The 71303-nt window shown below is 45.9% G+C and overlaps 2 protein-coding genes and 1 pseudogene across 2 annotated transcripts; 2 read left to right on the top strand and 1 right to left on the bottom strand.

Annotated features, from left to right (window-relative positions):
- Nucleotides 1–16366: 16366 nt before the first annotated feature.
- SAP30L (SAP30 like) lies at nt 16367–31485 on the top strand. The gene is made up of 4 exons (XM_003276565.3): nt 16367–17215; nt 21483–21605; nt 23811–23909; nt 26327–31485. The coding sequence occupies exons 1-4, from the start codon at nt 17015–17017 to the stop codon at nt 26453–26455; spliced, it is 552 nt and encodes a 183-aa protein (XP_003276613.1). The 5' UTR covers nt 16367–17014; the 3' UTR covers nt 26456–31485.
- A 14071-nt stretch (nt 31486–45556) lies between these two features.
- On the bottom strand, nt 45557–48824 carry HAND1 (heart and neural crest derivatives expressed 1). The gene is made up of 2 exons (XM_003276567.2): nt 48029–48824; nt 45557–46488 (listed from the first exon to the last, which is right to left on the bottom strand). The coding sequence occupies exons 1-2, from the start codon at nt 48569–48571 to the stop codon at nt 46384–46386; spliced, it is 648 nt and encodes a 215-aa protein (XP_003276615.1). The 5' UTR covers nt 48572–48824; the 3' UTR covers nt 45557–46383.
- Nucleotides 48825–55508: 6684 nt separating this feature from the next.
- LOC100583667 lies at nt 55509–65651 on the top strand (annotated as a pseudogene).
- Nucleotides 65652–71303: the final 5652 nt, after the last annotated feature.

Raw genomic sequence — 71303 nt, 5'->3', positions numbered from 1 at the left:
TGGGGCATAGGGGATCCTGGAACTTAGTAGAGGCTCAATAAGTACTTGATGAGTGGACAAATGGATGAGTACTATATTTTCAGATACACACCAGGCCTTTTTTCCCTCCAATCACAGCCCACGGCCCTTCTGATAGGCCGGGCTCCTGCACTTGATATATGCTATATCCCATTAAGAGAGTTCCTTCCCCTCCCTAGGCTTTGGATTCTCCACACGAGAATAAGGAGAAGGAGGCAAGTTAGATAATGGTCAGCCTGGACTCTTAGAGTTCTACAAATCTTGCATCTTGTATTTTGCAATGACCTGGTTTTGTTAAGAATTTACTTTCCAAGCTCAGCTGGGAGGTAGGTAACAGAACTCCCTCCCAGTTCTGTTATTGGTATCTCCCAACCCAGGGCTTCTTGGTTTTTGCTGTAAGTGGGTCCAACACTCAACATCCAAGGCTTCCTTGCTGCAGCTGCACACAGCTCTGCCAACCTCTGGTCTCGGGCAGCTGGTTCCACTTTTGTTATCCTCAATGCCTGTTCTGCCCAGCTTAGGGACACCTGGGGTCCATGGTGCTGCACCTGCACGGCAGCCTGCAGTTCTTCCCTTTGAGTGTGACTTCACTCAGGCTTGGCAGAGTGACAGCCCTGGGTGTGCTCACACTCGCACTCACTCACACACAACACCACGGGAACAAACAAACAAAAAAAACCCATGGTGAACCCCCAGAAAGGCAGTTTCTTAGCAACTTTACAGCTTTTGTTCATGAACTCCTTGGAATGCAAGTATCGTCTGATCTCCTGCCAGCTTCCGCCTGGGGGGTAGGAGGAAGAGGATGGCAGGTCTGCCTTTATGAGAGCCCAGAGCTAAGCCCCCACACCACACCACTGGCCTGTCAGTCAGCCTGGGAAGCAGAGGCCCGAATTCTGCGTTTCTCTGGGATCTGGGAAAAAAATCTCTGCTATGATTTCTTCACAGCTGCAGCCACAGAATCCCAGGGCTTGGTCATTTAATCAACAAACACAGATTGAAATAGGTACTGCAGGCTCATGGTGTTTCGCATTTTGTACCCACAGTGATTGGTCCCAGCTCTGTCCTAGGCCCTGGAAATACCAGGTGCATAAGGGATGATCTGCAACTTCTATGGCCTAGTGATGAGAACAGATTTGAGTCCCCACACAAATAAAAAGAGAGTAACTTGATTACCACTGCCCTACAGGTAACTTTACTCCAGGCCTTTACAATAAACTCAAACTCCCTAGCCTGGCCCAAAAGGCCTGTTGGGACTGACCCCTGCCTACTTTTTCATCACCTCCCGGCAGGGCCCCAGTTCCCACACAGTCCAAAGCTTTCTCACCTTCGGACCCTGTTCCCTCGGCTTGGAATACTCTTCCCTCTTGCTCTGCAGCTTCATCCTTTAGGTTTCAGCTTTACTGTCACCTCCCCCAAGAGGCTCCCTTGACCACCCTATTAAGAATAGACATCCCCCCATCATCATTCTTAATCATTCCAGCACCTCTGTAGCTCCTCACGTGGCACGTATCCTGACTTACAGTCGATTGTCATGGTTCATGGTAGTTATGTTCTGTAAGTCACCATGAACATAGTTAGTGAATACTGAACTATTGTCCCTAGGGGAAGTACAGGGCTGCATTCCTGCAAGTCTCTGATCACAACATTTTAATCAAGTGATCAATACATAATCTTGTTTTATATGCATTTATGTTTAGAGACACCTTAGTTAATATTTATCATTGATTCATTAAATTGAACTCACGGCCAACAGCACTATGACTCATGCCTCAACAAAGCTTCTCCAACACATATATTTTCCCTGTAAGGCACATCACAGTCTTCTTGTGCTCAGGAACACTAGACAGCACTTCAGCCCTACGCTTGGGTACCATGTAAACCAAAATCACCAACAAAAAGCATAAAAACATGAAAAATGTGGCACTCAATAAACCACCGAAGGACACTTGTTTACAGTATGAGAGCTGAAACAAGAAGGCAGATGTCCTCTGATTCCACCTTAGCTGTGAGCGTGTGTGTCTACAGGCTGGTATAACAAAATAACTTGACCTGGTTGACAACAGAAATTTATTTCTCACAGTCCTGGAAGCTGGGAAGTCCAAGATCAAGGTGCCAGCAGAGTCAGTATCTGGTAAGAGCCCACTTTCTGGTTCATAGACTACCATTTTTTCACTATGTCCCCTCATACGGTGGAAAAGAAGAGGGAGCTCTGCAGTGTCTTTTTATAAGGGCACTAATCCCATTCATTAGGGCTCCATCCTCATGAATTAATCACTTACCAAAAGCCCTATCTCCTAATTGGGGGTTTGGATGTCAACAAATGAATTCAGGAAGGGACACAAACATTCAGTCTGCGACAGTGCATGTTGGACAACTCGAATTTTCTTCACCACTCTGTGCATATGCACATTCTCACGTAATCTCAAAAGTGCCATATAGCAGGGTGTGGTGGCTAATGCCTGTAATCCCAGTGTTTTGGGAGGCTGAAGTAGGAGGATCATTTAAGTCCAGGAGTTTAAGACCAGTATTAGCAACATAGCCCGACCCCATTTCTTCAAAAAACAAAAAAAAGCCAGATATGGTGGCATATGCCTGTAGTCCCAGCTACTAGGAAGGCTGAGGTGAGAGAAGTGCCTGAGCCCAGGAGGTCAAGACTGCAGTGAGCTATGATTGTGCCATTGCACACTAGCCTGGGTGACAGAGTCAGACCGGTCTCAAAAAATACGAATTTTTTTTTTAAGTGCAATGAGCATTGATTTTTTTTTTTTTTTTTTTTTTGAGACAGGATCTTGCTCTGTCACCCTGGCTGGAGTGCAGTGGTGCGATCTCGGCTCACTGCAGCCTCCACCTCCCAGGTTCAAGTGATTCTCCTGCCTCAGCCTCCCAAGTAGCTGGGATTACAGTTGCCCGCCACCATGCCCAGCTAATTTTTGTATTTTTAGTAGAGACTGGGTTTCACCATGTTGGTCAGGCTGGTCTTGAACTCCTGACTTCAAGTGATCCACCCGCCTCGGCCTCCCAAAGGGCTGGGATTACACACGTGAGCCACTGCGCCCGGCCATGAGCATTGATTTTTGAGATTACAAATACATTTTAGTGAGTAGGTAAATTGTAAATCTGGAATCTGTGAATGAGAATAATAATGGAATCTATGAATAATGCATAATTATGTTATTCACTCATTGGTTACTTTTCCACTTGACTTTGGGCAAGCAAGGCTGTGTCTGTATCATCCACCATTTTATCCCCAGCTCTTACCAGAACAGATTTGGACCTCCAAAATTGTTGAGCTGTTGATGAACCAACCAAACTAAAGCGAAACCTTGGAATTACAGTTTTGTGAGATTTATTAATAATTTCATTATTTATCCTACTATTATTTGCAAATTTAGTTATGGTCAAAATAAAACCACTTTTCAGGGCTGACTTTTCCTGCCCAAATTCACAAAAGACTGATCTATAAACCAAAAGTTATTTTTTCATGGGCATTAGAATTTTCCAGTGGCCCAAATAATTATGTGCAGTCTCCTGGTACCAGCTGAATTATTCCCTAGGGGAAGTTTGCTTGATGGTTCAGCATTAAACAAATGGGAAGTGAAGAGGGCTGAGAGATCATTTGCCTTCCCCATGACACAGTAAACACAGTCCCCTGCTTCCATACACAACTTATTTCAGAAAATATTACTAACGTCAAAAGTACAAAAGTCAAACAACAAATTTATGTTGGGAATAAAAAGTGGTACAGCATGTCCAATTACACCTGCATTTTTAGACACAATCGCTAATCATATGTTTGCTGTCTTTCCTAACGTACCTTCAATTTGATTATTTTCCTTCACAAATCAAAAAATGGCAATAGGCTTAAGAACATCCCATGGAGGCTAAAGATTCATCCCTTTCGATAAGTCTAATGATTTCTACCTTTATATCGAAAGAGTCAATGATACACATACTCCTTTTTAAACTCCTTTTTGTTGAGATATAAATCACATATACTACATAATTCACCCATTGAAAATGTACAATTTATTTTAGTATATTTACTAGGTTGTGCAACCATCACTACTAATTCCAAAATATCTTTGTCCCCCTAAAAGAAACCCTGTACCCGTAACAGTGACTCCCCATCCCAATCCTCCCTACTCTCTTCAGCCTCTGACAACCACTAATCTATTTTCTATAATGTATCCATGGATTTGCCCTTTCTGGACATTTTACATAAATCAAATCGTGCATTATGTGGTCTTTTGTAACTGCTTTCATTTAGCATATTTTCAAAGTTCATCTATGTTGCAGCATGTGTCAGTACTTCCTTTGTATCATTAATATTTCATTGTGTGAATATACCACATTTTGTTTATCCTTTCATCAGTTGATGGATATTTGAGCTGTTTCCACCTTTTGGCTATTGTGAATAATGCTGCTGTTAACATTCATGTAAAAGTGTTTGTGTGGATGAATTGTTTCATTTCTCTTGGGCAGATACCTAAGAGTAGAATTGCTGATTAATAAAGTAACTCTATTTTAAAATTTTGAGGAATTGGGCTGGGCAAGGTTGCTCATGCCTGTAATCCCAACACTTTGGGAGGCCGAGGTGGGCGGATCACCTGAGATCAGGATCAAGATCAGCCTGGCCAACATGGTGAAACCTCGTCTGTACTAAAAATACAAAAATTAGCTGGGCGTGATGGCAGGTGCCTGTAATCCCAGCTACTTGGGAGGCTGAGGCAGGAGAATCACTTGAACCCAGGAGGTGGATGTTGCAGTGAGCTGAGATCATGCCACTGCATTCCAGCCTCAGTGACAAGAGTGAGACTCCACTAAAAAAAAAAAAAATTTTTTTTTGAGGAATTGATACACTGTTTTGCAAAGTGGTTTACCATTTTGCATTCCTACCAGCAATATATGTAGGTTTCAATTTCTCCACATCTTCGTCAACACTTGTTATTGTCTGTCTTATTGGCTACAGCCATCCTAGTAGGTGTGAAGTAATACCTAATTGCAGGTTTGATTTGCATTTCCCTTCTGATATCCCTGGTGATTAGGATGTTGAGCATCTCTGCATGGGCTTATTGGCCATTTGTTTATCTTCTTTGGAGAAATGTCTATTCAAACCCTTAGCCCACTTTTCAATTGGGTTATTTGTCTCTTTATTATTGAGTAATAAGAGTTCTGCATATATTCTGAATACAAGTTCCTTATCATAGCAGTTCCCAACCCCCCCACACTGCATTGCCTCCTCACACCAGCATGGAGAGGTACTGGTTAGGAATGGGGCCGTACAGCAGGAGGTGAGCGGCAGGCAAGGGAGCATTAGCACCTGAGCTCTGCCTCCAGTCAAATCTTTGGCAGCATTAGATTTTCATAGAAGTGCGAACCCCACTGGGAACTGCACATGGGAGGAATCTAGGTTGGGTGCTCCTTACAAGAATCTAATGTCTGATGATCTGAGATGGAGCAGTTTCATCCTGAAACCATCCCCACTCACCCCCAACCCCCTCCCCACCCCCATCTGTGGAAAAATTGTCTTCCACAAAACCGGTCCCTGGTACCAAAAAGGTTGTGGACCACTGCCTTATATATGATTTGCAAACATTTTCTCCCATTCACTGGGTTATATTTTCACTTGCTTGACAGATGCATACTTCTTATCACTACTATTGGTACTTCCATTTTCCACTGACAAAATTTCATAAAATGAGGATAACATGGAATAAAATAACCAAGTACTTTCCCAATCAGTGCTGTGCTGATGGATCTGGAGCCTAAACAATTGGCTGATAGGCAGTACCACCCTATCGTATTGCAATATGATGTCTCCCTTAACATGCAGCAATCTGAATCTGGATACAATGGAAGTTCAGGGGTATCACCTTATAATGTATGAAATAATAACTGCCACTTATTAAGCACTTACTATGTGCAAGATACTGTGCTAACTGCTTTAGATCATCATATTTGATCCTCACAATATCCCTATTAGAGAAGTACTGTTATCCCACCTTACAGATGAAGAAAACTGAGGTTCATGGAGTTTAAGTGGTCAGTGGCACTACAGCTAGTAAGTGGTAGAACTGGGATTCAAACCAAGTGTTGCTGAGTCCAGAGCCTTTGCTTCTATCCACAACACCAGCAGCTGTCAAGTGCCAGACTGCAGGCCAGCATCAGAGCTGGAGGAAGCTTTCCCACGTCCTCAGTGGAATGCAAAAAAAAAGGACCATGTTGTGGGGTTTTCATAAGGACAAATTTATTCCATTTAAATGACTGTTATTCTAAGATTCTTCCTTTTTTTTTTTGCTATTCCATATTTCCTTTTTAAAATAACAGTACTAGATGGTATTTTTATTATTATAAAAGAAATATAGGCACGTAGTAAAACAAAAATCCAAATAGGAAAAATGATTATAAAATTAAAATTACTTCTATCTTCTCTCCCTTGGGTCATAGTCCCTATCCTAGGGGCAACCAGTTACTAGCTTTTTGTGTATCCTTAATGTGCATGCACGTGTGTGTGTGTGTGTGTGTGTGTCTGCACAAAATTTTTACAGAATATAAATGGAATTACACACTACGTACTGTTTTGTATCTTACTTTTTTTGCTTAATAAATCTTTTGGTATAGTTGAGTATATTTAAATTTTTTTATTTTTTAAATGTTTACTGAGTCCCTACTCTATTAGCCACCAGAATTGGAGAATTTGTGTTCTGTTTATTGGAACTACAGGAACAAGATAGATGTGGTTTTTGCCTTCAGGGAGCTTATATTCTAATAGAAGAAACACTTGCAGAACAACAAAACAAACAGAGTAATTGCATATTATGATAAATGCTAATAAGAAAAGACATTGGATAGAGAATAGTGGTGGTCGTGGGTGATCCAACTCCTTTTAATCAGATAAGGTTCTCTGTGGAGGTGACATTTAAGTAGAGATCTGAAGAATGAAGCCAGTAGGAAGGAAACAGCATTCCAGGCCAAGGAAACTGCAAATGCAAGACTTTGAGGTAGGAAAGAGGATGGCTTATTTGAGAAATAAGGAAGAATAAGGCAGGCCCAGTGCTGTGGTTCACATCTATAATCCCAGCACTTTGGGAGGGTGAGGTGGGAGAACTGCTTGAGCCCAGGAATTTTTTGAGACCAGCCTAGACAACACAGGCACACCCCCATCTCTACAAAAAAAATTAAAAATCAGCTGGGCATGGTAGCATGTGCCTGTAGTCCCAGCTACTTGGGAGACTACAGCTACAGGAGGATCACTTGAGCCCAGGAGTTGGAGGCTGCAGTGAGCTATGATCATAGTACTGTACTCTAGCCTGGGTAACAGAGTGAGCCCTGTCTCAAAAAAAAAAAAAAATGCCAGGCGTGAATCACACTTGTAATCCCAGCACTTTGGGAGGCTGAGGTGGGTGGATCACTTGAGCCCAGGAGTTTAAGACCAGCCTGGGCAACACAGGGAAATCCCTCTCTCCAAAAAATACAAAAACTTAGCCAAGTGTGGTAGCGCATGCCTGTAGTCCCAGCTACTCAGGAGGCTGAGATGGGGGTATCGCTTGAGCCCAGGATGTCAAGGCTGCTGTGAGCTATGATTGCACCGCTACAATCTGGGATGGGCAACAGAGTGAGACCCTGTCTCATAAAAAAAAGAATAAGAGAGCTCATGCATTGTGGGACAGGGCAAAGAGGTGCAGAGAGCACTGTCTGAATGCACTGGGAAGCTGTGAGGGACTTTAATGGGGAGGGAGCATGGTCTGGTTTGTGCAGAGCTCACTGGGTAGAGAAGTTTAGGGACCAAGTTGGAGGCTTATACACTTCAGGCAAAAGATGATGGTGGCCTGGAATGGACTGTTAGCTGTGGGAAATGAAGTAAAAGAGACAGATTCTAAATATATCTATTGGAGGTAGAAGAAAATGGCCTCGGCCAGGCGCGGTGGCTCACACCTGTAATCCCAGCACTTTGGGAGGCTGAGGCAGGCAGATCACGAGGTCAGGATATCGAGACCATCCTGGCCAACATGGTGAAACCCCGCCTCTACTAAAAATACAAACATTAGCTGGGTATGGTGGCACGTGCCTGTGATTCCAGCTACTCGGGAGGCTGAGGCAGGAGAATTGCTTGAACCTGCGAGGCAGAGGTTGTAGTGAGCCGAGATCGCGTCACTGCACTCCAGCCTGGCAACAAAGCAAGACTCCATCTCAAAAATATAAAAAAAAGAAAGAAAGAAAGAAAATGGCCTCAATGATGAGTGGCCTCAGGATGTGGTGAGAGGGAGTCAAAGGAGGTACAGGTGGCACAATTTATGGAGTCTGGATTCGGAGTCAGAGAATGTTTCAACTTGAACATCTTGGTCTGTGATGCCTCTGGAGCACCTTAAGCAAGGAGCTGAAGTGTTGCTCTCTAGAACTCAAAGGAGAGGTCTCAGCTGGAACTATAAAACCGGGAGTTATTGGCCTGTGGCTTTAAATATCTGGGGGTAGGTCTGGGTATGGACAGGAATCTTACAGTCACTAACTCAAGTTGTCCATTTAAAAACCTAGCTTTTCTTAGACTTTAAGTTAAACTTACAAATCTTGTTATTCCATTTTATTTTATTTTATTTTATTTTTTTGAGACGGAGTCTTGCTCTGTCGCCCAGGCTGGAGTGCAGTGGCGCAATCTCGGCTCACTGCAAGTTCCGCCTCCCGGGTTCACGCCATTCTCCTGCCTCAGCCTCTCCGAGTAGCTGGGACTACAGGCGCCCGCCACCACGCCCGGCTAATTTTTTGTATTTTTAGTAGAGATGGGGTTTCACCGTGGTCTCGATCTCCTGACCTCGTGATCCGCCCGCCTCGGCCTCCCAAAGTGCTGGGATTACAAGCGTGAGCCACCGCGCCCGGCTGTTATTCCATTTTAAATCTAGTAATTTCTTGCATAAAGATAAGAACAAAATCTTGTTATTCCATTTTAAATCTAGTAATTTCTTGTATAAAGATAAGAACAATCACTTTCACTTGTTCTTTGATTACTGTTAATTCTTAAGTTTAGTAGATTCAATCCTCCTTAACATTTAATAAGACTAACTGCCTTAATTAATCAAATTTCCTTAGACATTTAAAACTACAATTATCAATTTAATATGCCTGATTTTCTCACTTTAAATGCCCAATAGGGCAGACTTACAAATCTAAAAAGCAAAACCTTTCTAAGCATTTAAGCAACTGTTGTAAATTAATTACCTAAATGTATAAATGTAGCAAATCAGATTCACTTGGCTATTTCAAGAACCTTAAATCCTACACAAAGCAGAACAAGGATCACAGAAGCTTCTGTTCTGTATTCACTTCTTCATTACGGAATATTTATTCCTATTTCCTTTCTGGAGTTACAGATTTACTCCCCCAACAAAGAGACCAGAATTTTTCCCAAATATTGCTAATGGCAACCAATCTATTTCACTTTCAAATCTGTCGTTTTGGGCACAAGTCTTCAGATATTTATTGACGGGAGACATTAGCATATGGTGGTTGTAAGGAAACACAGTATCACCTAGGGAAAGGATATGGAGAGAATGCAAGTGTACCCAGCCCTGAAGGCCAATACCTAGACATGGGGTGGAACATGTGGAGGCTATAGAGGGAACTGCCCTAACTTGGCAAAATAAATTGTGTATAACCCCTTATTGTGTATAACCTCTTAATTTCGGGGGAAGGAGATTTTAAAGATAATCCCAGCAAATGCTGTCACCATATACCTTTTCAATCCTAATAGCCACTAATCACTGTGTGTGCTTGGACTGTTGCTCAACCTTGCTGAACTCAAATCCCATAGGCTTAAATAAAGGATTGGCTTCCTAAGACCCTTTCTAAGTCTAACAGCCAGTGAGTCTAAGTCAGGGATCACTGTAAGCAAAAGAGTAAATATAAGAAAATACATATGTTTGAAAGAAAGTGAGTAGGCTAGACTAGAAGAGGTAATTGCCTCCAATGAAGATTTATTACATACTTTAACCTTTAAAGCAGGGTGTCTTAAACTTTAAGGTGCATTAAGAATCATCCATAGATTAAATTAATATGTTTTAAAATGTAGATTTCAGAGCCTCATACTCTTTCCACCAAGATTTTATTTAGGAGGTCTGAGATGAGGCCTGAAATTTCTGTAATTTTTTTTAAAGTTCCCTATGTGATTGTGATGTAGAGCCAGGTTTGAAACCTGTAAATCTTTCCTTTAAAGACTGGGTGGTACTGTTGGAGACAGTACCAGTTCTTGCAGTGCAAGCTGCAGAGAACATTGTTAAGATTCAGAAACAGCCGGTGCAGTGGCTCACACCTGTAATCTCAGCACTTTGGGAGGCCAAGGCGAGTGGATCACTTAAGGCCAGGAGTTCAAGACCAGCCTGGCCAACATGGTGAAACCCGTCTCTACTAAAAATACAAAAATTAGCCGGGTGTGGTGGCAGGTGCCTGTAATCCCAGCTGCTCAGGAGGCTGAGGCAGGAGAATCGTTTGAATCCGGGAAGTGGAGGTTGCAATGAGCCAACTGCGCCACCCCATTCCAGCCTTGGCAACAGAGTGAGACTCCGTCTCAAAAAAAAGAATTTCAGAAACTTGAGAAATGGCAAAATGCTGAGGCTGCAGTGGTCCCTGAATCAAAAAACTACAGGTTTTGCAGCCCAGATTAGTCAGCGTTCTCCAGAGAAACAGAACCAAAGTTAACCAAGACACACTCCCAGAATTTAAGAGATGGGGAAATTCTAAAAAGAGGTATAGCAGAGCAGCTGGTTGGGCTCCATATACATTCCACCCATCTCCACGTGTAGCAGAGCCCTCTGTTTTCACCTGAGTATACAGCCACCAGGAATAAGGGCTACATTTCCCAATGTTCCCCTCCCCCATTAGGTATGGCGAAATTCTGGCCAAAGAGGTACAAGTGGGAGGCTCACCTACAACTTCTGGGAACTGCCTTTAAAAACCAAGGGTGAGCCCTTCCTCTGCCTTTCCTCGTTCCTCCTGACTAGAATGCCTCAGTAAATGGGAGTCCCAGCAGCCACCTTGCTCAGTGATGCGACCTTGGGAATGGAAGCCAAACATGGCAAAGCAACAAAAGAGAAACCTCGGTCTCTGATGCTGAGGAAAACAATCTGATCACCTCTAGGATTCCTGAAGGTGAGAGAAAAATGTAAGCTTATTTTTGGGTTTTCTGTTACTTGCTAAACCTAATTATGACTAATTAAGCCAGTAACAGTATCCAATGTTTATTGAGTACCTAATATGTGCAAGGCACTTTTATATCTAATAGTTGGTTTATATCTAATAACTCAGTCTTCACAACAATCCCGAGAGGTTACTATCATCCCCATTTTACAGATGAGAAAACCAATGCATACTAAGGCCATGTAATTTTCCCAAGGCTTCCAGGCTAGTCAGTGGCAGAGCCAGGATTCCAGCATAAGCTGACTACATCTAGATTTATACCAACCATTATGCTGTACTGCCTCTTGATTCCAGAGGCCAAGTCATCCATCATCCATCTATCCATCCATTCAACAAATATTAATCGGCTGGGCGCGGTGGCTCACGCTTGTAATCCCAGCACTTTGGGAGGCCGAGGCGGGCGGATCACGAGGTCAGGAGATCGAGACCACGGTGAAACCCCATCTCTACTAAAAATACAAAAAATTAGCTGGGCGTGGTGGCGGGCGCCTGTAGTCCCAGCTACTCGGAGAGGCTGAGGCAGGAGAATGGCGTGAACCCGGGAGGCGGAGCTTGCAGTGAGTCACTGCACTCCAGCCTGGGCGACAGAGCGAGACTCCATCTCAAGAAAAAAAAACAAAAAACAAATATTAATCAAGTGCCTGGGCACTGGAAACTATGATAAGCCATAGAGACAGTTCCCTGTCCTTGCAGAACTTCCAGTCTCAGAACAATGTGAAAGGAAAATAAATCTTGGGACACCAAAATCACTAAGGCAAAGGGAAGAGTCAAGCTGGAAACTGCATCAGGCAAACCTACCTCTTATTTTATTCCTAAATTAGATAGCTACAAAGATAAAAAAGCTACAGACCTCCCTCACAATTTGCCCACAAGGAAATTCCTTGTGGGCCTCAAGATCTTTACCCTAAAACAGTTCTGTTGAATTTCATCCTGGCAATGTAAATGGATAGCTTATCTTCATAGGTGTGGGACAAAGGACAGAACTCAAAGTCATCCCTCTGCTCACCTGAGACAAATGAATATCTGATTGCTTCCTCTGCCCTGTTATGTAAAAATGCAGATCCACTGAGACAAAGGCATAAATGACTATTCCTCTACCACCCACCTCACCCCTTCCCCACATGTAAATTGTATATTCAGTGAAAGGCTGAGCAAAGACTCCAAAGAATGCAACCATTTGTCTCTTATCTACCTATGACCTGGAAGCCCCAGCATCAAGTTGTCCTGCCTTTCCAGATGGAACCAATGTACATCTTATACATATTGATTGATGTCTCATGTCTCCCTAAAATGTATAAAAGCAAGCTGTATCCCAACCACCTTGGGCACATGTAGTCAGGACCTCCTGAGGCTGTGTCACAGGCACATCCTTAGCCTTGGCAATATAAACCTTCTAAATTGAGACCTGTCTCAGATACTTTTGGTTCATGCCAACATATCTATGAATACCTTAAAGAACCCAAGGGCAAGCTCAACTACCAGGCCCTGGGGAACACAGGAGGCAGGACCCACCATTAGTGCCTCTGCTCTAACCACTCCCACCAACCACCTGTCAGTTCCAACCAACAGATTTGCTGAAGAGAAACTGACCAGTACAGTTTGAGCCACAGGCTTAACCCAGCAAGTATCCACTATTAGACAATCAGGGGCCACTCAAGGATTAGAAACCCAGTCACTGGACACCTAAGTGTCCACCTGTTCCCAAAGGGCAGTCATTGGAAATCACTCCCCGAGCCATATGCCACATTCCCCAAAAAGGGAAGAGAGGAGAGAAAGAGGAGAGGAAAGAGCTTTTGTAGGACTCTGACTGCTTGGCCAAGATATCCAACTCTGATTCTTTAAGGAGTGTTGGGGGATAACTTCTCAATGGGGGCCTGACTGGATGGAAGGAGTGAAGGTGGGGAGGGCAGGGGCAGAAAAGACAGGAAAGAAAAAAAGAAAGGGTCAGTGAGCCTGGCCCTTAGACCTTGGAAAACTTTGTAGTCTTTGACCACAATTCCATCTCTGGCACTCAGAAAAAATAATAATCCTAAATAATAAAAAGTTTTATGTTCAAAAATAATTACACAGAACCACACAAAAAAGATATCCAACTTCTGGGGGAGCAAATGTAACTACGGTAGGAATCATGATGGCTGACATTTATTAACCACTTATGATGTTCTAGGCACTGTGTTAAGAATTTGTCACCACCTATTTCATTAGACTTAAGAAGTGAAATAATTGCTAACATGTTATAACAAGTAATGGGTGGAGTCTAGATCTGAACCCAGTTCTGACAGCAAAGCCAACTGTCTTTAGCACCACAGTGTACTGTACTACAGAAACTGCACTGTATTACATAAAAAATGGCAACTGTGAAAACTACATAGTAATATGGGAAAGATTATGATAAAGTATTCCTTGAATAAAGACTACAAAATTATACATAAAGAATGCCTGGGAGTGGTGGCTCACACCTGTAATCCTAGCACTTTGGGAGGCCGAGGTGGGCGGATCACCTGAGGTTGGGAGTCTGAGACCAGCCTGACCAACATGGAGAAACCCCATCTCTACTAAAAATACAAAATTAGCCGGGAGCTGTGGCACATGCCTGTAATCCCAGCTACTCAGGAGGCTGAAGCAGGAGAATCGCTTGAATCCAGGAGGCAGAGGTTGCGGTGAGCCGAGATCGCACCATTGCACTCCAGCCTGGGCAACAAGAGTGAAACTCCATCTCAAAAAAAAAAAGAAAGAACAGTTACAAGCATGAATTCCCCCACCACCACCACACACACACAGAGGCTGGCTGGGGGTATCAAGCTGGGTGTAATCAGGAAAGAGTAACCACTACAGTAATTTGAACAGGAAAATAGTAATATAAACATGTATTAATTATAATAGGGGACTGTAGTCCCCTACAGTTATAAGGAACTGCCTAGTAAAAAGAAAAAAGAATGCTAAATAATACAAGAATCGCAGATGTAAGTAGCCACTACCTCAAGGACTGAGACAGAGCACCAAAGAAAAGGTCCTAGATCCCCTTAGACCAGGGGAAATTGGTGCAGAAGAAGTTGTGTACCGCAATAGCCTAGCATTGAATACAAATGCTGTTTAGAAAAATACGGAAAACGTGGAAGTTTCATCCATACCAACTGACTTTGGAACCAACATCACACAGTGCCTGGTACAGATACCCAAGTGTTTTCTACATATATGTCTGAACACCCCAGATAGGAGATATTCTTTTAGGGCAAGGGTTATGTTTCATCCTCCTCCTATAGCCAACCCTATACTTGGTAAACATAATGAGTTCAACAACAATTTACTTTTGAATAGAATATATGAACTCTGAGGAAAGACTCCTATTAATGTGTGCCTTTTTTCCATTAATTTTTATTCTATTTTTTCTACTGTAAAAACAAAAATAATGCTTATTAAAAAAATGCAAAGGTTAAACAAAAGGGGAAAAATATCAGCCATATTCCTGCTACCCAGAAATAATCACTGTTAGTACTCTGGTGTATTTTTTATACCAATAGTTTTTTTTTTCTTTAAACATAGATGTACAGACATCGTATCCTCCATGCAATTTCATATCCTGAATTTTTTTACTTATCATAAAAAAAGCATTTCTCCAACTCCTCATTAGCTCTTTATTTAAGAATTAATGGTGAATTACTCTCTATAGAAAATGTTTACATTGATGTTGAAACTACCTTAAATGCTAACTGCATAATCTCTCTTTCTGAAGATTTTAGGTAGTTTACTTAATCGCTTCCCTTTTGGAACTCTGAGGTTCTATTTTATTTTTCCTATTATAAATAATTCCATAACGAACATCATTGTACTTCATATTATCTCTGGTAGGCCTATTTCCGACGATGGCTGTCCCACGTGTGAAATTACCAGCTCAGATGCTACAAATGCGTTTATGGCCACTGAGCAAAACTTAAGATCACCAAGCATCTGCTTCTAAACATGGAAACTGGTGGCTTTCCCTTTTACAACACGACACAAACCCGAAGCTCCTTCTATGCCCTCAAGTGTTAACTTGCTTACCTATCACCCACACATCCTCCGCTCTTCCCTGCCCATAAAACGCTGTCCAGCCCTACATGATTACACGACCCTGGGCTGGTCCCATCGCCCTTTGGACCTCATCAGTCCCCATGCTGCCTAGCTGGAGGGTGGCATGACTGAAGTGCTGGACCAGAGCATACCCTACGGCCCTTTCTGGAGGGGAGGTGGTGCCCTGGGCGCCGAAACCAAGCGCAGGGTCTTGGCAGGGCGCAGTCGCTTCGCCGGTAGACCCGGGGGCTCAAAGCAATAGAACTACAGCTTGGAGCTCCAGGGAGATCCCAAGACACCGCAGCCCTTCCCCATCTAGATCCCGAGATTGGCCCCTGGCCCCCACTCCCAGCCTTCACTTCATCTCCCCTGAAGCCCTTCCTCTTGCCCGCGGCTCACCTAGTCCACCCTCCAGACCTCATTCGGACTTCCCATTCTTCCCAGTGGAGGGGTCGCCCAAACCCCTCGGGGTCTCCTTTCCCCCTCTCCTTTTCTTTCCGCGCCGTCCAAGCCAGTCCCACTCTCCACACTCTGGAAGTTATCGGCTACCCCCAATATTGCAACTACCTTGCAAGATCCCCCCCATCACCTCCTCCGCATGTCTTTCCACGTATCTCTATGGGGTTGTCCCTCTGTCTTTCCCGCCATGACTGGCTTTCCGTCCTATTTCACCCACCTTTCCTCCCATGGATCCGCGAGTCCTCTGGCCCTGGCCCTTTCATTTTATTAGTCCGCCCCTCTCCTGATAGCACCTCTATCCTCTTTAGGTCCCCTCATATGCCGCTCCTCCCAAGTCTGTCCCTCAGCGTCCCCGTCCGCGTATTTACTGTCTGACCCCGAATGTGTTGCTCTGTTCCTGGAGTCTGGCCCTCGGTCCAGCCAGGCCGCTGCTCACCATCTCTCCCCGGGGCCGGAGAGTCTGCGGCCCGGTTCCCAGTTCTCGCTGGGGTAACTCTTTCCTCTTCCACTTTCTCTACTTTGAACCCATCCCAGCAGAGTCCAGGAAGTAGCCTGGCGCCGGAGACTGGCGGTGGTGACGCCCAATGGGACGCGCCAGCGGCGGCGGCAGCCCCGCCCAGGGAGCAAATGAGACCAATGGTCGCCTGAAGGCGGGACTTCCGCTGTCCCGCGGAGGGCGGGGGGAGCGAACTGTTGTGGTGCGGCGCGTTCGGCGGGCGGCGGCCAGGCGGCCCAGGGGCTGCCGCGGGACTCGGGGCGCAGCCGAGTGGCTGCAGAGGTGGAGTGGGCCGAACGAGCCGCGGGGCCCGGGTGCCGCGGGTTCGAGGCCGGGCCCCGCGCGAGGAGGCCGCGCCACCCCGGGGGAGCTGCCCGGCAGCGAGTTTGCCCCGCAGCCGAAAGAAGGCGGGAGCCGGCGGGGGCCTTCGAAACCCCCTGGCAACCCGGGCCCGGAGTCCTTGGGGAGCGGCTGTTTCCTGGGACGCCCTCCCGGACACCCCCGCTGCAGGGTTACGGTTCTGGGCCCCCGGCAGAAGGCTCCTCCGGGTGACCCCCGGCGGGGCCCTGCGAGCCGCGGGAGCCAACCCCGGGGCCTCGAGCCGGGAGGAAGGGGGCTTCCGGAGGCGGAGGGCCGGGGGCCGAGGGAGCCGGGCCTCTCGGACGCGGGGCAGGGCAGCGCCCGGGCTGGAGACGGACTCTGGGACCCTCGGCTGCGGGGGTCTCAGTGACCTGCCCCGCGGCAAGCGCGGCCGCGGAGTGGCCTACCGGGGACCCTCCCCCAGAGGGACCGGCCCGGGGCGGGGAGATGAACGGCTTCAGCACGGAGGAGGACAGCCGCGAAGGGCCCCCCGCCGCCCCAGCCGCCGCCGCCCCGGGCTACGGCCAGAGCTGCTGCCTCATCGAGGACGGCGAGCGCTGCGTCCGGCCCGCGGGCAACGCCTCCTTCAGCAAGAGGGTCCAGAAGAGCATCTCGCAGAAGAAACTCAAGCTGGACATCGACAAGAGCGTGAGTCCGCCCCCGCTCGCGTCTGGGCCCCGGCGGCCCCAGCTCTCTGTCTGCTGCCCCGGGCTCCAGTCGGGACTCCCCGGGCACTCCCCGCCGTGGGCCTCGCCGCCCCGGCTCTGCAGAACTGAGTTGGACTCGGCATTTCAAAGGCCGCTCCAGCGCTGACATGCTCTGACTGTGATTCTACCCAGATCCGGGAGGATGGGGGCGGGGGCTTCAGGACTCCTGCTGCCTGGGAAGATTGGACAGCAGTTTCCAACTTGTTTTGTTGGTTTAGACTTTAGAGCAGGGAGAGGTGGGTTAATTTTGTTGGCTCTTGAAGGAGCAAGAATCGGAGCCGGGGGGTGATGAAGATACCCGTCTCTTTTCCAACTTCTCTCTCCTTCTAGGAACCCTGTTATTCCTTCAGACAGAGAAAGGTGGCAGTTACTTCCCTGGCTCCCGCAGCCTCGGTATCTGCAGAGTGTCACCGAGCTAGCTGCTTCGCAGGCAGCTGTGGGAATGGGTTTTTCTAGGATGTGGCAGAAATAAGGCCAAGGCCAGGTCTTGGGAAATGGCTCTTGCAGTCGATGTGGCTGGAGGGGGAAGAAAAATCAATTTTCTTAGTGGTAGTTTCTTTTGAAATAAGGGGGTAGGTATTTAAATTTAAATCGGATTGCCCTGCTCTTTGTGGCTTATTATAGGAAACTTCTCCTGTGTGACTTCACCACTTCTAGTTAACAATTCTGAAACTGTGCCTATTGTCAACCAATTAAGAACTTTTTAGTTTGACATCTGTTGCTGCAAGCCCTAAGTGATTGCTTCATGATTAGGAATTGGAAATGAGTTAAGGGGATATTTAATATTCAGGTAGACTAGCTAAGAGCTTAGGTGGTTAACATCCATTCTCTTTTAGAATCAGAATTTCTCCACAGTTGGAGGAAATCAGAGACTGCTTGTTAAACTGAAAGGGAGTGCACGTTTCCTCTCTGATTTTAGGGTTGAGACAGGCCCAGAGATAGGAAGTGAGGGTGTCAGATACACACAGCACCTAAGAGGCTGGTTAATTTCTTAAACATATTATCTAATTTACTTCCAAGCCCTATACATAAGTCTTCATTAAGTCTCTAATAAAAAATCTCCCCTGTCCTTTCTTTTTCTTTTCTTTTTTTTTTTTTTTTTTTTTTTTGAGACGGAGTCTCACTCTGTCGCCCAGGCTGGAGTGCAGTGGCAAGATCTCGGCTCACTGCAACCTCTGCCTCCCGGGTTGAAGCGATTCTCCTGCCTCAGCCTCCTGAATAACTGGGATTACAGGCGTTTGCCGCCATGCCTGGCTAATTTTTGTATTTTTAGTAGAGATGGGGTTTCGCCATGTTGGACAGGCTGGTCTTGAACTCCTGACCTCAAATGATCCACCTGCCTAGGCCTCCCAAAGTTGTGGGATTACAGGCGTGAGCCACTGCGTCCAGCCCCCTGTCCTTTCTTTCAGACTCTTCCCTCTTACCCCCATTTTTAAGTTAATCATTATGATACAGTTGCAGCTCTTGCATGGACAGGTGCTATTTTTAAGTGGTTGGGAGAGTTAATGGCTTTCTTACTACAAATCTCTATCAATGAATGCATGAATGGAAATTATCTGAGAACAAACAAGGGGCTAGACACCAAGGTGATCCCTTGTTAGGTCACATGTTGAGGTGAAATGCTTATGGCAATGAATTCATCCGCTTAGAAACACTGCCTACCTTCCGTGTAGGTTGTTAAAAGCTGCTTTACTTGAGCAGCTTATAATAATAATTTTCAGTCCTTAAAAGATAGAATCTTCCAGTCCTTTTAGATCACTGGATGCCTTCCCATCTGAATGATTTTGCTGCTGCAACTGGGACTCCTTTTGTTTACCCATTGACTCTACTGGAAAACCTGTGTTGAGCTATCCTGATCATTTCACACACACTGTCTAGAAGAAGGGCAGCCTGAGCCTAGCATTAGTGTTCCCAAAAGGTAATACTTCTGAGGGAGTAAGGTTTCCAGGCGGAATCACTCAAAATTTGTTTTAAGGTGGTATTGTGGAGTCATTATTTCTGAAAGGGATTCTATTTCTTTCTCACAGGCTTGGGCAGAAATTCAATTCCAAGTAACTGCTATGTTACAAGAATTTTTAGCTATTGCAGAAAGTGAAGGAAAAAAAAAAACTAGAGCCTTTGCTACCACCCTCCTGCCCCAACCCCACTCCCAAAGGCCACTGAGCTCTGAAATTTCTGAAAACCAGTATGTACTTGAAAATGGTTAAGGAGAAAATGATTATTTATCTTGTAAGAGAGTCTAGCAGAGAACCTTTTTAAATAACACCAAAAATTCAACTCAGGCTGTTTAACTCATTTTATATAGACTTTGGCAGTGTTCTGTGATCTATTAAAATACTAATATACCTCCAGTTGACATATTTCTGCTTTTGTTTTTCTGGAGAAAAGTGGAAGTTGAGAATAGTATAAAGGAAAATGCTAGAGTAGGAAAAGACATGTACTGGGTGGGGGCAGAAGGCCTGGGTGACCTTGGCCAGGTCATTTCCTCATTCTGGATGGCTTCATTTTACCCATCTAGAAAACGGGATTGGGGTCAGTGGGATTGCACTAGTGATTGCTAAGTTCTCTTACAGCTAGGATTCCGTTATTCTATTGTCCTGATGTGAAATCTCCCAGCCAAAGCTTTAGGAAGCCACCTATTCTCCCTGTTCTCCTATGAAGTTTGTTACTGTGAACTTGAAGAGCAGTTGATCTGAGTGGACTCGCCAGTCTAGCTAACATGGAGGGCTAGCTTCCTCTCAGGGATGCAGGGTGTGCTTTGTTGTGCTTTCCTCCTGGAGAAAAGCATGTCCGGTAGTATATACATCAGCTAGGTGGGATTCTTTGGGACAGTGGCATGTGCTGTGTTCGAAAGTCCTTTGACAGAGTTGAATCTGACAAAGCTATCCCAATTTGTAACCATGTAAGTGGTGGCTTTCATTAGCCTAAGCCACTTTCAGATATAGGAGACTTCCTATATTGGTACATCAACATTTTTCGAGTACCTCCTGTCTGTAAGACACCATCACAGTATAAACTTAAAAGTACTCATGACTCACTAATCCAGCCACATGAAAGTGATCATTCATCTGAATAAATAGTTTTCATTATTTTCTCCATGAAAAGGTCTGAATTAATTGATGCGGATTTCCTGCCAGCTTACTTTTATCTTCAAGGATTTAAGGAATAAACTCAAATTCAGAAGTTTCTGCAGAACATTTGTGCAACAGCTGTTTCAGTATCAACAACCCCAAGTCATTTGCTGGGCATTCAGTTTCTGTAAGGTTTTTCAGTGGTTCCTCCAGCCAGCCATCGAGGATTCTTCATGCCTTAGCTGTTGCTGCCACCTTCACTTACCAGTGTGCCTCCAGCCTGTATTAGAAAATCTGTAGTATCCACCTTCTTGTATGTGGTTCTACCTTGTAAGAACTTCCGCATCTTTTTCCACTTTTCTTTGTGGATCAGATGTGAGATAATGCAAGAATTATAAATTGACACATAGAAACAAAGTTTTTCAAAGAGTTATTATCCTACAATAGTAGCTATTGTAAGTGTAAAAATAGAGTGTCCCAAATACCATTGCCACAGTCCCTTGTGTCCTGCTTTCCTCCTCCCCAGGACAGTGCATTCCAGTCCACTATAAGTTCATGACTCCTACAGGTCTTCTAAAAATGTCACATCACTCCCTGCTTCCTTGAGGGACTCTGTCTTGTCGGAAGGAAAGTCTAAGCTGTTCTCATGCCCACCCCCCTGATGCCTCACTTTTTCATTATGCTCCTACATGGGCATCCATCATCACCCAACTGACAGTGTACCCTGGGCCTCCTCACTCACTCTTTCTGTCATCCTCCATTGGAAACTCTAAAGTCTTGGCACTCCTACCCATCTGGAATGCTTCCTGTCTGCCTAAAGTCCTCCCTTTTAGTCAGGGCCCTTCACCCTGAGCATCTCTGTTGCAGGGATCTCTTCCTTTGCTGAATCTGTACCATTTACTGTCTTCACCATTCACTGGAGGTTTGGTGTATGATACGCCGCCAAGTGTGATGTTAGTGTTCTCTTTGTGTTCTTCTGCAACTCAGTAGTGAGCTTCTGGGAATGATGGCCTACATCTTGGCTTCCATCTATCTCTCCAATACCCTGCAATGGAAGGAAACCCCACAATTTGACAGATACCTATTGCTGTCTCCAAGGAATTGGCCAACTCTGACTTTGATTTTTCTCTCCATCAGGTAAGGCACCTATATATCTGTGATTTTCACAAAAATTTCATCCAGAGTGTCCGAAATAAAAGGAAGAGGAAGACAAGTGACGATGGCGGAGATTCTCCCGAGCACGACACTGACATTCCTGAGGTAAAGGTCAAAGAAATCAGTTGCGGAAGCTGGAAGAATGGATTCTAATCTGATCCTCACCTCTGGCCTGGTCTGCTTTTTGTGTTAAGAAGTAATTTTAGTCCCTTTGTTTTGCTGTGGATTATTTGAAAAGTGAATTATAGTAATATGGAATCTGAGAGCTAAAAGCTTGGACACCCACTGGTCAGACTGCCCCATCATTTTACAGACAGGCACAGAGAGCCGAAGTCATGTATATAGTTTGGAGGCTCTAGTCTAGGGCCCTTTCCAGTAGACCACGCTGCTTTTCTGCAAGACGCCCCTGACGAATGCGTAAATACAACCACAGTGTCATTTTTTTTTAAACCTTGTTTGTGCCTTTAGAGAGCGTGTAATGGTTTGGGAGAAGTCTCTTCCCCAAAAAATGAAGGTGTAAGTCATCAGTTCCTACCAGCTCTGATTTTCTCTCACTGATTTCTTGACACCTAGTCCAGGCTGTTCCTAAGGATCCATTTCAAAGTTGACTAAACTGGACCTGGTTTTTTCAACTCTAGCACTGTTGACATTTGGGGTCAGCTAATTTTTGTTGTGGGGACTGTCCTCTGCATTGTAGGATATTTAACAGCATGCCTCAGCAGCATCCTCTCATGAGATTCTACCCATCACCACCCTGAGTCATGACAAACAAAAAGTGTCTCCAGACATTGTCATACCTCCTTTACAAGACAAAATCGTCCTGTGTTGAACCACTGCGCTAGACCATGAGACCTAGGCTTCTCAAACTGGAAGGCTGCCTTCCCTTCAGGTGCCCATGTCTATTAAGTGAGGCTTCAGGAAGGAATATTGGATTTTCTTTCTACTAAATTGTTTTCACTCAAGACTCAGCAAGAGAAGAACCGTTTATATTGTACATTGAATATTTGACACATGAATATTTCATAAGGCAACCGCCTGTTAGCACTCAGAGTGAAAATGACTGTGTAGGAATAGAAAGAGTAGGCGGGCCTTTGTCTGCAGATGTGGAGGAAACCGTTGAAAATTTGGCCCTTTCCCTCTGCCCCTCCCTGTGTCCCCTTTTCCAATGTTGGTTTACAGAATCTTGCTGTTGCCTTTAACATTATTGTTATTTTATAAAGAAATGGACGTATTCGATTTCTAAGTGGTTTTCACCAAAAAAAAAAAAAAAAAAAAAAGGTTTTGAGGAATGTTTTGAAAAAGAATGAAGGACTTTGGCCCCTCATATTGATCATTCATTTTGTTTTTAAGTGCTCTCCACCTGCCTGAAGCAAGAACAGCTCTTTTAGAGGCAGGTAAAGGCAGCCCAACTTTCTGGGCCTTCAATTTTTCATGACTATGCAGCTTTCCTCTCTTCCTTTGTTAGAAACAAAAATGGGGGGTCCCTTCCCCTCTGTTATCCAGTCATCTGCAAAGACCCCAACCCTAACCTGCTGGTTTGCACATTCACTACAATAACTTTTGAACTTTCTGTGGAGGGAGGTTAAGGATTCTAATACCGGAAGGCTGGGCCTAGGAAAGAGCTATTGGAGGATAACAGTTCTTCCCACTGCCCTCCTTTGTGCCCCTCTATCTGGTCGCCGCCTCGTTCTGGCCTGTCTTCCTCCAGGATGTCTCTGGTTTTTGCCTTTGCTCTCCGTCTTTGGTGTCCCTTCTAGCATCACGGCCACTCCAAAGCTCAACCTCTTCATCTCATTCTGATTGTTGCTATAGCATCTCCCTCCGTATCCCCCCATCAGTCTTCCCAACAACCACCACCAGACCTATCCTGCGCCATCACCCTCCACCCTCTGTGATAGCTCTTTCTGTTTTTCTAGATGTGCTACCATCCATTCTCACCTTTTAAACCCATCACAGTTGCCTGTGACCCCCTTGCCCATCTGTGCCTCTCCCAGCTTTCTGTGCTCTGATCTTTTCCCCTATTCCCTACCCTGTTTCTCAGTGCCTTATCAGACCCTGTTCCTCCTTAGCTTAAGCTTTACCTTTTCCACCAGTTTTGTGAGATCAGCCCACCCCAGCCAGAACTGTTTTTCTACTGTTATTTTTGCCCTCCCAGCCAGTTACTAGTCCTCAGTGGACCATTTCTAAGACCTCTTTTGAAGCCCTCCCCATCCTCACCCCTACCTTAGTGTAGTGCTAGGCACATAGTGGGCTCTTGGTGAGTCCTGGTTGGTCAGGTGATGGTTAACATTTTTCTCCTCTTCTCCCTAGGTTGATCTGTTCCAGCTGCAAGTGAACACCCTACGACGTTATAAACGACACTACAAGTTGCAGACCAGACCAGGCTTCAATAAGGCCCAGTTAGCAGAAGTAGGTAGACAAAATTGCCCTCTAAAGAGAGCCAGCATTGTGCTGCTTCTGATGGTTACCCTGATTCTCCCTTACCTTGTGTGTCTGCTAATTGTAATCTCCTCCAAAGTTCTGGAAGCAACTCTGTATTCCTCTTTGGCACAATTTAGAACCCCATAGCTTTAGACCTGCAAAGGCCTCAGTTCCAGAAAAGAAACCATGGCACAGAAAGAGGAAAGGATTTGCTTAAAATCACACAGCAAGTTGATAGCAGAATTGAGCCTTGGAGCTCATGACTCCAGATTCTAAGTCCTGAGTGTTCATTTGTTTGAATCTTTTTTGCAAGATTCTTTTTTTTTTGGAGACAGGGTTTTGCCTTATCACCCAGGCTGGAGTGCAGTGGCTCAGTCTGGGCTCACTGCAGCCCCAACCTACCAGCTTCAAGTGTTCCTTCCCACCTCAGCCTCCAGAGTAGCTAGGCCTCACTATGTTGCTCAAGTGATTCTCTTTGGCTCAAGCGATCCTTCCACCTCAGCCTCCCAAAGTGCTGGGATTACAGGCGTGAGCCACTGTGCCTGGCTTAGCAAGATGCTTTATAGATATGATCATTTTGTGTGTCAGATTAATCATTTCAAAACCTTCCTGATGTTCTACAGGAGCTATTTTTTTTTTCCTGGATTTCTCCTACTCTGGTGTTGGTAATGACAGTATTTTAATGAATGGCACCCAAGAAAGTTTTCTCCTGCCCTGAGTTCTTAACACAGTTTGGAGTAGGGGGAAATGCTCCACTGGCCATTTTTAAAATACATGAACTGCCTAGATTGATAATTCTGTCTTTGTCATTTCTGCAGATATTTTCTCATCCCTCTTTTCTTTCTTAATCCGTCTTTTCTTAATATATTTTTCTGCCTGTTATAGAAAAGTTGGAAAATGGAGAAAAGAAAAATATAATTCCATCATCCAGAGATAACCATTCTTTATGTCTAGTTCTCTGTCTTTTTTTATCTGTTTCAGCCACCTTGATCCATTGAGATTTCCTGAAAGGCTTCCAGCCTGTTTCATTTTTGGTTTTTCCTTTAGAGGTTTCTTGCTCGACCGTCACTTTTTCTTAAACAACTTCTTCACCAGTGTCCAGATGACACAGAGGAGGTCAGAAGCCTCTCCTACTTTAAAATAACATCACCCATTTGCCAGTGTTCTCCCTGGTGGAAGGGAAAGAATGAGGTGGGGCAAGAGGAGACCTGCATTCTCATTACTTATAGAATGAAGTATTAAGAGCATCAGTAAATGATGCATTTTTCTTCAAACCTGATGTTTCTTTCAGGAGGCAGTTATGCACTACTTAGAAGAATTTTGGGGTTCAGATACTTCTGTTCAATTTGTTCAATTGGCTGTTCATTTAACACAATTTTTTTTTTAAAGACAGATTTTTTGTTGTTGTTGTTGTTATTGTTGTTTTTTTTTTTTTGAGACAGAGTCTTGCACTGTTGCCCAGGCTGGAGTGCATTGCTACGATGTCAGCTCACCACAGCCTCTGCCTCCCGGGTTGAAGTGATTCTCCTGCGTATTTCCCGAGTGGCTGGGATTACAGGTGCCTGCCACCGCACCTGGCTAATTTTTGTATTTTTAGTAGAGGCGGGGTTTCACCATGTTGGCCAGGCTGGTCTTGGACTCCTGACCTCAGGTGATCTGCCCGCCTCGGCCTCCCAAAGTGCTGGGATTACAGGCATGAGCCACCATGCCCAGCCTACCACAATTTTTATTTGAGACAAGGTCTCGCTCTGTCTCCTAGGCTGGAGTGCGGTAGTGCAGTCACAGCTCACTGCAGCTTCAACCTCCTGAGCTCAAGTGATCCTCTCACCTCAGCCTCACCTCCTGTGGTAGCTGGGACCACAGGTGCATGCTACGACATCTGGCTAATTTTTTGGTAGAGATGAGGTCTCCTCTGTGTTGCCTAGGCTGGTCTCGAACTCCTGGCCTCAACTAGTCCTCCCGCCTTAACTTCCCAAAGCATTGGGATTATAGGTGTGAGCCACCGTGCCTGCCCCACAATTTTTTAAAGACATATTTCTTCCCACTTTCAAGGCCTGAGAGGTTTGGTAGCAGCTGGCCAAACCAGAGCAGTCCCAGTCTCTCCTGCATGAGTATGACTGTGAAATCATGCCATGACAGGTGGTTGGCTGCCACTGAAATAGAACTGCACCTTGGAAGAGTTGTAGTTAAAAAGCCACTTTTGGGTCCTGGAAATTAAACCACCTACACCCCTGGGGAGGAAGGGCAAAGGGCATTCTGAGTTCCGCACACGGCAGGAAGTTCTTCAGCATTTGTCATTCCCGCCACAGCATGCAAACAACTCCGTTCCCTTCTTTGTACAATGTAGAATTTGCGGTGTGATTTATGCATGGTTTAAGGAACTTTGGTATTTTCCCCCCGCATAGACTGTGAGTCGACACTTCAGGAACATACCTGTGAATGAAAAAGAGACCCTTGCCTACTTCATCTACATGGTGAAGAGTAACAAGAGTAGACTGGACCAGAAATCGGAGGGTGGCAAGCAGCTTGAGTGAGGATGAAGCACATCCTTAAAGGAATGAAGTGTAATGCTTGATGCACAGGTGATATCTGCTACATTTAAGCCCATAAAGACTGTTAAATATTATTGTAAATAAAAAAGTTTGAATGATGAATACTGTAAATCTTTTTGGTCAGGAGGATTATATTCTCATGATTCAGCATGTGTATAGAAAGACTTTTAAGATAACTCTGGACTAAAAAAATCAGGATCATTAAAAGAATTAAAAACTATGTATTTCAGCATTCAACAAAGCATTAAATCAATTCTACTGGAAATGTGGGATAAGAAATATTTTGGTAATCACTTTATCCACCAGGCTGCCACGTGTGAGCTGTAGCTTGGAATAGCAGCAAGGTGCAATTGACCGTGGAAGTGCATGAGCAGACCCACATGTGGACTTGCATGCTGCCCGCTGGCGACATAGATATCCCGCCCGCTTTGTTGCAAGCTTTGTCATTTATCAGCAGATCAGTTTGACACTGGTCCCCCTCACTCACCCTGTGCCTTGTACACAGTAGGCACTCAACCAGTAGGTATTGGCTAATTGAGCTGTCACTAATAGTGCCAGCTTTGTAACATCTGCTTCACACCACTCATTGCTGAGACCTCTGCCATTTCTGTTGCTCACCACTTAACTGCGAGAATGTGGAGGAAATCCTGATGCACCAACAAGGAAGTTTCTGATCAGATAAGGATTTCAGGACAGTTGCACATGCAAAACTATTCGTTGAGGTTCCAGAAACACTGATATAGAGACCCTCACAGAAGATACGGTCCCTTATGCACCCCACTATTCTTCACTCTTTGGGGTGCAGTTAGATATTATGACTTCAGCCAAGCTTCTTGGTAATAAATGCATTGACACACTGACATATTTAGTAGTTGGGGCAAGTGTTTTTAGAAGTTTTCATCCTAAGTTCACAACCACCATGCAAGCTGCCAGGGGCCATATGATTCCTGCCCAGAGGTCCAGCTTAGGATTCAAAGTCTGGCTGGCCTTGACTCCCTGGGCTGTGGTCATCAGCAAATCATGAGTTTGGGCAACAAAGGTCAATTCCATCTGATGCTCATTTTTGTGAACAATTTGCCTGCCTCTTAGGGAGAAAGATTGCTAAAATAATTTTTGAAAAGTACCTGATTTTTTTTGTTGTTCAAAACATTGAACTCCTCAGTCTAATTATATCAGAGCCAAAGTATCCTGTGAAAACAAAGCTTTATATCCAAAAATATGCTTTTGCAAAATTCTTTAATCTGTGTAATGGAGGGCAGAGGGTATGGGGTAGGAGGGTGGGAGAAAGAGAAGAAAAGGATTTGAATTCTAATTTATGACCGTCTTGACATATGGTCAAAGGTGTCATTTTCCTACTCAGTTTCAATTCTGAGTTATTTCTTAAGCCTTAAATAATAAGAACAATGGACAGCCTGGCCTGGCAGAGAGTTTCACAGATGGCTTAATCTGAGCACCATCACAGAGAAGTCAGGACTAAACCCCCTACTGAGCAGGGTGGTGGAGTGTCCAAAGGTCTCAGTTCTGTGAAGCAGAGTACCACGCTTTCTGTGGAATGGGGACAGGGTCACCACGCTCACTAAAATGCAGTATGTTCCATTGCAGCAAAGCTTTTGCCTGTGTTCAAAATGCATGTCTAGCAGATTGCAGCCTTTTAAATTAAATATGTATAAATGGTTGTACATAGAATATACTCTGGACTATGAGGGCATCCTATTTTGGTATGCCTCCTGGCTATGGATGGCATGTCCAGTGCTCTGTGAGTGTTTTCAGTCATTCACATTCACTATGTGTTTAGAGATTCTCTCCCTGCTTACAGCTGAAGGATGTTGATACAGGCATCAAGAAGGCTGAGGGGCAGATGGGGCCTGCAGGTTAAGGCATTGTTAACTTGCTCCATGGAAATGTCCATATCTTAATGAGTAAAAAAGTGTGTTTTTCTGATATGTAAACCAGAATTGTGGGCGTGTAGGTCACATCACTATTTCTTTAGCAGCAAATCTGTTTTCCCAGTTGAGAGAGACAATAGCTTCTGCACAAGAATATATGGTGGTAGGATCCATCTGTTAAAGTGTGTCTCAAAGAATCTTTGTTCCAAAGCGAAACCTGGGGAAACGTTTTACCTTCAGCCAGATGCTGTGTGTCACTTGGGTCCCTTGTCTTTCCTCTAAGGAGAGGTGCTTGTGGGAAGTAGAGGTTGTGGGCATCTTTTCAACCTTTTCAACCTGACCTTTCAACAGGTCAAGTGAGAGAAAAGACAAAGCTATTTGAACCTATGTTTTTCTTAGGTCCAGAAATCTGTTCTTTCATCAAACCACTAAACCACTCACCTTAGCCTCTTCTGCAGTTTCTGATGGCTCTATCTGTGGGCAAGGGACTCCTGCCTGTGAGAAGTGGCCAAGCCCTCCAGAGCAACGGGGTCTGGCTTCAGGGAGCAGTGGGGTGTGGGGAAAGCAGTGTTCATTTTGGCTGTTCCAGTTTTATACCATCCATCAAGGACTCTTGTGCTTCTCTCCACCTGTGACGTAGCAGCATTGCCTTCTTTCCTCTTGGTGCTTCTGGGCAAAACTGGAATTTGAAATCCAGAACTGGCGTTGTCTTCTTAAAGAGTACGGTTCCTGCCTCAGTTCCAGCCTGGTATGGTTCTTTGATATGCCCTGAAGGTTCTCACATGGAAACATCAGTATCCTGCCATTCATGTTGTTTTAAGATGTTTTAAAAACCAATGGACAAACTTCTTGCTTCAAGGAACAAACTCTTAGGTTGGCAACAGCATATAAAAAAGATCATAGCTGAATCTCATGAAAGATTAAAAACCAAAGGATTCAAGACCGGTGTTGTAAAATGAAGAGGAATTTTACTTACGTGTTACAGCTGCCAAGTCGTTAGATGTTCCTGTCATAGCTAACTAGTCACTGCTAGCCTTTCAGAGAACAGATAGTAACAATTGTTTGCAGCTGCAGTGTTGCATCTAATTTTGGTGTTTTGGCTCTTTATTTTCTGGGAAGTTTTTTGTTAATATCCTGCAGGGCAACTGCCTGGTGGGAGGGAGGGGATGTAAGAAGGAACTTACTCTGGGGGCCTTGCCTACTGAGGGAGGCTGTTGCCCGGTGTAGATCCCAGAGCAGTTGCTTCATGGAAGTCATCCAAAGGCGCTCTCAGTCATTACAATGACAGGATCTCAAAGTTGGGAAAGGGCTGTTAAGTCATCCAGTCTAGTCTCCACATAGGTGCTGACATTCTACCTACAACCATCCCACCAAGGGGTTGAGCAGTCTAGACTTAAACACCTCCGAGGACAGAGAACCCACTACCTCGTGGAGAAGCCTGTTCTTTGTAAACCTCTGACTTTTCTATGTTCTCTGTAATTTGCATCTTAGTCTCTGCCCCATGGGGGCCACACGGGACAAGTTATTTTTGGCAAAGCACCTAATTGCTGGCACTGTCCCAAAGCGTAGCGTTTGCCTTTTGGAAAGAAACAATGCTAGGACAAGGACACTTTGGTATACCATCCTTACCCCTGAGTATTAGTCCACTCAGTTCCTTGTTGGAGAATGTTGAGAAATCCCTACTGGCTGGCTTGTTCTTGCCAAAGCTTGGGGAGAGGAGAGGGGGATGAGAAGATGTTAGCAGCCTGCTAAACCTCATACAGATGAGGACTCAGTTCTATGCTTGCCCCACAAAAACGGATGCTCACAACATCAGGAAAATGTTCAGCTGGAAGATTTATAATTTCGTTGCTTTGCATGAAGTTTAAAGGTTTCATTGTTGCCCAGGGCTTGTACCTTAGATTCCTGTAAGGACTTCGCACTGTTTCTGCTGAGAAAACAAAGCTTCAGGACTTAAGCTCTCAGCATCAGAGAAGTGCTGTATTTTCAAGGTGGAAAGTCTGTTAAGCTTGCTGTTGTCCAATCATCCGTTTTTAGAGACGGGGAAACTAAAACTCAAAAAGATGTGCCTGAGGTCATATGGCATTCTCAGAAGCAACCTCTGGCCCTCTTGACCTGTCTAGCATTCTTTCTTTCTGACTTATAGGATGACTCTAATTCAGTCTTAAGTCGGCTGCCCTCAGATTCTTGAGAACTTAAAATTGAGGAGAAATTCCCAAGGCTAACCTGGCTCTCAGGGACCAACCTGCACAACTCGAGATTGAGTGAAATGTTTAGGCCAGTTGAGTTTTGCAAAATGAGTGGTAGGGGAAAACAGATGTAGCCTGTTATTTAAAACCAGGGTTCAAAAGCCCTAGTGGAAGATGTAGTATTGTCCTAGCATTTAAATTCTCATGAAATGGGCTTGGTCTGTGATCTCTTGGTCAGACATCTGCCTTCCAGGCGATGCTTTGAGGTTGTATCATTCAGCTGGCCCTGGCTCCTGGTCCCTGTTACTGAGCTGGGCAGTCGAACTGAAGGGCAGACGAACTCCAGATAATGCCTTGGGAAGCATGGTGCTCTAGGGGTGCCTTTTTATTCCTTTCATTGTATTATAGACTGTTTCCAAGTTTATGGTTAGAAATGGTAAAGTGGGTCTGGTGTTTTGAGGTAGAACCCAGCCTAGGGCAAGATATGAACTGTTCTTGAGGTAGAAATATCTACAGTCAGTTGTTTCATCTAGCTTGCATCTTAAAACACAAACCCTTCCGTTGCTTTCACTTAATGCACACATTTGCCAATGACAGAGGGTTATACAGGATCCCTCTTTTACATTTCTATTGTCTGCTACGCTCATCAGAGTATATTTTGGGGTATGAGGTTTTGGGGGTTTTTTTCCCATTTTGTAACTGCCTTATCGAAAAGTAAGTGCCCTTCCATTCCAGGCCTCCTCATATTGTACTTGTTTCCTGCCAAATCTGGGGGATCATTTGTATTTTAACTTTGTAATCTATGGCTCTGTACTGTTGAAAGGCTCTCAATTCTATGGGGTCTCCTTAGTATGTATGTGACTTTTCATGTTGCAATATCACACAGATGGGATGGCCCGACTTCTGCTCTTAATAAATAATCTGAATGAGTAAGAGACCCTCTGTCTTCCCTTTGAATTTTTATATAGAATTCAGATGCTTTCACTTCCACATTTGGCCCCTGGCAGTGTATTACAGTGATTAATGACAGTGGTCTTTCCTCCCAGCTCCAAATACTAGCACCTACATTCCCAGTGCACACTGAGTTTAGATCCCAGAAGGTTAGGCCCAAGTTCCAGTACTGCTATCCCATTCACTCACCTGGAAAGAGACTGACTGGGTCCAACAGCCTGAGTCTGGAGCTCAACTTCCATGTAGTGTACTGGATGCCCTGGGCAAATAAGAGTTCTCACTCTGGGTCTTCAGTTCTCCATCTAAATAAACTGGATGGAGGATTGATTGCACATTGAAATACCTGCAGAGAGTGAGCTGCAAACTGGGAAACTCAGGTCCCTTCTAAGGGCAGCCACTACTCAGCTCCCCGCTACTGTAGCCTTATGGGCACACCAGCCCTGTGTGACCAGGTCTTGCAATTTGACTGGAGAAGCTGGAAATCCAGATCTTCATGTAAACATCCCAATGTTTAAATGTCTCAAAGACATTTTTAACAGCGTGTGACCTGGAGTTTCTTCACCTACAATAGAGTCTTACTGTTTAAAGTTGGTCCATCATCTGGGCACTTGTTGGAAATGCAGAATCTCCCAGCCCCTCCTGCTGGCCGTCTACTGAATCAGAATCTGCATAGTAGCAAATTCCCTAGGGATACTACAGCTTGAGAAGCTAGGGCAATATGACTGCACGTTACTGGTGGAGGTCCCCGAGGCTACCGGATGACGCCTCTCGCCTGTCCTCACAGTGCTAGAGAAGAGAAAGGCAAGCCTCAAGTTCAGGTCTCCCACTTCAAACCTGTCTCTAATGCCACTTTACCACAGGTTTGTCCTCAGCAGAATGAAAAGGGAGAAGTGCAGTAAATATTTGTCTTTATCATATTAGTTACATAGAAGTAATACATCTTAGCTCTAAAATTTTAAGCCTTACAGAAATTTTAAAAGTGCAGATCCTCCCCTTCCCACATCCTTCTCCTCTCCCATTCCACTCCCCTGTAAGGAATGGGGAGGGTGGCTTTTCATGAGATATTTGAGAGGACAGGGAGTCCTGGCTCTCACCAAGGAGCTCACAGAATTAGTGATGGATTGTTGCTGAAGGACACCATCATTTACAGGGTCCCTGACTTGCTTTAGAAAGCAAAGGAAGTTCCAGTTTTCATACCGTGTTTCTTAGCATAAGTAGTTGCCTCCCCTCCTCTGCCATCCTCCCATTCCTTTTTTTTTTTTTTTTTTTTTTTAGATGGAGTCTCACTTTTTGGCCCAGGCTGGAGTGCAGTGGCGCGATCTCAGCTCACTGCACGCTCCGCCTCCTGGGTTCATGCCATTCTCCTGCCTCAGCGTCCAGAGTGGGTGGGACTACAGGTGCCTGCCACCGCTGATTTTTTGTATTTTTAGTAGAGACTGGGTTTCACTGTATTAGCCAGGATGGTCTCGATCTCCTGACCTCATGATCCACCCGCCTTGGCTTCCCAAAGTGCTAGGATTACAGGTGTGAGCCATCGCACCTGGCCTCTCCCATTCTTTTATACTGTGTCTAACCATGGGGGCCTGCCTGCTGTCCTCACACACTGAATGGCAAAGGGGTGCTTTGTCCCCACACTTTGAAAACTGGCTGACTCCCTGCTGCAGTAAACATCCCTTGATGATCCACAGATATCAATTTAATGGAAAGATGGAGATGAACCCACATGTTAATATGCTATTAGAACAGAAGTTTCACTAGGAACCCGACACCCTTTTGTTTTCTTTTCAGAATACAGCTTTAGGACATCAAATATCGGATCATCTGAGGTCCGGTGTTTTAATCCCAGCACCTTGGGAGGCCGAGGCGGGCGGATCACAAGGTCAAGAGATCGAGACCATCCTGGCCAACATGGTGAAACCCTGTCTCTACTAAAAATACAAAAATTAGCTGGGCATGGTAGCACGCACCTGTAGTCCCAGCTACTCAGGAGGCTGAGGCAGGGGAATCGCTTGAACCTGGCGGAGGTTGCAGTGAATCAAGATCATGCCACTGCACTCAGCCTGGCGACAGAGCAAGACTCCATCTCAAAAAAAAAAAAAAGAAAGTGTGGCACCTGCCACCCCCCATCCTCATCAGAATCCCCTAAGCGCTCTGTTGGAATGCCAATTCCTGGGCCCCCATTCCAGATCCTCAGAATGAAAAGCTCAGGGTCTAAGTCCCAGTAATAATGATCTTTAAAGTTTCTCCAGGTAAGACTTAAGCTCAATAAAGTTGAGAAGCACCAATCTGGTCCAGAGGTTTCCCAATCCCAGCACAGAGATGAACAGCTTCAGTATCATCTGTTCAAATACTAGTTAAAAGTTCCCCTTGAGCTCTCTTTCCTGAGAATTTTCTCAAGTGAAGCCCAGAAAACTATGTTTTTATAAAATCCTCTTGGATGCTGGGCACGGTGGCTCATGCCTATAATCGCAGCAATTTGGGAGGCCGAGGTGGGTGGATTACTTGAGGTCAGGAGTTCGAGACCAGCCTGGCCAACATGGTGAAACCTTGCCTCTACTATACAAAAACATTTAGCTGGGCATGGTGGCACGTGCCTGTAATCCCAGCTACTAGGGAGGCTGAGACAGGAGAATCGCTTGAACTCAGGAGGCAGAGGTTGCAGTAAGCCAAGATTGCACCACTGCACTCCAGCCTGGGCGACAGAGCAAGACTCTATCTCAAAAAAAAAAAAAAAAAAAAAAAAAAAAAATCCTCTCAGAAATGTATTTGCACATCCAGGTTTAGGAACCACTGGGTCCAATCCCCTAAGGCCCTGGTCAAGAAAGTATTATAACTGTGTTATGTTCAGCATCAAACAGCTCAGAAGTGGCAGAGTCTGAGCAAACAGAGTGGCTGACACTGTTAAGTCATTCAAATGGATGATCTTCAGTCTGCATAAAACCAGAATGAAAATAACCCACCATTCCAGCCCAAGACCTGACACAGAAAACGACACTATATTTATTTAGTACTGGGACTGAGTCTTCTGTTTACTCAACAGTTTTTTGTCTACAAAGATCTTCTATATTCAGGAATAATAATAGCTATCAAGTACAGAGTCCATGCCAGACAATGGCTAATAGTTTTATGTGCATTAATTCATTTAATCTCACTACAATCATACAAAGTAGGAACTATTATTAACTCCAATTTATAGAAGTGTAAATACAGTCTCAGAAAAGCTGAGGAACTTGCCCCAGTAACAATGAGAGCCAAAGAGCTAAAGGCACTGCCAGGATGGATCCCCAAGGCTTGCCTGGCTCTAGGGATACTGCTGTCAACCCCACCGTCCAAGAACTCAGAATGCCAAGCTCTGAAGCAGCGCAGCTACAACAGTTACCCTTGTCCCAATCAACTGGATTTACTAAACTTTAATGAGGGATTTTGAGAAGTCACTAGGACTCTAGTTAAGAAATTTAATAGGGTTTAATGGAGGTTAACAAGGTACATCCAACCTTCTAGCCAGGTTTTAACTTACCAGAGCTGAACAGAGATTAACAAGCCCAGGAGGTGTAAAGGCACCTGCATGATTTAATGGGGTTAATGAAACTGTCAGAGGTTGGCTGAGAGGGACAGAACTGGAGCATGCTGCTGTTAACAGTCGATCTGGTTGAGGTCAATAGACATTTATTAAACAGCTGAAGCCTGCCCTGTTCTGCCCTGGGCACCACAAGGGTAGCAAGTTAAAAAAGGCCACAACTAATATGGCAACCATGGTTAGTCCTGGTTGGTGATTTTGGAGTAAATTTGACTCTCTTCTTTGTGCTTTCTTGGTATCATCTAAACTGGTTATAATGAACACAAATCATTTTCACAGTAACTGTAAAATAGCAAAGCATTTTTAAGTGCCTTCAAAGCACTTACTACCTGCTTGCATAGTTTACATTACATATTCCTGAAACATATAGAAAGTAGTAAGTGAAGTAAAAGCAACAACAATAATGCAATCTTAAATTTGAGCAGCACTTAAAGTGTTGTACAGCGCTGTCATCCATCACTTCTGTGAGTTTTCGTCACACGCTATGAAACAGTGATATACAAAGTCACTGGGGTGGGGGGAGCGGGGAGGGATAGCATTAGGAGATATACCTAATGCTAAATGACAAGTTAATGGGTGCAGCACACCAACATGGCACATGTATACACATGTACCAAACCTGCACATTGTGCACATGTACCCTAAAACTTAAAGTATAATCATAATAAAATTAAAAAAAAAAAGTCACACTGGTAGTGGAGAAGACAGAGAAAATCTTCATCTTCCGCCTCCCGAATTGGTACTGTTTTTTCATTGAGCACTTACAATGTGACAGTCCCAATGGTAAGTAAGCACTGTACATGCCTTGACAACCCTATGAGATGAGTATTACTATTATCCCCATTTTATAGATGAAGAAATCGTTTAGAAGGGTGAAATGGCTTGCCCAAGGTCACCAGGAAACGGTGGGAATGAGTCAAACAGGTTCCAGCATCCACTAGGTCGTGCTGCCTACTAATTGAGTAAGATAATATTTCGCAAGAGCATTGTTTAGAACAGTGAAGAACTGGAAACGGCCTGTATATCAAATACTAGGAGACTGGTTTTGAAAGCATTATACATATGTCATCATTGTAAAATAATGTTTAATGACATAGAAAGATATGCATATCAGCTTAGAAATACTATATATGTAAACATATGTATACAGAGTATCTGTATACAACTATATGGAATATGTATCTGTATAGATATATGTTTATATACATAGTATACATGTATATTTATACACACATATCTGTAACTATGACCATATATAATTTTTTTTTTTTGAGACAGGGTCTCACTTTGTCACCAGGTGATTGGAGTACAGTGCTGCGATCTTGGCTTACTGTGGCCTCGACCTCCCAGGCTGAAGTGATCCTCCTGCCTCAGCCCCCCAGGTAGCTGGGACCACTCATGCACCACCACACCTGGCTAATTTTTTGGTATTTTTTGTAGAGACGGGGTTTTGCCATGTTGTTGCCCAGGCGGGTCTCAAACTCCTGAGCTCAAGCAATCTGCCAGCCTTGTCCCCCCAAAGTGCTGGGATTATAGGCATGAGCCACCATGCCCAGCCCTGCTATGACCATATTTATAGGTAAATCAAAGCATCTACTTGCTAACTCCATGTGTAGCCACACTTTATCTATATGATTCAGAGTAAGGGGAAAATACCAAGGAAAAGGCATTCTGAAAAGTAGGGGAGCTTCTCAGAAGAGGAAGCACCTAAGCAGGCCCTTGAAGGAAACAGGTTTGATAAGATGAGAGTGAAAGGAAGTCCAGGCTGACGTGACTGTGAATGAGGAGCAGAAAGCCTCATGCTGGAATGAGGACCTTGAACTTTGAAGTCATCAAACCTGCTATTATTGAAAAAAAAAAAACCCATTGATGAAATATGGTCACAAAAGTATTTGAGTATCTGCTGTGGGCCAGGTGCCAAAGGGAATGGACTCTGTCCTCCAGGAGCCAGGAATTTCAGAGGAGCTAAGACTCAGACAGGAGTGGGAAGTAGTCCTTCCACTACTAAAATCATAGAATCTGTGATGAAAGCTCGGAGCTCTGCGCCAACCCTACTTCTGAGGAAGGAGCAGTGCATAATGGGCTCTTGAAGTCTTAGAGAAGCCAATGAGGCTTAGCAAATGTAATGAGCTTAATTAAGCTAAAACAGTTAAAAGAGACTTCCTGAGGGCTCATAGCCACTAGCAAGATTGGCCTTTGTTAAGTGAGCAGTGGGAGGGCACCTGTGCCCAACCAGACCCTCTCCTGCCTAAGTGATGGGGCATGCAGGAGTGGACCAGGCTTCAAGGGGAGCCATCCAGTCAGCTGGGCTGGGACAGGTTCAGCAGAGCTCAGACTCAGCCACGTGCACTAGCAACTGCCAGAAGGTGAAGCGGTATCTAATGAAACTTACTGAAGCCCAAAGAATGAGAACTGAGGGAATCAATTACTCACAAGACCGCAGCCTGCCTACTGGGGTTTATCTAAACTAGATGAAGTTGAACTTGGCTGAGTCAATTTAAACAGTTCCAAGGAGGCTCCTTCATCTTCAGCGAAGGGTGTTCTATCTCTGGTGGCTAATATCTTTTTCAAATGTATGCTATTCGTATTTCTATCGAGGAATATTTCCAAAGCTGGATATGAAAAGATGGTCAGGATGGCCCAGCTGTAGAAATATAGCTATTATTTGTTAAGCATCTACTAGGAAGTAGACACTGTGCTAGGCTCTTTATATATGGTCCTAATCCTCACACAGACCTGCAGAGAAGCTATTATCATTGCTAGTTTTCAGATGGGAAAACTATGGCTTGGAGAAGTCAGGTGACTCACCCAGGGTCTCACAGTGAACTGGGATTTGAGCCTATGTCAGTCTGACTCCCCTGTGCACCATGCAACCTACACCACATAATGAAGTGGAATATAGACCATGCTGGGAAGATGGAAGAGTGGTAAAAGCTGTTGGAAGAACTCACGATCCCAGCAACCTGGGTTATTCAGTGCAGGGGGAAACTGCCCTCTGTGTTCCATTAGCCCTGTGTAGTAGTGGCGGAAATATTCTGAGTTACTAAGACAGGATTGTGTTTGTTCAGTGGCTTCTATTCAAAGGAACAGGAAAAAAAATGTGTCGTGCATTTCAGACTTCACATAGTAAGGAAACACGGATCCCTGTCCCTAAGGCATATTTAGGGAAGAAGGCCTCAGAGATCTTGGGTTACAAAACCCCAGCGTCCCTCAGGAGTTAGGCTCACACCCAGGACTCCTGGTTTTGTGAACTTGCTGAGTCCCTTCTCAACGCCCCTGAATTGCCAGAGGAAGTTAAAGAAAGGGAGTCCTGGGGCTCCGGGCTCGCCTTGCACGGAGGAGTCTGGGATCCTGTCTGGTTTCTCTGCACTGAGAGTGCAGAAGAGGGAGTATGGCCACCAGGTGGCGCCCTCCCCTCAATCGGTGGTAGCCTCAGGCCACAGGGGAAGGCTCTAGGAGTATTTTCTGTCCCTCATAGAGATGCTGTATTTGGTTGTAAACATCCTAGAAAGTCCATGCAGAAAGGGACTTAGAACTGGTCCCCCTTCCTTGTTTTACAGAGTCCAGCTGGGGCAAGGAAGTACCGAAGGTCACACAGCAAACTGAACCCCCTTCTCTTGGCTTCTGGGGCTAGTGCTTTTCCTGCCACACTAGCTGTTCTTGCACTTCTAGCCACACCTCCCACGCCTCACCGTCGGATGGCCTGAGTTCTACCCTCGGCCAAGAGCCGGGTCTCAGGGTGCCCTGAAGGGCCACGCTGTCTTCGCCTTTCCTGCCACACTCTGTCGCTTCCCAAGCAGGCCCAGCAGCTCAACCTCAACCACAACAGCAGCAAGAACAACAGCTCGTGTTTACCACCCGCCTGCTCCAGGCCAGGCTAAGAGCTTCCCAGATCCTCAAAACGCCTCTAGACGCTACTCTGCCTTCCTTTTTTTTTTTTTTTTTTTTTTTGAGAATTTTTTTGAGACAGTCTTGCTCTGTCGCCCAGCCTGGAGTGCAGAGACGCGATTTCAGCTTACTGCAACCTCCGCCTTCCGGGTTCAAGCAATTCTCCTGCCTCAGCCTCTCGAGTAGCTGGGATTACAGGCGCACACCCCCATGCCCAGCTAATTTTGTATTTTTTCAGCAGAGACGGGGTTTCCCCATGTTGACCAGGCTGTTCTCCAACTCCTGACCTTGTGATCTGCCTGCCTCGGTCTCCCAAAGTGCTGGGATTACAGGCGTGAGCCACTGCGCCTGGCCTCTGCCTTCCCTTTTACAGAAGAGAGCTCTGGGGCTCGGAAAGATTAAAACACCTGCCCATTGCCATGCAGCTCATTTCACCAACTCACTCAGTTTTGAGTACAGGCCTGGGGGACCAGTCTAGATCTCCCTGTTGACCTTGGCCAGGCCTCTTGTGCTAATATGTTTTCTGTTTCAAAACACTTTTTTTTTTTTTTGAGACAAAGTCTCACTCTGTCACCCAGGCTAGAGTGCAGTGGCGCTATCTCAGCTCACTGCAACCTCCACCTCCCAGGTTCAAGCAATTCTCCTGCCTCAGCCTCCCAAGTAGCTGAGATTACAGGCATGTACCATCATTCCCTGCTAATTTTTGTGTTTTTCTTAGAGATGGGGTTTCGCCATGTTGGTCAGGCTTGTCTCGAACTCCTAACCTCAGGTGATCCACCCACCTTGGCTTCCCAAAGTCCTGAGATTACAGGCGTGAGCCACCGCACCCAGCCTTCAAAAGACTTTCAAAGACCTTTTCCCACTTCAGCGTGACAAGAGTTCTGTTGCGGGGAGGAAAGATATTGTTAGCCCATCTTAGAGATTAGAAAACTGGGGCGCAAGGAGATAACTGGACCAAGGTCACCTGACTCATAGTAGACTTGGAACTGGAACTAGGTGGGACACTCCAAAAGGCACTCCACATCTTACTGCCCAGCTATAGTCCCCCTACTGTCTCTGGGAGTCATGGAACTGAGTGGCTGAAAGGGCAGGTTTTCGAGCCAAATGCATCTGGGTCTGCAGCCCGGCCCTGCCACTTAATAGTTATGTGCCTGGACCAGGCACGGTGGCTCTCGCCTGTAATCCCAGCACTTTGGGAGGCTAAGGTGGGAGGATCATTTGAGCTCGAGATCAGCCGGCCTACAAGCTGAAACCCCATCTCTACTAAAAATACAAAAAGTTAGCCAGGTGTAGTGGTCAGCACCTGTAATCCCAGCTACTCGGGAGGCTGAGGCAGCAGTATCGCTTGAATCTGGGAGACAGAGGTTGCAGTGAGCCAAGACTGCACCACTGCAGTATGGCCTGGGCAAAAAGAGTGAAACTCCAACTAAAAAATAAAAAACAAACAAACAAAAAAAAAACCCTGGTTTTGAAGGCTGAGTATGAAAAAAAAAGAATGTAAAATATCTTACTAATAATTTTTAGATGGATTCATGTTGAAATTCTATTTTGGATATATTAAGTTAAACAAAATATACTATTAAAAATAATTTCACCTGTTTCTCTTCTCGTTTTTATTGTGGCTACTAGAAAATGTTTAATTACCTACGTGACTTGCTTGCACTTATAGCTTGCATGATAGTTGTACTGTACAGTGCTGCCTAAAACAGTTTCAGAAATTCGACGGCTACAGGCTGCCTACCCCCTGTGTTACCTTAATGATGTGGACTATAAGGGCTTTGAAGCAGGAATCCGTTCACTGGGAGTGTGTCCTTGAGAAAGTCGCTGAAATCTTCTGCATCTGTTGGAAATATGCCCTGAGTCTCCAAAGCCAGCAAACAAACCAAAAGAAACCCTCAATGCCTCACAAGACTGTTATGAGGATTAAATAAAATAATAAAAATAGCTCTACCATGGGCAACACGCTAAGTGCTTTGCATGCCTTATCTCTTTCCATCCTCACAGACCCAAGGATGTTGGGGCATTGATTGCTCTCATTTTGTAGATAAGAAAACTGAGGCTGAGAAATGTTCAGTAACTTGTGAAGAAAACTGACGTTGGGAAATGTTCAGTAACTTGTGCAGGGACTCCTGGCCCTTGTATTGTTCTGTTCCCTGCACTAGAAGTAGAAGATATTAAATAAACAAAGGGAAAAGAAGAGCACAACTTCCCTGAGATGCTGGGCAAGTCCCTCTCCTTTGTGAGCCTCAGTTTCTCCTTCTGTGAATGAAGGACATGCTTGGATGGTGGGTAAAGACCTTTGAGGTCCCAGTGTTATGGGGTATGTTCACATTTCCGTGAACATAAGCCTTTCAGGACTCCTCCAAAGTCCGATGCTTTCCATTGTCCATTTTGTGGGGATAAATGTGCATTTCTGTTTGTTTTAATAACATTTGTAGGAGCTTTATATAGTGTCTACGTCTGCTTACATTAGACGCTGTGTATTATAGTTAAGAGTCTTTCACGATTTCCCATATAAACCTAGTTTTTTATGAGTTTGGGAGAGCTCAGCTGTAAAAACTCTCTCAGCTGAAAAAATTTTGTTTCTAACAAATCAGGTTTAAATCAGGAGGCTGGTTTCAGACACTTTAGAACGTGCATATTTTTTCTCTTCAGTCACTCTTCATTTTAAAATGAGACTGGCTGATTTCTTAGTTTCGTTTCTTTTGTGAAGATTTAGCAAGACTATAAGGTTAACTGCTGGTTGCATAGAGAGAAGGTATCCAGTGCCTTTTCCATAAGAACCCCGGGTTTGAGGCGCACCTTCTAATCCGGGCTCAGGCTTTGACTGGCTGTGTGACCCTGAACTGGTCACATCAACTCTCTTGGGTTTGCCTTTCCCACATCTGTCCATGGGGAGCATCATTCCTGCCTTGGCTCTCTTGCAGATTATGGGGAGGAAAATGCGCTTATAAAAGTGGAAGTACCTGGGTAAGGTAAATGTGCCAGGCGAACACCAGAGGCTACTGCAAAGAATAACGTGCTGAATTCTTCACCAGGAGAAAGGAGATTCCTGGAATCAGAATGTTACCAACAGGAAAGCACCTTGGAGCCTACCCTCTTCCTCATTTTCTAGACGGGATCCCCTCAGAGCCCTGACAGGGGAAGAGGGTTCCAGAAGAATGCTGGAATTCGAATCCCAGATCCTTTCACATAACTCCTTCCTTCTTTTTTTCTCTACCTTACTTTGGGGACTGAGGTAGATCAGACTGAGAGAAACTGTATTTGGGCACATACGTATGTATGCACACACACACACACACACACACACACCCGGAGGTGCTCCGAGATGTGGGGGAAACAGGTCTCTGGAGGCAGCCGTGTTTGCACTTTGATACAAGTCCTATCTGCCATCCATGTGACCTTGGACAAAATCCTTCACCTCTCTGAGCCTCAGCTCCCTCAATATTGACCTCACGGAATCCTGTGAGGCTTATATGAAATAATGCATGCTAAGAGTTTAAATACTTTTCTTTATAAATGTTAGCTGTTACTATTTCATTCATCAATAGACTTTAAATGTAAGAAAAAAAGACTTTGCTGTGTACAAGGAATAATAAACTCTTCAAGACAAATATTTTCTGTTGTATGTTAATTGATCGTTATTAGGATCTTTTCATTGTATTTACGCCCACAGTGCCTAGCACATGGTGGGCAGACAATAAATGTATGTTAAATAAATGGTGTATTGAAAGTATGCTGGCAACAGAAGAAATTGGAAGGAAATTGCAGCTTAATTTTTATTGCAAAAGTAATACTTATTCATTATAAGACATTCAGGAAAAATACGGCTAAGCAAGAGGAAAAGTCAAAATTACCCTTATTCCCACAAGTCAGAGGTAAAGGTGTGAAAGTTTTGATGTATATTCTTCCAATTTTTCTCCAGGAATAATATTTATTTATTTTTACATGAAAAGGGTCACAATGGACAGTGTTTGGTGTAATGTGGGAGGACGTTTTCTCACTTAATATATCGTGAACAATTTCCATGTCAATTCCCACATTTTTTCTAATGGCTGAGTAGTAACCAACTGTACTGATGGCTTTATTGAGCCAGTTCTGTAATTATAGGATATCAGGTTCTTTCCCGTGTTTCACTCTTTAATAGAATAGTCCTATAGTTAACGTTTTGTAACATCAATATTTCCTTGCAGTAAACTCCTGGAATTTACTTTTAAGTTGGTAACCATTCCATTTTTCCCATTTTTAAAAAAAGATTAATTCAAAAATAATAAATAATGACCCTGCTTCTGCCACAGCTGATTTGAGGTGTCTGACAAACCTCGTTGAAACCTGGGCAGAGAAGAAAGTAAATGTCAGGCTCTAAAGATGTTTTCAAAGAAGGGAGGGCTAAGGAGGGGTGGGAGCCTGTAGAGCCAGGGTGGCAGCGAGAAGGGTTGGACCCCTAGTCTGCAGACCCTCAGCACAGAATGGTTTGTGAAACCTGGGGCAGCTCCGAGCCGTTCTCTGGGCTCGGCTTTTCCAGCTGTGCGGTGGGAGCTGGGGATATGGCGTGGGAGTGGGAGGCCGCTGGAGTCAGGAGTGGGGAGAGTGGGGGACTATCCAGTGACCATCTCAATGGGCGCCGGATCCGTCTCCGCTCCCGGGTTCAGGGACTGGACGTTTCTGAGTTTAGGGCTGCAAGGCCCTCTTCCCAAAGAAGGTTTGGGGCCAGCAGGATTGGGTTTTCTGAAGAGGCCTGGTTATGCCAGACTTGGCTTTGGCGGCCGCTGGCGGGTCCCCCTCAGCGCCCCCTCTTCTTTCCCCGGCTATAAGAAAGCTAGACCAGGGTGCACATTCTTCCCGTGCCTAGGATACTTCACGGTGCTAAAAATAGTCCTGGGAGCTGGGACCTGTGTATAGCCAGAGGTTTGTGTGTGAGCGAAGTTGGAGTCCTGGGTTCGAATCTAGATAAGCTTCCCTCCGTGCTGTGGGGCTTAGATCAGCTCGCTCCCCGAGTCTGTTTCTCCATGCGCGCCGGAATTTCTAAACGGACTCCCAGAAAGAAACGGAAAGAAAGAAGGTAAAGAAAAGAAAAACAAAACAAAAAGAAAGAAACTTTGATTTTTCTCTCTGCTCCTCCCCAAGGGCCCTGGGGCCTCGGGCCGAGTACTGAGGCCGAGGAAGGGGTGCGTCGGACGGGCTCATTACCGCCAAGTGTTGCCCTAGTTAAATCGCGGGCCTGTTTGATCTGGCGGCGGGTGGCGAGAGGGAAAAAAGAAAAAAGTAGGGGGGCGAGAGTAGAGAGAGAAGCTCACACCTCCCCCACTGTTTCCTAGCGCCCATAAAACACCTTTTATTAACTCCTTCGCGTCCAGGAAGGCCCGCGTGGCCTCTCAGCCCTGCTACGGTGTTTACAGCCAAGACTAATGGGGTCCCATATTCACCCCGACGCTGGGACAAGGCGCCTGGGGCACGCCTGGTGCCCCGCGAGGCCCTGCCCCAGAGCTGCCTGAGGTCTCCTTTCTTGTTCCCAAGCCGAGCGCTCAGGCTCTAGGTGCGCAGAGCGAAAGTTCCAAGAGAGCCGCACGGGTCTCCCCTCCTCCTTTGCAGTGAGCGCCGCAGACCCGCAGGCGCTGCAGAGCGTGCGCTCCCTGGGGCAACCATGGGAGCTGTTGGGAGACACAGACGTGCTTAGCGCAGTGCCTAGCACACAGTTGCACGCAACCAAAGTATTCGTACATTATTATTTCTGGAAGTATAAACCACTGCGTTTGCCCGCCCGAGTTTAGCCCAATACACATCCAAGACCCTTGGCAAATGCACCGAATTTATACCCACCACACCTAGTCATGGGTGCGCATGTGAGAACACAAAGACTGGCCCTCCTGCACAAGTGCCCGAGTGAGCACGCCTACACACATACACCCCATCCCTTTGCACAAATCCATATGCTCTCACAAAGAGAAACCTAAATACCTCAATTTAACATATAAGCACTCACAAGCTTATTTTACTCAGGTATAAAATAATAATAGCTGCTGTGACTTGTCAAGTCCTTACTGTGTGCTTGGAGCTGTACTAAGTAGACCCTTGTTGGCCCCTGCACAGCCTCAGGCTCCGTATGAGTTGCTGCACTGCCACACGTATATCTATATGTTGAGAATTTCACATACATGAACATATTCCCGGCCAACACCCCCTCTCCTGAGCTACCCTGTCCCAGTGATAGGATTCATCTGTGTGCTAGGCCCCCTTCCCTCCCAGTAACCCGACAAAACCACTCTTTGCAGACACCAGTGGGCATACTGACTTCCAGACAAGCACGAATACTCACGCACAAAAACCCTAGCCCAGGCTCTCTGAGACTAATTCGTTTCCGTTTTTGTTCTTCCTCGTTCCCATAAGTTATCCCCACCTCCCGTTCTAGTCTAAAGAGAACTTTGCTCTTTGTTCTTGAAATACATTCTTTATCTGCCCGCTTCCCTTGATTTCAAGTTTGGTTTTGTATTTATCAAAAAAAGAGGAGCAGGAACAGAAGGATTTCCACCTAGTAGAAACCATGAAAGTCGGTGAGGGACCCCGGCTGAGACATGACACAGGCTTCAGATGTTTTCAGAAAATGTTTTATTAATCAAGAGCATAGACACTGCTTTGACGAAGGGAGGGGGGCTGTGAGTGGTCACACAGACTTGAGGTAGAAAAGGGTTGGGGATGGCAGGATGGACAAACACCTGAGCACAATAGGCATGGTAGGTAGTTTAAATACATAAAAACTTTCCAACACAGGGAAAGCTTTTATTTAGATAGAAACAAAAAGGAAGGAAAAGAAGGAAGAAAAGAGAGAGACAGAGAAAGAGAGAAAGTGTTTCCCTTGGAACTAAACAGGAAGTGCAGCGACAAAAAGAAAAATAAAATAAAACCACCACGATTCGAAGAACAAAGGGCAGTCTTTCATCTTCCTGCGTCTGGTTCTCTTTCTCAGGCAGAAAAGAATTTATTCCTTATTGCATTTTAATTAGAGAAGACGGCGTCGGGGCGGATCATTTGGAGGGACAAGAAAGAAAGAGCCAGATAGGGAAATGGGGATACGGCTGAGGTTCTAAATTCGCTCCAAAAGGGTGGAAGAGTGCGTCTTTGCGCCCTTGGGTACGACAGTCCCTCCTTCTTGCATGGTGTCGCCAAGGGCCGCCCTCGGGCGGGGGGTGGATATATATATATTTCTCTTTCTCTTAATGTATTAAAAAAATTCAAAGGACATTGCACGTGCGATCCAAGTGTGTGGTTGCAGCCGACGACCTGCCGGCGCTCAGCGGAAGCTCTGCGGGATGCGTAGCACCAGCCGCCGGAGCCCAGAGCCTGGCGTTCGCCTCTGCCTTCCTCTCCTCCCGGGGCTTCAGGAGTGGCTGGCCTGGCCAGGTTCTCGGCGCGGGCCTAGGCTCACTGGTTTAACTCCAGCGCCCAGACTTGCTGCGGCCAGCCGGTGCGTCCTTTAATCCTCTTCTCGCCTGGGCCCAGGGCAGGAGGAAAACCTTCGTGCTGCTGCTGCCAAAGGACACACACAAGAAAAGAGGCGGGAGAGACAGGTTTTAATTTTTCTGCTCCGATCGCCCGGCATGGGGTAAGATGGGGAGGAGGGGAAGGTGTCGGGAGTAGTAACTGGGAGTCTTTAAATAAGTGACGGATTTCTGTTTGCGAAATAGGCAAACAGGCTCGTAAATTTGCCTTTATGCGCGGAGTTCCTGGGACCCGGGATGGGCTGGGCAGCTTCGGGAGGTTTGGTAAGGAAAATGTTCTGCGTCTGGTGAAACTGACGCGCGTTGGTTTGGCTTTAGGACACCTAAGGGAGATCGCAGGGTATTGGAAGGGAGGGGTGGAAATTCACGGTTCTCTCTCTCTCGCTGCCCCCCACACATTTCCGCCAGCCTCCCAACCTGGTTTAAACATCAGGGCTTGGATGCAGGCTTGGGGCCCCCTAAGCCGGAGCTGGGAGCCTCAGATACGGAGGCAAAAGAGCGGGCAGTCGGGCTGGCCTAGCGTCCTCCTTCCCGCTCTTTCAGCACGAACCAAGCGGTGCTACTTGAAGGAGGCGGCGACGCGTGGGGGCCGGGATCCGCCCAATAACAACTTCTTTCGAGGCGCCGCCCGGCCTGCACCATCCCCAGTCCGGGGCAGCCGTTTAAAGACTCGATGCCTATCTGTCTTTCCCCCGTCCCCGGATGAGCTTTCATCAGTTTACCACAGGCCCCTGCAGGTTAGATAAAACCAGGTGGGGCGCTTCAGCTGGCTCCACTCCGCTACGGCCTTGAGCGCCCCAACCTAGAGAAACAGATTGGCCAGCCTGAAAATCCAGCTCTCAGAAGCCCCCAGCCCCGGACAGCCGGACGGAATGCCAGGAAGTGTCACCCTAACTGGAGAGGATCAAGAAGGCCAAGACGAGACTGCGCTCTCCAAAGCTAAAAGAAGTGGCTCTTATTTACATGCAAAGCCACTGAAGTCGTCCTCAGAACCAGTCCATGGGGAGTGGAATTCGCCCTGGACTGAGTAGAAGACCCGATCTGTTTTATTTCAGCTCCACTCTGGAATCCTCAGATAGGTGCTCTTTCTGCCCGGACCCACTCTGGGCCCTCAGTTTCTCTATTTGTACAATGATGGAAGTAAACTAGCCGGTCCAGCAAAGGCCCTTTGAAAACAGGAACCGAGCCTGGGCACATAAATTCAAACTCAGAGTAAAGAACTCTAACACATATTCTTAACCTGGCTTCCAGGAGAGCCCAGGAATGAATCGGGACTTCTCCAAATTGGAAGCAAAATCTGTGGTGTGTGCATTTTTGGAGGATCCGAGGCTCCAAACAGATTATTCACTCAGTATTACAAACACTCTCCCGTATTACAAATGAATTCTATGACGAATCTGCCTCCCTCCATGCACAGGATCGCACGCTGTGACCAACCATCTCAGAACTCTTCACAACCTTTCCAAATCGGACACACGACAACACAGCCTCCTTCGACTGCCTGCATGGCCTGACGGTGCTCACCGCGCCTGCACCCTTGGCGGGAGCGTGCAAGCCCCAGGACTCACCAGCTCCCTTTTCCGCTTGCTCTCACGGCCGCCATCCGCCTTCTTGAGTTCAGCCTTGAAGGCCTCGGGATCGCCAGACTGTGCATCCTTGGCCAGCACGTCCATCAGGTAGGCGATGTAGCTGGTGGCCAGGCGCAGAGTCTTGATCTTGGAGAGCTTGGTGTCGGCCGGCACGTTGGGGATACACTCGCGCAGCTCCGCGAATGCGCTGTTAATGCTCTCCGTGCGTCTCCGCTCCTTCTTGGGTCCTGAGCCTTTCCGCCGGCCAAGACGGCCGCCAAGCGCCTCCAGCCGCCCGGGGCTCTGCCCAGGCCTGGCGTCAGGACCGTAGGCGGCGGCGGCTGCAGCGGCCGCGGGCGGTGGCCCGCCCGCAGGGAAGTCCGGGGCAGCGTCAGCCGGGCTCAGCAGCCAGCTCTGGAAATAGGGCCTTTCCTGATGACAGCGCGAGGCCGGACCGAAGAGGAAGGATTCGTGGAGCATGGGGTGTGCAGGGTGCGGGTGGTGATGGTGGTGATGGTGTGCGTAGCTGCCCACAAGGTTCATGTTGGAGCGGCTACTGGCCTGCGCCGCCAGCCCTATTAACGCCGCTCCATGCGCCCCAGAGACTGCCGGGGCCACCTGTGGGCTCTGGAGCCGCGCACTACTGGGAGCCGGCTTTGGGAGAGTCCGGGCAAGGCTGAAAATGAGACGCGCAGCCCTCTGTCTTCTTGCCGGTTTCTGCCGCGGGCGAGGACGCCGATGCCCAAAGACCTGTTTAACCCTTCTGCGGACTCCCCTGCAGATCTGGCTTATATAAGACCGCGGCTTTGATGTCAACCTCTCCCGGGAGCCAATGGCAGGGGGGCGGGGATAAGGAAAAGGGGGAGTGGCTATCCCAGGTTTTACGCTCAGCCTGCGCCACTCTAGTCCGCCAGCAGGGACCCGGAACCGGCCCCGCCTCTGCCCCTCCCACTCAGCTCCCGGCTCGGCGCGCTTAGGGGGGCGGGCGGCTGGGGGTGTTGAGGGGGCGGGCACGGGGACTAAGTACTTGAGGCACAGGACTGCCAACGCCCTGGACTGTTGCTGCCACCCCCTCCCCACGGATCCAAGGAAAGGAATCTAGAATCACCAAGCGAAAAGAAGGCCTACACCTAGAGCCCCCCTTTTGATTTTACAGATAAGGAAACTGAGGCTCAGGGAAAGAAAGCTTCTTGTTTCTAGACTGTCTAGAAGTGTAAATAGGAATTCCAGCAGTTCCCAGTCCCGAGCTCCAACTGCTGTGCTCGGCGTCAGAGCTAGAAGACCAGAGGGCGCTGCTGAAGGCAGGATAGGCCCCTAACGTTCTTCCCTAACACCTTCCAGCCCTCCACCCCCACCCCCACCCCTTAGTCATCGGCCCTTTCTGGAGAGACTGGGAGCCGCTTGTGCACGGGGTCGTTACCAGCCCGCCAATTCTGACCCAGCCTCAGGCAGACGGGCACGCAGCTACTGACCAGCGAAGAAACCTTTCGGAGGCAGGGGTAGGGGTGGGGCGGAAAGGAGGAGGCGGACTCCAGGCCCACAGGCATCGAAGGGTTTGTTCCCGGCTTGAGGGCCTGAGATCCACTCCGGCCTCCCGGGTCCCTGATCCATTCCGAAGGCCAGCCTGGCTGGCGCAGAGACAGTCTGGCGTCCGCCTTGGGCCCGGGGCATCTGGCCAGCAGGTCTCCTCTGGTCTGTCCGCAGGATTCGCACCGAGACCTGGGAGCGCGGCTACGTCGGGCCGCTCTACCCAGATCATCACTCCTTAAGAATCTTTGATTCTTTAAAGACACCGGCCCCGGAGCTCAGACCGCGAGACACTGGCATTCGGCGGTAGACACACGCAGAGGGGACCAAGACTGCACAGCATCCGCGAGGCTCGCACCGGCAAACGCGACGTCCGGCATCTCTCACGCATCCGCGCAGAGGCACGACTTGGCTGCACGACCCTCCGAGATTTCACCTCGGGGGTAGGGCCATTCCCTGCCAGCCGGACTCTCTCCACCGGGGGCTTTCCCCAGGCTCGCGTTGGAATCTGGGAATCCCGGGGTGGTGACGCTTCAAGCTGGGGACTCTCGGTCTTACCTCCCGCTGTGGTTCCTTTCTGGGCTGATGTCCACCTACCTGGGTCCCTCATTCTCTCAACCTTTCTCAGCTCAACGCCCCTCCCTCGGTGTGGTAGAGGGAGTGTGCCTCTCTTCAAAGCAAAGTCGAGGGGAGGGGAAAAGGAGAAGTGAATGTGAGTGCTCTTTTTAGAAAGCAAATCATTCACCCATTCAACAATTATTTATTGATGCCTGCTATGTGCCTATCATAGTTACTAGTCCAAAGGCAGAGGGAGAAAGGCCCATTCTCTCCTTGCGCAGATATAGAACGTGAAGCCCAGAGAGGAAGAGCGATTTTCTCAAGGTCCGGTAGGGCGTGGATGAGTGGAATTCCACTCCCGGTCAAGAGAGTAAATGAAGGGTGGGGGGTTACATACAGGAGTGAAGGGGACAAACGCCTGAGCCTGCTAGTTCCACCTGTGGGAGCTCGGCAGGGCTGTGGGCCCTGGAGGTGTATGGGGCGGGGGTGCAGGGAGGTCCTGGTTCCTGCCCGAGGCCGGCTGGAAACCCCCAGCTCTCCCCTGCGCCTGGCGCCAGCAGCGTTGGGGTAGGGCAGAGCGCGGAGCCGGAGGCACGCGGGGAGGGAGCGCTGGGCGCCCGCTGCTGCGGCGGCTCTGCGGGGTCCCAAGCCTCCCTGGCCTGGAGGCATTCTAGAAAGAGCGCAGGTAGAGAGTAATTACGCTGTGGAGAGAAGGACCTCAACACACAATCCTCAACACACGCCCAGTCTCTGTCCTAATCCAAGTACAATCTGCAACAGTGCGTCTCATAGCGGCACACTAGGCCCTCAGATTACACATACACAGGTACATGCACAAGGGCTCACAAAACCTTGCCGCCGTACACAAAAGCCCGTATCTTCATAAGACGCCCAAAAGTATGTGTATCCTCACAGTAATACGCACAGCCACGGTACACACAGCATTCGTGCATTCCTAGGATTTTACACATTGTCTCTCTGTCACCCACAGGGTACATACTCATCACGCTTCAGATGTGTTACACCTAGGAGCCGCTCCCAATCCTCCACTCAGGCATGCACAGAGACCGAAGTCATATTGTAGAAACACATAAATTCTGAATACCACACAAATGCAGGGTTTCACACATAATCTCATTGTCACAATTAAAACCAGCTTGTATCTTCCTAAGATTCTCCACAATTGTATTCACAACACAAACTTCCAAAATCCCATCATACATTTTGTATATTCTCAGTGTCACCACTAAGCCTTCAGTGCACAAGTACACAGTCACAATTTCTACTACATATGCACAGGTGCTCACAAATAAAGGTTCTCATATGCTCACACATAACACACATAGAAATGTGTGGCCCACGCGCCTGCGCATATGAATCCTAGTTGCTTTCATGATATTACACAGATCACTCAAGATTGTATACATCCCCCATTTATCTGGCCTGGTTAGCGTGAGGGGGAATGCATTATCAGTACTGGGTGAGGAGTCCCAGTCCTATGACACCCCTTGAGGGCCCCGAGACTACCCGGCAGCCCCCCATGGGTCTTAAAGAGCAGGGTGTCTCCAGCTGCCAGTGACGTGGAAAGCACTGCTCCCCAACCTAGAGAAGGGATTCAGTGTCATTTTTCAAGCAGCGCCCCCACCAGAAACTCAGCCCTAAGGGACCTCCTGAGGCTTGGCGCTGGGCAGCCCCCAGCAGGATGACCTCGGGGGAGACTGCAGTACAGCTAGGCTCTAGACTGCCTTCTCAGAGACCCCAAAATGCTTTACTCTAGTCCGTGGAGAGCAGCAGAACTCCCGGGATGGTGGGGACCTTGTAAGATTGTTCTCTATCTCTGCCCCACGCTATATTGTAGGAGGAGGTCTGAGACCTAGGATTTCGGCTAAAATTGCTTTAGGCTGGCAGGCAAGAGATGTGACAGGCAAGAGTTCTGGCTTTCCCCATCTAGCACCTCTTTGTTCCTTTCCAGTTCCAAGCCTCAGTTTCCCCATTGGCAGAAGAAGGGAATAGGATTGATAGTCTGGAATTCTGGAATTCCCAGCTTCTCACTATTGCAGGGACTCTGCCCTTGTTCCTCCTGGGACTTAGCGCTCAGCTCAGGGATCCCTACAGAAGGACTCCGCTTTCCTCTAGCCTACCTCAACAGACCAAGGACTAGCACTCTCAGAGTCCTAGCCCACACTGCCCCTGCAGCCTCCTCTTAACGCACCTTGCTCACCTAAAGAGTGCCTTCAGGGGGATTGGCCTTCTTAGTATTTTCAAATGCAGGCTTCTCCGTTCTTCCCCCAGTTGTAGTGATGAGACCCGGCAGGAACTCTTCTTCACCCTGTTTTACAAAGTAGAGGGCTTACGCACGTAAAACACATTCTGCCTTGCTATGGAATCGGGCCCATCTGAGTTAAAACTGTGCACATCATTCCTCCCTGTGTGAAGCTTCTACACCTCAATTTTCTCTTCTGTAAATTGGAGGACAATAATAACCTCTGTGGAGGGCTGGCGTAAGAGTAAGCACAAGGCGAGGCTCTTAGCACAGTGACAGTAAACCTGGATAAATTGTGGCTCTGTTTTTAGGAATATTAATTTCATAGGGGCGGAAATGGAATTACATGCCGCCACATGGCTACAAAGCTCTGGACGGGGAGAAGGACCAGGACATTGAATCCTCCCTGCAGGGCTCTGTTCTGACCTGACCTAGCTGCTTCTGACTGCCTTAGGGTCCTTCCTGTTCCCTACTGATCCTACACAACCCAGCCATCATAAGGCTGGAGATAAAGAGACATCGCCAGGTGTAGGAATTATGTTGCCAGAGACACGAATTCCAGTTCCAGATTCCACCCTCCACCCCCATGTCCCTCCCTAAATGACTTGGTGGGGGGTGCAGTCTTGCCACCTACGGGACTCAGTTCCCCCATCCATAACGGTAGGACAGCTGTACCCGAGCAATGCGAAGGTCCCTCAAGCCTGGACGTTCTGCAGTGGTGGGGTCTCGCTCTTGCCCTAGCCCCTCTCCTACCCTCACCCCTATCCGCGCCCCCCGGACTGGCAGGCCTCTGGAAGCCCAGGCCGCGGCGCCTACCGCAAAACCTTCTCCCGCCACAGTCCCGTGACCTTGACGCCACTGGCAATCCCCGCACCGGACCCCTTATCTAAATAGGGCAGTAAATCAAGGACCTGTCAGGGCTCGGGTAATTACAGGAACTCCATAAAAAGGACCCGGCCGGCCGCCTGTTTATATTAGCGCGGTGTAAAATATTCTCGCTGTCTTGGGGAATCGCGTCGCGCAGTAACGCGCCATAAATCAGCCCGCGGACCATTTACCCCGCAGCTTGAGCGCGCAAATCCCTTAAACTTTTCTCTGCCATATCTGAAGAGGACCTAGGACTTTCCAATCTGGCCCAGCCTGCTCCCAGGGTTGGGAGGACAGTCGGGGCAGGGAAGAGATAGGCACGGAGTAGATTGCTCCTGGGAGCTCCAGGGTTCTGTTTGCAGACGGGAAACGAGCCCAGAGAGGGGAAGGAACTTTCCTAAGGGCACGCAGCCAATGAGTGGCAGACGCGCGGCTAGAGCCCAGATCTCCAGAGGGGACCTGGGGTGAACAGCAGCCTCTGTGTCCCCTTATTACCTTCTTTCCTGAGACGAGGATGGTCAGGCCAGAGAGGGTCCAAGCAGGAAGTGACCTTCCTTACCTTTTGCCTAGGAGGTTCTTGCCATTGTGCACAGAATTATGTGTCAATGCTTTTCTGCGCAACGGTAGCCCCTGATTACTGGCAAAACACAGGCCCAGAGGATGGGGAGAGACTTGACCAAGGGCACACAGATAGAAATCGAAGACCCTCCCCTGCTAAAATAATTCATTTTGGTTTATCTCCTTCAGGCTCTTTCTTAAAGAAAAACTAAGAGAGAGTGCCTGTGCATATATGTGTGTGGCTGTGTGTATGTGTGTGGGGGGGTCATTTGTGCCCATTCTCAGGTCTGTAACAGGCCTCAAAAATACAAAATCTATTTAAGGTAAACCTGCTGCTGCCTATTGTCCAATGAGTAACATAAATCAAGCTTATGGAAAAAGAATATTACATTTTCTAACCTCCCTCTGGGCTCTGGGACCTGAGGATTCAAGGGAGAATTAAACATGTATGTGTTTCCCCCCACTTTTTCTGTCTTCCTCCCCCCATTCTCTTTCTCTTCCGAAGCCCGTAAATGACAATGTGTTTACATAAGTTTTTATGTCGTCTGAGCTTCGTCCCGGCTCCGTTTCCTCCTCTGTGTATTTTCCGCACAGAGAGATGTCTGCTTCGGGACGCGTTCAACCTAAACAGAACCCGGTCTGATTGGAAAATGTATTTATTTGAAAAATCGTTAACTCACGGTTTTGGTGAAAACGGCCCCCAAATTTATGGGATCGCTTGGGGCGCAGCGACTGTAAATCAAAAGGCACTGGACACCCCCCTCCCCCATCCCCGAAGCAGCTCGGTCAGGTTCTCCGGAACACCAGGAGTCCCGTCTCCTCCCGGTCCACCCTGCGGCCCTCCGAGACCCTCCCTTCTCCCATCCCTCGCAGTGATTAGTTGCACACTAGCAGGCAGGTGGATTTTACTCCGGTTTCTTTTACCCTGTCCCGTTGCTTTCGGGGCAATTTCATTCTGGTCAGCTTCACAGCAATCAGCTCCACGCCGCCTGTTAACGAAGTTTTGCTGTGCACCAGGCTGTTTTCGGCATATTGGGAGATTTTTTTTGTTCCTCACATGCTGGTTAGTTTCCTGGTGCTCGGTTGCTCCCCGGGTCAGGTTGGGCCACTTGTAGCCGATCCCTAGCCCACTGATCATTGCCTGCCGAGCTGTTTCATGCCAAGAGGCTTATCTCGGCTCAGTGTCACGAAGGTCATTCTCACTGCCTGACTGTCGCATCCCTGGTCAGGAGAATTTTTTCCTTTCCAAGTCTAATCTGAATTCCACAGCGAGGACTGAATCAACCCACTTTACCTATCTCCTGGATCCTCCTCCAGCGAAAGCCAGCTGATTATTGGGGAAAGGCTAGAGCCGGGATGGTGTATCCAAGGACAGATGCTGCTGGCTGCATAGGTGGGGAGTCTTCGCCAGGGACACGACCAGCAGAGCTGGACGCAGGGACACTTCATGAGCAAACATTGAGTCTACTTTCTCCCGGAATATAGGACTGAGCCAATATCTCTGTCTTAAGGATCATGCGCTTCCCTGGCAGAGTCCCCATGGGACACAATGCAAGCTGTCCACTCCAGGCTTGTCCATCTAAGCCCTGCTCTCTCAGGGACAGGGTTTGGAGATTCATTCAAAACTTCTGTGCTCTTTTCTCCAAAAGAACATGCGGGAGCCAAGAAGTTCTGAAGTCTGCCGGAGTGTAAGCGTTATAGCTAGCAATGGGTCGTGGGGATGATCGGCGGCTGGATACACTTAAGGTGAAAACACTGGGCTCCTCAACCCTTTCCTTCTGCTCACAGGCTTTCAGAAAGAGTCCGTATGCACGAAACAACTGTATCATTATTAGCCTTATTATTTTAAACGGGGCCAGGCCACATCCATCATCTTTCCCATAATGGTCAATTGTAAACACACTTTAAAAGAGAAAAACAAAAAAGGGATTTAATGTTGACGCTGGGAAAATGCTTAGCTCTGGCATTGTTGGGGAATTGGCAGGCTCTCTGGTCCTTTGGGAGAGAAGTTAAGTGCTCTGAGAGTTTTTTGGGGGTTTTTTTGTTTTTTGTTTTTGTTTTTGTTTTGTTTTTTTGTTTTGTTTTTTGCTGTTTCCATTGAATTTCTAAATCCCTCAGGAGTCTCCTTTGTCTCTACAGTTTAATGAGGGAAGTCCTTCGTTAAAAAGTCAAGGATGGATAGAAGAGCCTTGGCATGGAAAAGGAGACGGGAGTGGAGTAAGAACACTGCAAACACGGTAAACTCTGCTGATCCTCTTCATTACCATGGTCAATCTTACCAGCACCTTTCTGGATTTCAGCCTCTTTCTGCCTTACGATTTCCACGCTGCAGCTGAATTTTGCCCTGGAAGGGAGAGGTGTAAAGAGAAGTGAAAGACAGAAAAAACAGAAATTAGGGGGAAAAAACGTGGCGAGTCATGAATGGTGACTGAAGAAACAGGAGCACACTTTGGTTTTCATTTCATTATCAACTATTAGAGCAAGTTCCCTTCCAGAAAGCCTGGGTTTGAGCACCTCTTCCCAGTGTGAACATTGCTCCCTAGCCACATGGACACCCCTCACACCTCACCCACACACACCAGAGGATACAAGATTGTCCTCATTAGCTTCCTAAAACTCACCCAGAGCATGGCTCAAAGAACAAGAAGTCACAGTGGAACCCAGCCTCAAACTCAAACCAACTGTTGGCAGTTATTAAATTCATTTTCATCCATATAAGCAAGGTCCCAAAAAGGTCCATTTAAAAAAAAAAAAGGTGGCAGGAGAAGAGAGAACAGAAAGGAAAGCCCTAGAAACCAGACCAGAAATTAATGTAATTACCTCTTCTCCCCTGCCATAAATTCCACAGAGGAAATCAAATCTTTCTGTGCATGTGTATAAAAACCTATCAGTCTATGGAGCTCGCCAAAAAGCATTATGTCTCAAACTGGGTATTCTAATTGAATGAATCTGAATGTACCAGTCGACCAGGCATCAATGGATCCAGGTTTTTCCAAGGGCGTTTGCCACACAGCCAGAGAGGATAAACATTGGTTGGAACCACACACTAATCAGCTTGCTTGCCGAAGAGACCCTCTCTGAGCCTGGAGGAGATCTATGGAGCCTGGGTGCTGGCAGATGCATCCTAACTTTTTGCATCAGGTTGTAATGGAATATTTCTCATAAACAGCCAAGTGTCTCTCCCAGCCATTCAACTGACATGTTTTTTGTTGTTTAACTTCAGATCTGACAGATGATGATAACCTGGAAAAAAGAGAGGTTACAAAATGCTGAGGGCTGTGGGGCTGGGCAGTGTAAAGGGCGCCTGCTCAAGAATTAGGACAGGGCTGTGATTTGTAGGGCCCGGAAAAGACTGTTATGCAACCCACAGCAAGCGGGGAGGCTGGGAGAGGGGCCTGGAAAGCAAGCGGGAGGGGAGAAGTGCACAGCCACAAGAGCTCTGGGCTGCTTGCTTCACGGAAATATGCCACTTGTATTGCATTTCATTTTGTGAGATGGAGAATGCTCCCTCCCCCTCACTACTCTCCCCAGGCTCTCAGTGCTCTCCTCTCTCATGGGCACACTGATTTATAGCACCTGTTAAAAACACATAATGAATGCAATTAGCTGTGGCACCAGAGAGAAAAAAGGTAGGAGTTGGCTTTATTCTAATAAAAGATAAATGTGTTTGTTTTCATTAACTTCGTTCATTAATTTAAATTTCTGGGGCCAGTTTTAAATCGTTGCTGCTTTCTTTGCCATTAGCCTAATAGGTGCTAGTTCTCCAACTTTAGTGGGTGTCACAGTCCCTTTGGGGAACACGTTTCAAATGCAGGGAACCCTCGTAGGTGAGGAGTGAGCATGAGATCTGCATTTTCAGGAAAGCTCGATAGCAGATTCTGATGCAGGAATCATGCCTCTGAGAATGCGATTTATATAGATATAGTAGCTCCTCAAGAGTGATCTATTTACCAAAGAAAATTCTTTTCCTTGTTAGCTGTGGGATTCTATCCAAGTTAATATACATATATAGTTAAATATGATACATGTCTATTGTGGTAAAATCAGAAAATATAGAGAAACTTAGGAAGGAAATAAACATTTCCTTGATCTTTACAAGCTATTTACATTCTCTGGGCTGTAGTTTTCCAGTTTTCTCTGCCAAAGCCTAGGGATTCTTAGAAGGAGCAGCTCTATCTTCACTGTCCTCTCTACCACCCGGCACCTATCTGGCACGTAGTAGGGCCTACAAAAGTATTTGATGAAAGAAACAATTGTTAAGTGACACTGAGATTAGATGACCTCTAAAGTCGCCATCAACCCTAATACTCTATTTTTCATTCTCTGCTCTAAGAAAAAATATATAATTGCACAAACTCAGATATATTTGTCATTTGGACTCCTGACATTCAAACATGTATATGTTTTTTCTCTATGTCTTGTCACTTGATCTGACAGCTTTCTGCCTGCTCTATCTGATAATAGTTTAGGATTGTCCTTGCCCGAGGCAGCCCAGCTATCAGCATGGGCTGGAACTGAGTGGGGCAGTCCCCACCTTGTACCAAACAGAACAGTCTGAGTTAGTTTTTTCAGTCTCCAGCAAAATTGCACAGAACCAGAAACTGAATAGTTGGGTTTTTCAGTTCACAAATGTGTAATTCTTTCCCAAAACCTTGAAGCAGACCACTCCCCACCATCCCACCCTGCCTCACAGGGCACTAAAAAATGATCACTGGTTAAGGTCTTCCTATGTGTGGTACACTTTACACACATTTCTCATTTCATCATCACAGCAACACTTTTACCCCCATTTTACAGATATAGAGTTAATGCTCAAGTTTCCTCAACTAAGACATTGGAGAAACATGATTCAAACCCAAGTCTCCCTGACTTTAAAGTCCTTGCTTTCAACCACTACAATTAAAGGGGTGTGTGTGTGTGTGTGTGTGTATAAAGTGGGGGTAATTAAAATGCTAAAAATATTTTAAATTATCCAACAATATCACAACAATAATTAATTATAATACATAACTTTTTTTTTTTAGAGATGGAGTCTTGCTCGGTCGCCCAGGCTGGAGTACAGTGGCGTGATCTTGGCTCACGGCAACCTCTGCCTCCTGGGTTCAAGCAATTCTCCTGTCTCAGCCTCCCAAGTAGCTGGGATTACAGGCGTGCACCACCACGCCCAGCTAGTATTTGTATTTTTAGTAGAGACAGGGTTTTGTCATGTTGGCCAGGCTGGTCTCTAACTCCTGACCTCGGGTGATCCCCCTGCCTCAGCTTCCCAAAGTGCTGGGATTACAGGCGTGAGCCATGGCACCTGGCCAATAACAATTATTTATTATATTGTATTATTATTTATTGTATTTATTCACAATAATTTATCGTAAATATGTTATTATAAATAGCAATAATAATTAAGGAAGAATATGAACCCACCACCCAAAAAAAGTGCTCTGTTTCATTCCTTCACCACAAACACTGTATCCTAAGAATTATTTCTGCAGCTAGCACGGTGGCTCACGCCTGTGATCCCAGCACTTTGAGAGGCTGAGGTAAGAGGACAGCTTGAGCCCAGGAGGTCAAGGCTGCAGTGAGCTATGATACACGTGACAGAGTAAGGCTCCGTCTCAAAAAAAGAAAAAACATCTCTCTGTTACATGAGCTCCATGAGCTCATGTTTTTCAGTTTTAATAGTAGCATCAGATGCTCATCAGGTTACATCTAATTTGACTTGTCACAGTAAGGTTATAAATCCCATAAAGAGAGGAGCTGAATCTATTCTATTCACTGATGTATACCCAGCACCAGCACAGTACTTGCGCAAAGAAATCATTCAATAAATGTTTGTTGAGTAAATGAATGAATGGTAACTTGCTTGGTACAAACAATTCTGGGGAGATGCTACTGGCAACATGGTCACCCAGGTGTCAATCATATAATACAACCCTGCCACTCGGTGGGTGCTTAGGAAGATGTGGAAGGAATAATCTTTTAGGAGGAGAGATGGGACATAATAGATGTTTAATACACATACTCACTGTTTAATCATTGTAAATACATTTTTTGGTAATGGCTTTATTGAGATATAATTTACATCAAATCCATACATTTCCAATAAACTTTTTATTTTGCAATAATTCTATACAGAAGAGTTGTAAAGATAATACAGAGAGTTCCTGTATAAACTTCACCCTTCAGTTTCTCCTAAGGTCACCTTCTTACACAAACAAGTTATGTTTATCGTAACTAAGATACTAACATTAACACATTACTATTAAACTAAACTTTAGACCTTATTCAGATGTCACCAGATTTTTCTTTTATGTCCCTTTTCTGTGCAAGGAAGCAATCCAGGAGACCATTTTACATTGAGCACAATTATGTTTGCCAAGCTAATTCTACGATGATTTACTTTTGACCAGCTGATTTTTTTTCAATTATCAGCTTTGGGAATTAAAAAAAAAAAAAAGAAAGTCTCACCCAAATTAGCAAAATGGAACCAAAACAGATTCTCCACTTTAGTTAAGTTCCTTGCTGCCTCCTTCATAAGGAAGGCCATGCTTTCTTTTCTCAGCTTTGTGCGCCCTCATTACATGACCCATGTTACGCCCCAGGGACCCAATGTTTTATGGGTTTGTGCGAACCTAAGTCATCTGTAAGGTCCTAAGTCATGTGCCTACTGCCAGTGCTAACACTGCACGGAGTCAGACCTCAGCCAAGTTTTTTGGGATGATTTGAGGTTTGCATCCAGTCTTGGATTCCATAAATCATACTTTGCACCTATTCCCATGTGTATTTTTAGAGTGAACTTGTTGGGAGAAAATGAATATGATCTAATGTTAAGTAAAAGAGCAGGACACAAAATTCAACACACTGGGCTGTTATAGCTCTGTCAAAATATGCATAGGAAAGAAAGAAGATACCCAAAGCAATTGTTGTCATATTAGGGTGGCAGCATTATGGATAATATTTTTGTCTTTCCTACATTTTCCAAACTTATTGCCATATTGTATTTTGCTTTTTATGATGATAATTTCTATAATTAAAAAATAAATTTGTACTCTAAATATACGACTTAAAATATAACTCCTTTGAAAGGAGACAGTCAATGAGGAAAAGTGCCTAGGACAAGGAAATAAGTGCTGACAACGACAGCATTTATTTGGTAATAAATGTTCAATAAATGTTTGTTGAATGAATGCATTAAGTAATTTACAGGGATCATCTCATTCAATTCTCAAAAGTACTTCAGGAGAAAGTGCAGTTATTACCCCCATTTTGCAGGTAAAGTAACTGAGGCACAGAGAATTTAAATAACTTGTTCAAGCTTCCCCAGCTGGTAGGGGACAGAGCTGCAACTTGAACCCATTGAGTCTCCAAACACAGTTATAGAAGGATGGAAAAAGAGGGAGAGAGAAAAGAAGGAAAGACACGAGAAAAAATGGTTTCATCGGTGAGAACAGTTAGACCAATGAAATGAATGTCTGAGATGCTTCACCTAGGCGACTAGTCAAAGATGCAGAATCTTGGCCCCATCTCACACCTACTGAATCAGAATCTGTATTTTAAAAACATTCCAAGGGACTCATATGCACATTCAAGTTTCAGAAGCCAAGACAGTTAATACAAAATCTGGGGAAAATAATTTACACATACACATGCACACACACACCCATATAATATATATATTTACTTGTATTTATCACACACACATAATATATATATATTTACTTGTATTTGTCTGGGCTGGTACTACCTTGCTAAGAAATTGGGGCGGCCGGGCGCCGTGGCTCATGCTTGTAATCCCAGCACTTTGGGAGGCTGAGGCGGGCAGATCATGAGGTCAGGAGATCGAGACCACGGTGAAACCCCGTCTCTACTAAAAATGCAAAAAAAATTAGCCGGGCGTGGTGGCGGGCGCCTGTAGTCCCAGCTACTCGGAGAGGCTGAGGCAGGAGAATGGCATGAACCCGGCAGGCGGAGCTTGCAGTGAGCCAAGATTACGCCACTGCACTCCAGCCTGGGCGACAGAGCGAGACTCCGTCTCAAAAAAAAAAAAAAAGGAAATTGGGGCATAGCTGCATAAATTGGTGTTCTTCAAAGTGCAAGTGATGGCTGTTTTTGTGGGCTGTGAAAACATCTTAATGGATTGCAATCAGAAACTAAAAAAAAATAAAAATTATCAAACTGTATCTTATGAAGAAAGGGTGTGTTATTGCATGAAACTTTTATTTCAAGTGTGTGTGAGGGTGGTGAGTGTACCGGCTCTTGAAGTAAAATGTCCACCTCCTGTCCCTTCCATCAGAAAAGTTGTGACTGGCCTTCACACCATGGCCAAAGGCAGCCATGAGTAGTTTATTTTTTGTTTGTTTTTTGTTTTTGTTTTTGTTTTTGTTTTGAGATGAAGTCTCTCTCTGTTGCCCAGGCTGAAGTGCAATGGCCCAATCTCGGCTCACTGCAACCCCCACCTCCCAGGTTCAAGCGATTCTCCTGCCTCAGGCTTCCGAGTAGCTGGAATTACAGGCACCTGCCACCACACTTGGCTATTTTTGTTTTTTCAGTAGAGACGGGTTTTCGCCATGTTAGCCAGGCTGGTCTCGAACTCCTGACCTCCTGATCTCCCAAAGTGCTGGGATTACAGGCATGAGCCATGAAATTCTTTTTTTGTTGTTGTTTTTTTTTTTTTTTGAGATGGAGTCGTGCTCTGTCACCCAGGCTGGAGTGCAGTGGCGCGATCTTGGCTCACTGCAAGCTCTGCCTCCCGGGTTCACACCATTCTCCTGCCTCAGCCTCCTGAGTAGCTGGGACTACAAGTGCCCGCCACCACGCCCAGCTAATTTCTTGTATTTTCAGTAGAGACAGGGTTTCACTGTGTTAGCCAGGATGGTCTCGATCTGGTGGCCTCGTGATCCGCCCACCTCGGCCTCCCAAAGTGCTGGGATTACAGGGGTTAGTCACCGCGCCCCGCCAAGCCATGAGATTCTGAGCTGACATCTAGAAGTGTGGTGGATCTCCTTCCTGTATCCGATAGATTTAGAAACTCTGAATGAAATCAGAATTGGGTGGGGAAGGAGGGTGAATGTCTCAGAAATTATCCATCCCAGCCACTTCCCTGTCCAGGTGCAGAAACACAGTCCCAGAGAGGAGAGGGATTTGCCCAAGGGCACACAGCAAAACTGGGACTGGGACTGGGAGAGAGGAGTGTAACAATGTCAAGTCTTTCATTCCTTTTTTGTCTCAACCATGAAAGTCCTGGGGGCTGGCGGGACCTGGCCTGGAGGCCAGGCAGCCAGGGGGACATGACTCTGGAATGTGTTGGGGAAACAAGATGCCTTCTCCTCCAGACCTGACAAGCCAACAGGACTAGGTGTGGCAAGAAAGGGCTCTGGTTATCTGCCTCCCCCTCTGTTTCGTTTGGTCTGTCAACTCCAGCAACAAAGTGCCCCAAACGTGTGAGGCTTGATAAAGATGGGAAGGTAAGAGGGTGAAGGTAGTGGGACAACAGGGACCAGAGCTTGAGAGGTGTCCCAGGACCTGTGTCTCTGTTTCCTCCAAGAGTCTGGGAAGCCAGCAGGATACCCCTCTCTCCTTCACAACCTCCCCCCACTCGGTGATTGTGGCCAAAACCCTTAACTTCTCTGGGTGGTTGTGTCTTCTTCATTTCAAGATGGGACAGGATAAACCTTTAATACTTAGATCCTAAATCAGAAGATTTTGACTTTGAAAAAGAAGTCTACCATCTTATTCTTCCCTTTGTATTATTTTTTTAATTCAAAAAGCAATATGGGCTGGGGCTGGTGGCTCATGTCTGTAATCCTAGCACTTTGTGAAGCCGAGGCAGGAGAATGGCATGGGCCCAGGAGTTGGAGACCAGCCTGGGCAACATAGGGAGGCCTCATCTTTACAAATAATAATAATAATTTAAAAAAAAAAAAAAAGCTGGATGTGGTGGTGTGCCCTTGTAGTCCCAGGTACTTGGGAGGCTGAGGTGAAAGGATTGCTTGAGCCCAGGAGGTTGAGTCTGCAAGTGAACTGCGACCGTACCACTGCACTCCAGCCTGGGTGGCAGAGTAAGACTCTATATCAAAAAAATTAAAAAAAAAAAAAAAAAAAAAGTAATGTGAGAACTTGAGAAAGAAGAAACCATCCATAATCTTTCTAACCCCAAATAACTGTTACCATTAGGATGTGTATGTTGCCAAAATGGGGTCAGAGTCTATTCTGTTGTCCTTTTCTCACTTAGCAATGAGTGGCCGGCTTTTTTTTTTCAGGGGTGGGGGTGTCAATGAATATTATTTACTTCATATTACGTGGCTATTTGATAATTATTGATTATTGTTAGGTTTTCCAAAGGTGTGATAATGACATCGTACCCATGCTTTTTTAAAAGAGTCCTTTTAGAGACAGCGTCACGGGTGGTGGAGCGCTGGGCGATCAGGCTGCCTGACTGGCCGGCTTGGGCGTCTGGGCGGTGAAGGTGGGACTGCCTGTTCTGGGCAGCAAGTTCCCCTCTCCAGCTGCCCGCCGTTCATAACATGTCCCCCAGAACCCGGGAAGCGCAGGCAGGGCTGGCTTAGAGAACACGCGGTCCCCAGCCCTTGGGCCACGGACGTCCCAGCCCGGTCCTCTGTCGCAGGAGAGCCGCTGGGCCGAGCCGCTGGGAGAAGCAGGCCAGAGCCTTCCAGAGCCTCGGCCCGAGGACCTGACAAAGAGCGCCTCCTCCTCCGCAGCTGGGTTCCCGGTGGCCTTACCAGCCTCCAGCAGCAGAAGCAACGCGATCGAGTCCCTCCGGAACTCACACTCCGGTATAGCTAAAATACAGAAAGATGTGGAATACAGCTTGCCATTCACCATAAACAACCTGACAATTAACATATACTGCTTCCTCCACAATTTCCTCAGGAAAAACCAGTGATCAGTGTTTTTCCACCAATACGACATCACTTAATGGATAAACAAGGAGTGTATGTTACTTCTCCATTAGCAAACAATTTTACAATGCGCTCAAATCTTGGAAAAATTATTCAGAGTGTGTTGGATGAGTTTTGGAAGAATCCTCCAGTTTTAGCTCCTACTGCAACAGTATTTCCTTACCTATATAGTAACCCAAGTGGGATGCCTCCTTATGCTTCTCAAGCTTTTCCATTTCTTCCTCCATATCCCCCAGAAGAAGCAAAGAGGAGTATCACTTCTTTATCTGTTGCTAACACTGTTTCTTCTTCAACAAGTCATACCACAGCCAAGCCCGTCGCTCCCTCATTTGGCATCCTTTCAAATCTGCCATTACCCATTTCCACAACAGATGCTTCAATATTGACAAGCCAAAATGGTTTTGGTTACAAGATGCCAGATGTCTCTGATGCATTTCCAGAACTCTCAGAACTAAGTGTGTCACGACTCACAGATATGAATGAACAAGAGGAGGTATTACTAGAACAGTTTCTGACTTTGTCTCGACTAAAACAAATTATTACTGACAAAGATGACTTAGTAAAAAGTATTGAGGAACTAGCAAGAAAAAAATCTCCTTTTGGAGCCCAGCTTGGGAGCCAAAAGGCAAACTGTTTTAGATAAGTATGAATTACTTAAACAAATGAAGTCTGCTTTCGAAAAGAAGATGCAAAGGCAGCGTGAACTTAGTGAGAGCTGTAGTGCAAGTGCCCTACAGGCAAGATTGAAAGTAGCTGCATATGAAGCTGGGGAAGAACCTGATAATATTGCGTAAGACTTCGTGGAGGGAAAAATGGAAATAAGTGATTTTCTCAGTAGCTTCATGGAAAAGAGAACAATTTGCCACTGTAGAAGAGCCAGTAGCAATGCTATCAGCAGGCAATAGCAATGCATAGCCAATTTCATGCTCCACTATAGACATACACTGCCAAATGGAAGAAATTAAAGCCACTTCCTCAATATTAGGCAACAAAGTTTCTAAGAGTGGGCAGCTACAAGAATGGCGTGTAGTGAGTTATGTTATAAAAATGTGAAAGCCATTACCACTATATCCTAAGTATTTATCGTTTTAGCAAGGTATTCCCTGTTACATACAGTATATGGCAGAAAATGAATAAACATTCCTTGTACTTAATTTGGGAACTGCTCAGCAGGGAATGCTCAAATTTTATATTCTAAAAGAATTACACTTGCTTTATTTTTTACATTAACAGAGTACTTTTATATTACAGTTCTCTAGTATATTCTTTTTTTGAGACGGAGCCCAGGCTGGAGCGCAGTGGCACTATCTCAGCTTACCACAGCCTCCGCCTCCCAAGTTCAAGCTATTCTCCTGCCTCAGCCTCCCGCATAGCTGGGATTACAGGCATGTGCCAACAAGCCTGGCTAATTTTGTATTTTTAGTAAAGATGGTGTTTCTCCATGTTGGTCAGGCTGGTCTCGAACTCCTGACCTCAGGTGATCCACCCACCTTGGCCTCCCAAAGTGCTGGGATTACAGACATGAGCCGCCGTGCCCGGCCATATATTCTATTTTTAAATATGATGAACACAATTACATTTTTTCATTTTTATATAGATTGCCACACTCCCTCCAAATCTTTCATACTAGAGAGATCAGCAATGTTGCTTTCTTGCCCTTTCTCTTTACTTTGTTCTAATTTAAGCAAAATGTAATACAGTCTCTCATAAAAAATTTACATATTCAAAGTATTGATGTAAATTGTAGAGTTTAAATTAATCCTTTTACATTCTAGAATGTACTAGTATATTAAAACCATAAAACGTGAATATCATTTATCTCTGTCCAAACATGGCAACTTTTCTCCACTAAGTTTCATTTAGGTCACCTAGTGAAGTCTTTTTTTTTACTCATAAGACAGGGGAGTGAATCTCCCTCAAATGTGCATTTTAACAAAACAAAACCCTTTTCAGAACTTTCAGCAGTCAGTGGTAATGAGATGTTACTAATGTTAATTAAACCATATTAGTCAGTTATATAATTTCTAAAATGATAGATTACAAAACCTATTCCCTTCATTAAACAGACATGAGAACCAAATACTCTGGTTCTTCACTGGATTTTCCCTACAGATATTTTACCCTACAAACTTTCTAATGTTATACTTTGATATCAAGCTGGTGGTTGGCCTACACTGCCAGTAGTGTAGTCTCTAGAACAGTAATAAAAGGTTGTTATTACAAGAAAGCTAATACTTAAATTCATATATATAATCAGAAGAATGAATGTTGCTTCTACCCTGTTAGGTGTTAAGTCAGTGTTAGAGAAAAAGTGAGATGTAAGTTTTAGCACTTTTAAATAATGAGGAGAAACAGACTAGATCTCAGAGAAATGCAACAAAATTATTCTAACAATTCAAAATATATTATCTAAGGAAAAGTTGAAGTGATGGTTTTTCCTAAAAGATAAGCATAAGCAATTAAAAGCTCCTTGGGAATATATCTATTAACCAAAAAGGGTGCATCTCAACAATGTTCCTGTTTTTAGAAATATAGATAAGAGGGTCAGAAAGGAAGATAATGTCAGAAGCTTTAGAAAACACAAAATACGGATCTAGAAGTGAACTAAAAGGTTCATGATGATTACAGATGTGAGGAAAAGGAGTGGAGGCTTTTTGAGAAATGCATCCTATGACAAGGAAGATACATACTGATAACTTCAGGTAATGACAGAAGTAATTGCTCTGCAGTGAGTCTAATTTTCATAGTCTAGGATGAGCTTCAAAATGGTGAATAATTTTTCTTATATTTGATAAACAAATGACTACCTCCTCTTCAATATCTAAGAAATTAAGAGCTGGACACTTTTTTCCCTTTTCATAGCCGCATTTAAATAGTTCTCAATGACAAAAAAAAAAAGAGCCTTTTTAGAGATATATTCTGAGCTGTTTCTAAGTAAAATGATATCTGGGGTTCCCTTCAAAATAATACAGGAGGGGGAATTGGATGGGGAGTAAAGATAAACAAGATTGACCATGAATTGGTAATTGTTGATACTCTTTCATGGACCTTTTTAAATATAAGGTTTTTTCAATATTCCTCTCTAATAGTAGTTTTTAGCCTATTTTGGTCACAGATCCCTTTGAAGATCTTAAGTCAGTTATAGATCCACTTCTGCACAAATCCACCTTTCACAATTTTAGGAGGTTCTGTCCCCTGAAACCCATTGCTGGATCACAGGTTAAGACCTCCTAACCTATAACATAATCTCCTTTTCTAAAGTTTATATAGTATTTTTCAAGTAGATATATCATAACTCCCTTGACTAATCCCCTTACTGCTGGGAATTTTTATTAAATTATTATTAATAACATCGTATTACATGTCTTTGCATACATATTCTTTCGGGCAAATTCCTAATAGTACCAAAAGACATGCTCATTTTAAACAGGTTTTTATTTTTTTTCAGAGAGAGAGGGTCTTGTTATGTTGCCCAGGCCAGACTTGAACTCTTGGGCTCAAGCAATCTTCCTGCCTCAGTCCCCGCAAGTAGCTAGCATTGTAGATACACAACACTGCACTGGCTTAAAGGCTTTTTTTAAAAAAAGAAAAAAACAAAATATCACATTGTCCCCAGAAAGTATTGTTAACTTTTTTTTTTTTTTTTTTTTTTTGAGACTGGGTTTCACTCTGTCACCCAGGCTGGAGTGCGGTGGTGCGATCTCAGCTCACTGCAACCTCCGCCTTCCAGGCTCGGGTGAGCCTCCCACCTCAGCCTCCTGAACAGCTGGGGCCACAGGCGTGCACCACCATACCTAACTAATTTTTTTGTATTTTTAGTAGAGGTGAGGTTTCATCACGTTGCCCTGGCTGGTCTCAAACTCAAGTGATCCACCCACCTTGGCTTCCCAAAGTGCTAGAATTACAAGAGTGAACCACCACCCCCAGCCTAACATATTAATATTTTAAAATCAATTCCTATCCCTGGAGTCCTGTCATCAGGATTCAAGCCCGGACAAGCAGCTTGTCCCTGGGTACAATTCGTCTTGCTTCTCTGAGCGTCGATGTCCTCACCTATAAACATGAGGCATAAAATGAGTGGATTCTTTGATTATGTCATTTTTTCCGATCCAGAAAATCCTGGCAAACTCTGTGGCCCTCACTGGCCATAGTTCTGTCTTGGTTATCAGAGGAGTCTCCACAGGCTCCTAGCCATTCCTCCTGCCCCAGATCTCCATCTGTGATGATGCACCTCTGACCACCAGGGTGCTCGTCCTACAACATTCACAGGTGGTGGGGCAGAGCTTTAATGTGGTGGGCTCTTGAGGCAGACTTTAGGGGCTGGAATCCTGACTTCAACCAAGGGCCACTTTAGGCAATGATTTAACCTCTCTCTCTGCCTCAGTCATCTGTTAAGTGGGTGTTTCAGATCAGAACCCACTTCACAGGCTTGAGTGAAGATTAATTGAAATAATACACATTAAAGTGTTTATAGGACCAGGCGCAGTGGCTCACGCCTATAATCCCAGCACTTTGGGGGGCCAAGGTGGAAGGATCGCTTGAGATCAGGAGTTTTGAGAGCAGCCTGGGCAACACAGCAAGACCCTGTATCTACAAAAAATTTAAAAATTAGCCAGACATAGTGGTGCACGTCTATAGTCCCAGCTACTGGGAAGGCTGAGGTTCAAGGATTGCTTGAGCTCAGGAGGTCAAGGTTGCAGTGAGCCATGATTAGAACACTGCACTCCCAGCCTGGTGACAAAGCAAGACCATCTCTCTAAAACTAAAAATAAAAAAAATTAAAACAAAGGGCTTAAAACAGTGCCTAGCATAGCATAAACACTCATCAAATACTTGCTGTTATTATTACATCTCTCTGTCACCCTGCCCCTTCTGAGGACTTTCCTTTGCCTGCAGAGTAATGTGGGACTCCTCAGCACAGAAGCCAACCTTCTTCATCACAGCTCCTCAGCCACCTTCCTGAGGGCCTTATCTGCCCTGCACACACCCTACTGTGAAAGCCAAAGAGAACAATGCCTATCCTTAACCCTGCCCTGTGCCTTCCTAAACTGTCCTTCCCTGGTTCCTTGATGGGAACCTTTCCCTCTGCCCTAAAGGCATCTCCTAAATGCACTTCCAGAGGAAGGGCCAGGGCTAAAATCTACTCATGCCTGAGCCTAGACTGAGTCCCTGTGTGTCCCAGGCCCTATGTGCACCACAGTTTCCCTGTCTGTCAAATGTAGTGAAGAGACTGGACATCTCTAAGGAACCTTTCAGCTCTGGATAGTTCACTGGTTCCAGAATGAGATTCTCACTTCATTTATACACTTTGTGACCATCCTTGGTAAGCCTAATGTGTCATCCACAGCACACTGCCCCAGCTGTGAGAAACCCACAGGCCTCCCTTACAGCCTATTACATCAGAGCAGCCACACTGGGAGCCATCATGTCACAGCCAGAATGAGAGAATCCAGGTTCAGGAGCCCAGGGAGCCAGAAAACCCCTTCGATCCAACCTGGAGACCTTGAATACATCATTTTCCTATGCAGACACCTCCCCTTCTCTCACCTGGGGAGTGTGACATGTGTCAAATGCACAAACCCTTTGGAGGTGGCATTATGCAGATTTAGGACTGTTGGGCCCAAGCTGGAATCTCAGTCTCATAACACAGTGTGACCCTGGGCTCAGGCTCACCAAACCCCAAATGGCTGGGCCTAGTTTTCCTAAGAGACCTTCAGGCCTAGCACTCACTTAGGCCCCAATCTGCCAAGGTCATATATTTAAAATGTGGTTCCAAATGTCTTTCCTCAAATAGCCATTATTTGAACACAAGGAACATATAGGCTATAGTGTGAAAGAAACTTGAATTTTGCCTCCTTTTTTCTCTTTTTGCCCATCCTATGAGTCTAGTTATCCTGCCCATGTATGCAAACATGGACAGAGTCACCAATTTCCTGGTCACTTTAGGTAATAACAAGTCCTACAACCACTTCCAGTCACTAACTATAGTCTCAGTTCAGCCCTCTGCCCAAATTTTCAAACCTTCCAACTTGACTTAAAGTTGAGCCTTCTCCCTGCTAGCCCTTGACTCTCCAGCTTGCACTTTTTGCAGGTAAGTTATGAAGCCTGTCAGGAAGGGGCACACTAGGCTTCTTCCCCATGCATGCATCCTTCCCTGAAGAGTCTGACAGCCTTGATCTCTGATTCTCTAGCTTTGGAGCTCTGGAGTGAGAGAAGAGTTAGAGAAGCTGCTCGCCTGCAGTCCTTTTGCAAAGTGAATATATTTCTACCCTGGCTAGTGGTTTTCTCCTTCCTTAGCCCCTAGGCATCTGTCTAGCAAGACCTCCAGCTCCTTTTGGCTGTCTGCTTGCCCCTCCAGGAGTCCCTTGTGGACAAACCCTAAGATAACCCCCTGCTGGCACCCTCTCTGGCTGTCCCACATGAGTTCACAAAAAGGCCAAAGCTCTAGCTCTAGTAAGCTCTGGGGGCTAGCACCAGTGCAGCCACTTCACCTCTGCGCCATTGTCACAGAAGGTGACCAGCACAAAGGCTGCCCTCTAAAAGGAACAGGCAGGGTCAAATAGCAACCTGTTGTGTCCACCAAAACACA

Source organism: Nomascus leucogenys, chromosome 2 (genome assembly GCF_006542625.1).
Source record: "Nomascus leucogenys isolate Asia chromosome 2, Asia_NLE_v1, whole genome shotgun sequence".
In the NCBI taxonomy this organism is placed as follows: Eukaryota; Metazoa; Chordata; class Mammalia; order Primates; family Hylobatidae; genus Nomascus; species Nomascus leucogenys.
The sequence above is the reverse complement of the archived record's forward strand: the minus strand, read 5'-3'. Positions and strand labels throughout refer to the sequence as shown.

Coding starts and splice junctions, on each gene's coding strand:
- SAP30L (XM_003276565.3), top strand. CDS start 17,015: ATGAACGGCTTCAGCACGGAGGAGGACAGCCGCGAAGGGCCCCCCGCC. Junction 17,216..21,482: donor AGCTGGACATCGACAAGAGC/GTGAGTCCGCCC, acceptor TCTCTCCATCAG/GTAAGGCACCTATATATCTG. Junction 23,910..26,326: donor ATAAGGCCCAGTTAGCAGAA/GTAGGTAGACAA, acceptor CCCCCCGCATAG/ACTGTGAGTCGACACTTCAG.
- HAND1 (XM_003276567.2), bottom strand. CDS start 48,571: ATGAACCTTGTGGGCAGCTACGCACACCATCACCACCATCACCACCCG. Junction 46,489..48,028: donor GCAAGCGGAAAAGGGAGCTG/GTGAGTCCTGGG, acceptor GTCCTTTGGCAG/CAGCAGCACGAAGGTTTTCC.